We start from the raw sequence: 63,809 nt of genomic DNA on the forward strand, positions 1-63,809 counted from the left end.
TAAGTCTACACACTCTAAACTACACAATTATCTTGATACAAACAAAGACAACTATAAACACCATGGGACCACGCAGCCATCATACTGCTCAGGAGTGTAATAGTCTTCTACAGTGCTGGTGGACAGTGCAAAATGTTGCAAATCAATCTTAGAACAACAGCAATGGACCTTATGAAGATGCTGGAGGAAACGGGTACAAAAGTATCAATTATCTCCACAGTAAAAGAGTCCTATATCAGCTGAGCTAAGAAGAAATTGCTAAGATTAGACAAATCAAGCCACTGTTCCAAAATGAAATAAAAAAGTTACACTACGGTTTGCAACTGGACATGGGGACAAAGATTGTACTTTTTGGAGAAACCTGGTCTGATGAAACTATTTGGCCATAATGTCCATCGTTATGATTGGAGGAAAACGGGGGAGGCTTGCAAACCGAAGAACACCATTCCAACCGTGAAGCACGGGGGTGGCAGCATCATGTTGTGGGGGTGCTTTGCTGCAGGAGGGACTGATGCACTTCACAAAATAGATGGCATCATGAGGTAGGAAAATTATGTGGATATATTGAAGAAACATCAAGACATCAGTCAGGAAGTTAAATCTTTGTCGCAAATGGGTCTTCCAAATGAACAATGACCCCAAGCATACTTCCAAAGATGTGGCAAAATGGCTTAAGGACAACAAAGTCAAGGACAACAAAGTCAAGACAACAAAGCCCTGACCTCAATCCTATAGAAAATGTGTGGGCAGTATTGAAAAAGCATATGCGAGCGAGGAGGCCTACAAACCTGACTCAGTTACACCAGCTCTGTCAGGAGGAATGCGACAAAATTCACCCAACTTATTGTAGGAAGCTTGTGGAAAGCTACCTGAAACGTTTGACCCAAGTAAAGCAATTTAAAGGCAATGATACCAAATACTAATTGAGTGAATGTAAACTTCTAACCCAATGGGAATGTGATGAAAGAAATAAAAGCTGAAATAAATAATTATCTCTACTATTATTCTGACATTTAACATTCTTAAAATAAAAGTGGTGATCCTAACTGACCTAAGACAGGGGATTTTTACGAGGATTAAATGTCAGGAATTGTATAAAAATGAGTTTAAATGTATTTGGCTAAGGTGTATGTAAACTTCTGACTTCAACTGTAGCTCAGGCAGTAGGAAGCTCTCTCATCCATTTACAGTGCCTTGCGAAAGTATTCGGCCCCCTTGAACTTTGCGACCTTTTGCCACATTTCAGGCTTCAAACATAAAGATATAAAACTGTATTTTTTGTGAAGAATCAACAACAAGTGGGACACAATCATGAAGTGGAACGACATTTATTGGATATTTCAAACTTTTTTAACAAATCAAAAACTGAAAAATTGGGTGATTAAATGTATTTGGCTAAGGTGTATGTAAACTTCTGACTTCAACTGTAGCTCAGGCAGTAGGAAGCTCATCTCATCCATTTATATGCAGATGATAGTCTTATTCTCAGCTGGCTCCTCCCCGGATTTTATGTTAAATGCTCTATAACAAAGCTTTCTTCGTGTCCAACAAGCTTTCCCTACCCTTAACCTCGTTCTGAACACCTCCAAAACAAAGGTCATGTGGGTTGGTAAGAAGAATGCCTCTCTTCCCACAGGTGTGATTACTACCTCTGAGGGTTTAGAGCTTGAGGTAGTCACCTCATACAAGTACTTGGGAGTATGGCTAGACGATGCACTGTCCTTCTCTCAGCGTATATCAAAGCTGCAGGCTAAAGTTAAATCTAGACTTGGTTCCCTCTATCGTAATCGCTCCTCTTTTAACCCAGCTACCATTCGGCCATCAGATTTTCCACCATTCTCCTTATAGGACACATCACTGCACTCCTCATCTCTGTATACCCATCGCAAGACCCACTGGTTGATGCTTATTTATAAAACCCTCTTAGGCCTCACTCCCCCTACCTAAGATATCTACTGCAGCTCTCATCCTCCACATACAACACCCGTTCTGCCAGTCACATTCTGTTAAAGGTCCCCAAAGCACACACATCCCTGGGTCGCTCCTCTTTTCAGTTCACTGCAGCTAGCGACTGGAATGAGCTGCTACAAACACTCAAACTGGACAGTTTTATCTCAATCTCTTAATTCAAAGACTCAATCATGGACACTCTTACTGACAGTCGTGGCTTTGTGTGATGTATTGTTGTCTCTACCTTCTTTACCTTTGTGCTGTTGTCTGTGCCCAATAATGTTTGTACCATGATTTGTGCTGCTACCATGTTGTGCTGCTACCATGTTGTGTTGTCATGTGTTGCTGCCTTGCTATGTTGTTGTCTTAGGTCTCTCTTTGCGTAGTGTTGTGTTGTCTCTCTTGTTGTGATGTGTGTTTTGTCCTGTATTCATATTGTATTCATTTAATATTTTAAATGCCAGACCCCGTCCCCGCAGGAGGCCTTTTGCCTTTTGGTAGACCGTCATTGTAAATAAGAATTTGTTCATAACTGACTTGTCTAGTTAAATAAAGGTTCAATAAAAAAATTAAAAAATCACTACTAAACTTATAGTATGACCTCATATATAATAGTAGGCCCAGCTTTTGGAACTGTGGTTTTCCTAGATATGGCTCCTATATTGTGATCACTACTAAACTTATAGTATGACCTCTTATATATAATATTAGTCCCAGCCTTTGGAACGGTGGTTTTCCTAGATATGGCTACTATATTGTGATCACTACTAAACCTATAGTATGACCTCTTATATATAATAGTAGGCCCAGCTTTTGGAACTGTGGTTTTCCTAGATATGGCTCCTATATTGTGATCACTACTAAACCTATAGTATGACCTCTTATATATAATAGTAGGCCCAGCTTTTGGAACTGTGGTTTTCCTAGATATGGCTCCTATATTGTGATCACTACTAAACCTATAGTATGACCTCTTATATATAATAGTAGGCCCAGCTTTTGGAACGGTGGTTTTCCTAGATATGGCTCCTATATTGTGATCACTACATCCAATGGATTTGGACACTGCTTTCAAACAAACCTCTGCAGCATTTAGTAAAGATATGATCAATACATGTTGATGATTTCTTTCCTGTACTGTTTGTAAATACCCTGGTAGGTTGATTGGTAACCTCAACCAGGTTGCAGGCACAAATTACAGTTTGAAGAGTTCTCTTGAGTGGGTAGCCTGATGAAAGCCTGTTAATTTTTTTAATCACCCAGAAAGTAAACCTCTCTATTGACATAACATACATTATCAATCATTTCACAACACGTTATCCAGATACTGACTGTTAGCACTTGGTGGTCTATAGCGGCTTCCCACCAGAATGGGCTTTAGGTGAGGCGGATGAACCTGCAGCCACAATACTTCAACAGTATTTAACATGAAATCCTATCTAACCTTTACAGGAATGTGGTTCTGAATATATACAGCAACATCTCCACCATTTCTATCCTCTCTGTTAATGTTTATAACCTTGTATTGTTTCCACTGTATCATCAAAAGGTATTATCTAAGTGAGTTTCAGAATACGAATGTCATCTGTTACGAGCAAATGATTGATTTCGTGAACCGAGTTTCTGAAGCTTTTTATGTTAACGTGGGCTATTTTGCGCACTTTTTTGGGGGGAGGGGATGTTTACGTGTTTTTATTGCTTTACTGGGAAGCTTAGCAGTAGACATGCTCATGTTATTGATGTTATTACAGGGTGAGCTGCACACAGTGGACTTCCTCCTAGGGCACACCGGCTCAGTGCTGACAGTATAAATCGGGTTCGTAGGCACATGATTACTACTGACAATAGCTGTAGGATCAATAGAGGCATTCATAGCAGTTCGAGGGACATCAATTAGGTTACATATATTGTGTCTACCGACACCCCTGGTGCAATGTACATTTGCTGGAGCATTATGACTATGCTGCGTCCCAACGGTAAGGATGAGCTGAGCTGGGCTTGGGTCATTGATAAGTCGTTGTCTCAACGCATCCTTATAATGCTGTGGAAGGATCCAGAAAACCAACATTATTTTGGTGGATCGCATCCTCCTTATAAAACTGGTTTTGTTTCCAAAAGGTATTGAAATGGTTATATACCCATTGACAGACACAGACAGACAGACACACACAGACACACAGACACAGACAGACACAGACACAGACAGACACAGACACACACAGACACAGACAGACAGACACAGACCGACACAGACAGACAGACACAGACAGGCAGACACAGAGACAGACAGACACAGAGACAGACAGACAGAGACAGACAGACAGAGACAGACAGAGACAGACAGAGACAGACAGAGACAGACACAGACAGACACAGACAGACAGACAGACAGACAGACAGACAGAGACAGAGACAGAGACAGAGACAGACACAGACACAGACAGACACAGACAGACACAGAAGGTATTGAAATGGTTATATACCCATTGAGTTGCAATAATCACGTAGCCAGTTGTGAAGAGAAAGAACCCCACTGAAGCGTTCAATGCCACGAGTCAGAAGGCACAGGGTCAGATGTGATGGGTCTTTTTGTTTGTGTCGAGCAGAGAGTCAATCAGCTCTTTAAGCCATGTGTTGTCTTAGGGTCAAAAAAATGACCCACCACTATGTTTAACAGCAAAGAAAACCCCCCCAAATTATATTTATTCAATTTGAAATTTTATGACTTTTCCTAGAGTGACCCCAACATTAGGAAAAGTGAAACATCGCCTTTGTTCATATTTCCATGAAAGCTGTACAACACCGGGGTTCAACGATTTGTCTTAGGGTCATTTTTGACCTGGCAGTTATACAATCATTTACACACCACAAAAAACACAAAGACACATACACACACAAACACAATGAGAAATTGAGATTATGTGTGCTACTGATTGAACTCAGCCAGCATCTCCTGAAGAGGAAGATCACCATGGTTGGTACAGTTATAAAGAACAAGCCTGAGCTCCCCCCTGCACTCCTCTCAACAAGGGGAAGAGAGGCCTTCTCATCAAAGTTTGCCTTCACCCCTACCACCACTCTAGTCTCTTACCTCCCAAAGAGGAGCAATAATGTGGTCTTCCTGACCACACTGCACAAAACGGCTGAGATCAGTGATCGTGAGGACAGGAAGCCGGACATCATCCTGGACTACAACCACAATAAAGGAGGCGTTGACAACCTGTACAAGGAGATTGGAACTTACAGCTGCAGGAGAATGACCGCCCGCTGGCCCCTGGTCATCTTCCATAACATCATTGATGTGTCCTCATACAATGCCTTCATGATACAGAACCAGATCAACCCTACCTGGATGCCTGATAAGTAGAACAAGAGGGTGTTGTTCCTGGAGCAGCTGTGAAAGGCACTTGTAACCCCACACATTCAAAGAAGGGAGCGCCTGCCCTTCACAGCGGCCTCTGCAGCGCTTGTGAAAGCTCTTCAGGGGGCTGAATCTTGTCCTGATCCATCTGAGGCTGCAGCTGGGGCAGGCAAGAGGAGGAGATACCAATTCTGCCCCCCATAGAAGGACTGTAAAACAAATACTATTCAATGAAGAGGGATTCCGGGACAAGAAACAGGGGCCCTGCGTCACAGAATCCGTGCAAAAACATGTTCTGTATTCATATTTAATGAATAGCGGTAATGTTATAAATCAAAAATAACTGTTTTTCAGCATACAATGTTCAGCAGCGCACTCTGATGACCTATGACACAGACAAAATAACAAACGTCTTTAGTTGTGAGGTACTACTACAATGGGGCCCATTCACAAAAGCTTTTTTACACTTTCAGTCAGCTGAAAGCTTAGATGCAGCAGATCTCATACAAATTATAATTGATTGCCTTGAAAAGCAGGGTCTGGACTACAGAAATAATCTTGTGGGGCAACGCTGTGACGGTGCACCCGTCGTGAGCGGAAAGCATTCTGGTGTGTCTGCACGGATTAAGAACAGTGCAAGATTTGCATTTTATGTGCACTGTAATGCACATTGTTGTTTGAATTTGATTCTTGTCGATGCTGTAAAAATCAGTGCCCGAGGCAGTTCACTGTTTTACTCTCCTGCAGAAGCTTTATAACTTTGTATCTGGCTCATGCGTTCATCTCAAGTGGCTTGCAGTTCAGAAAGAGCTGTATCCACAGCAGCAGCCCGGGGAACTACGGAGACTTACGGATGTAAGGTGTGCCTGCAGATACATGGCATGCCGTAATCTGAGGGACAGGCTTCCAGCAGATCTGAGAGTGCTTACAGGATATCACACTTGAAAATAGTGGTGATTGATCGGTGGAGGCAAGGGGCCTTCTGTCTCAGATAGATTTACATTTCATAGGGCTTTTGGTTACCTTTTGTAAAGTGCTTGGTGATGCCAAATGTCTTTCTGACATGCTCCAATCAAGCGCTCTTGACCTAGCAAGGGCTGTGGATCTACTAGGTGCCCTTACAGACACATGACAGGAAGGGCTGTGGATCAAGTAGGTGCCTTACAGAAACATTACAGGAAGGGCTGTGGATCTAGTAGGTGCCCTTACAGACACATGACAGGAAGGGCTGTGGATCTAGTAGGTGCCCTTACAGACACATGACAGGAAGGGCTGTGGATCAAGTAGGTGTCCTTACAGACACATTACAGGACGACAGAAGTGAGGGTTACTTTGGAGAACTATGGAAAGGGGTTGAAGAGATTGCAGAGCAAAAAAAAATATTTGAACCTCATTATCTGCCACATTGAATTCTAGTGTAGTAACCCTTATCCTCACTATCTGGCACATTGAATTCTAGTGTAGTAACCCTTATCCTCACTATCTGGCACATTGAATTCTAGTGTAGTAACCCTTATCCTCACTATCTGGCACATTGAATTCTAGTGTAGTAACCCTTATCCTCACTATCTGGCACATTGAATTCTAGTGAAGTAACCCTTATGGACCTCACATTGAATTCTAGTGTAGTAACCCTAATGGACCTCACTATCTGGCACATTGAATTCTAGTGAAGTAACCCTTATCCTCACTATCTGGCACATTGAATTCTAGTGTAGTAACCCTTATCCTCACTATCTGGCACATTGAATTCTAGTGAAGTAACCCTTATCCTCACTATCTGGCACATTGAAGAACTTCGGGATCAGTGAATGATCACTTCTACCTCTAATCAGCAGTTATAGGATTCATTTACGCGCCTTAGATGCCAGGTTAGGGTTACACACACATTTTCTGTCATGGTCTATGGACCCCCTGAAGTAGCCTTGGCCACCCCATGTATAAAACTCTAGTTCCACCACTGGTCCTGAACAATACTTATTAAACCACACCAAGAGACCACTTTTGAAGTCTGAGAAAAATCTAAGAAATTTACATTTTTTTTGTTTGTAGATACCCTTTAATTCAAGTGTCACCAGCAAGAGCCTTGCTTGGTTAGTGGTGTCTCTGTAGCACACAAGAGCCTTGCTTGGTTAGTGGTGTCTCTGTAGCACACAAGAGCCTTGCTTGGTTAGTGGTGTCTCTGTAGCACACAAGAGCCTTGCTTGGTTAGTGGTGTCTCTGTAGCACACAAGAGCCTTGCTTGGTTAGTGGTGTCTCTGTAGCACACATGTGATTGCAGAGTCTACTGAACAAATCACAACTGGATTGGTGCTAATGATATCATTCTGCCAGGGAGGCATAGACTACTTTGTAGTTAACATTTAATTGACAAGATTTTTTGGGAAAGCTTTTACATCAAGCAGAAGATGGTTGTCATTAGCATCATCGCTAACAGCTACACATAGTGGTAGACAAATGCACTCAAGACAGGGGCATTTCCTGGCTGTTTAATCTGGCTTTTCTATCAACCAAAAGAAAAAAACAAGCATTGACAGAGAGATCTACAGACAGATGGCATTGACAAGAGATCTACAGACAAATGGCATTGACAGAGATCTACAGACAGATGGCATTGACAAGAGATCGACAGACAGATGGCATTGACAAGAGATCTACAGACAGATGGCATTGACAGGGAGATCTACAGACAGATGGCATTGACAGAGAGATCTACAGACAGATGGCATTGACAAGAGATCTACAGACAGATGGCATTGACAAGAGATCTACAGACAGATGGCATTGACAAGAGATCTACAGACAGATGGCATTGACAAGAGATCTACAGACAGATGGCATTGACAAGAGATCTACAGACAGATGGCATTGACAGAGAGGTCTACAGACAGATGGCATTGACAAGAGATCTACAGACAGATGGCATTGACAGGGAGATCTACAGACAGATGGCATTGACAGAGAGATCTACAGACAGATGGCATTGACAAGAGATCTACAGACAGATGGCATTGACAAGAGATCTACAGACAGATGGCATTGACAGAGAGATCTACAGACAGATGGCATTGACAGAGATCTACAGGCAGATGGCATTGACAAGAGATCTACAGACAGATGGCATTGACAAGAGATCTACAGACAGATGGCATTGACAAGAGATCTACAGACAGATGGCATTGACAGAGAGGTCTACAGACAGATGGCATTGACAGAGAGATCTACAGACAGGTGGCATTGACAAGAGATCTACAGACAGATGGCATTGAGAGAGAGGTCTACAGACAGATGGCATTGACAGAGAGATCTACAGACAGGTGGCATTGACAAGAGATCTACAGACAGATGGCATTGACAAGAGATCTACAGACAGATGGCATTGACAGATCTACAGACAGATGGCATTGACAGAGATCTACAGACAGATGGCATTGACAGAGAGATCTACAGACAGATGGCATTGACAGAGAGATGGAGCTCCAGAGGAAACATGGGACAGGGTTTTTAAACCAAGGGAAAAGGGATGTGATAGGGTAATGGAAATAGGAGGTGTGTCTTCTGATTGATTGGTGACTGATGATTGCCACCTGTGAGGAGAGAAGGAGAGAAAAGAACACACAGGATACACACACACCCTGGATAACTGTATCCGTAACATTAGGAATGAATCAATTCTAGATTTACGTGACATAGTTTTGCTTGTCCAGGTATAACCCTTTATATCCGGATTGAAATAACGCCTGGCATCATCAACACAGAGATCCTTGCATAATGTAGTGATGATGTAACAGCTTTCTTCTACCTCCTTCTCTGACGAAGAGGTGGAATAAGGATCGGACCAAAATGCAACGTGGTTCGTTCGATACATCTTTAATTATGACGAAACACGAACAATACAAAACAACAAACGTCGAAAACCAAAACAGCCCTGACTGGTGCAACAAACACAGATACAGGAACAATCACCCACAAACACACGGTGAAACCCAGGCTACCTAAATATGGTTCCCAATCAGAGACAACGATAATCACCTGACTCTGATTGAGAACCGCCTCAGGCAGCCATAGACTAATCTATACACCCCACACAACCCCAAGACGAAACACACTACAAATAAACCCATGTCACACCCTGGCCTGACTCAATAATTGAAGATAACATAATAAATATAGACCAGGGCGTGACAGAACCCCCCCCTAAGGTGCGGACTCCCGGACGCACATCAAAACAATAGGGAGGGTCCGGGTGGGCGCCTGTCCATGGCGGCATCTCCGGCTCGGGACGTGGAACCCACTCCATGAATGTCTTAGTCCCCCCTCCTCGCGTCCTAGGATTGTCCACCCTCGCCGCCGACCATGGCCTAGTAGTCCTCACCCAGAACCCCACTGGACTGAGGGGCAGCTCGGACAGAGGGGCAGCTCGGGACAGAAAGGCAGCTCGGGACAGAGGGGCAGCTCGGGACAGAGGGGCAGCTCGGGACAGAGGGGCAGCTCCGGACAGAGGAAGCCCAGCACTGAGAGGAAGCCCAGCACTGAGAGGAAGCCCAGCACTGAGAGGAAGCCCAGCCAGGCAGTTGAATCCGGCAGATCCTGGCTGGCTGGCAGTTCTGGCAGATCCTGGCTGACTGGCGGATCTGGAAGAGTCTGGTTGACTAGCGGATCTGGAAGAGTCTGGTTGACTAGCGGATCTGGAAGAGTCTGGCTGACTGGCAGATCTGGAAGAGTCTGGCGTATCTGGAAGAGTCTGGTTGACTAGCGTATCTGGAAGAGTCTGGTTGACTAGCAGATCTGGAAGAGTCTGGTTGACTAGCAGATCTGGAAGAGTCTGGTTGACTAGCAGATCTGGAAGATTCTGGTTGACTAGCAGATCTGGAAGATTCTGGTTGACTGGCAGATCTGGAAGAGTCTGGCAGATCTGGAAGAGTCTGGTTGACTAGCAGATCTGGAAGAGTCTGGTTGGCTGGCAGATCTGGAAGAGTTTGGTTGACTGAGTTTGGTTGACTGGCAGATCTGGAAGAGTCTGGCTGACTGGCAGATCTGGAAGAGTCTGGTTGACTGGCAGATCTGGAAGAGCATAGGCAAGATAGGCAAGAAGAGCATAGGCAAGATACAGTAGATGGTATCGAGTACAGTATATACATATGAGATAAGTATGTAAACAAAGTGGCATAGTTAAAGTGGCTAGTGATACATGTATTACATAAGGATGCAGTCGATGATATAGAGTACAGTACATACGTATGCATATGAGATGAATAATGTAGGGTAAGTAACATTATATAAGGTAGCATTGTTTAAAGTGGCTAGTGATATATTTACATAATTTCCCATCAATTCCCATTATTAAAGTGGCTGGAGTTGAGTCAGTGTCAGTGTGTTGGCAGCAGCCACTCAATGTTAGTGGTGGCTGTTTAACAGTCTGATGGCCTTGAGATAGAAGCTGCACCTGTACTGACCTCGCCTTCTGGATGATAGCGGGGTGAACAGGCAGTGGCTCGGGTGGTTGATGTCCTTGATGATCTTTATGGTCTTCCTGTAACATCGGGTGGTGTAGGTGTCCTGGAGGGCAGGTAGTTTGCCCCCGGTGATGCGTTGCGCAGACCTCACTACCCTCTGGAGAGCCTTACGGTTGAGGGCGGAGCAGTTGCCGTACCAGGCGGTGATACAGCCCGCCAGGATGCTCTCGATTGTGCATCTGTAGAAGTTTGTGAGTGCTTTTGGTGACAAGCCGAATTTCTTCAGCCTCCTGAGGTTGAAGAGGCGCTGCTGCGCCTTCTTCACGATGCTGTCTGTGTGAGTGGACCAATTCAGTTTGTCTGTGATGTGTATGCCGAGGAACTTAAAACTTGCTTTTCTCTCCACTACTGTTCCATCGATGTGGATAGGGGGGTGTTCCCTCTGCTGTTTCCTGAAGTCCACAATCATCTCCTTAGTTTTGTTGACGTTGAGTGTGAGGTTATTTTCCTGACACCACACTCCGAGGGCCCTCACCTCCTCCCTGTAGGCCGTCTCGTCGTTGTTGGTAATCAAGCCTACCACTGTTGTGTCGTCCGCAAACTTGATGATTGAGTTGGAGGCGTGCGTGGCCACGCAGTCGTGGGTGAACAGGGAGTACAGGAGAGGGCTCAGAACGCACCCTTGTGGGGCCCCAGTGTTGAGGATCAGCGGGGAGGAGATGTTGTTACCTACCCTCACCACTTGGGGGCGGCCCGTCAGGAAGTCCAGTACCCAGTTGCACAGGGCGGGGTCGAGACCCAGGGTCTCGAGCTTGATGACGAGCTTGGAGGGTACTATGGTGTTGAATGCCGAGCTGTAGTCGATGAACAGCATTCTCACATAGGTATTCCTCTTGTCCAGATGGGTTAGGGCAGTGTGCAGTGTGGTTGAGATTGCATCGTCTGTGGACCTATTTGGGCGGTAAGCAAATTGGAGTGGGTCTAGGGAGTCAGGTAGGGTGGAGGTGATGTGGTCCTTGACTAGTCTCTCAAAGCACTTCATGATGACGGAAGTGAGTGCTACGGGGCGGTAGTCGTTTAGCTCAGTTACCTTAGCTTTCTTGGGAACAGGAACAATGGTGGCCCTCTTGAAGCATGTGGGAACAACAGACTGGTATAGGGATTGATTGAATATGTCCGTAAACACACCAGCCAGCTGGTCTGCGCATGCTCTGAGGGCGCGGCTGGGGATGCCGTCTGGGCCTGCAGCCTTGCGACGGTTAACATGTTTAAATGTTTTACTCACCTCGGCTGCAGTGAAGGAGAGACCGCATGTTTCCGTTGCAGGCCGTGTCAGTGGCACTGTATTGTCCTCAAAGCGGGCAAAAAAGTTATTTAGTCTGCCTGGGAGCAAGACATCCTGGTCCGTGACTGGGCTGGATTTCTTCCTGTAGTCCGTGATTGACTGTAGACCCTGCCACATGCCTCTTGTGTCTGAGCCGTTGAATTGGGATTCTACTTTGTCTCTGTACTGACGCTTTGCTTGTTTGATAGCCTTACGGAGGGAATAGCTGCATTGATTGTATTCAGTCATGTTATCAGACACCTTGCCCTGATTGAAAGCAGTGGTTCGCGCTTTCAGTTTCACGCGAATGCTGCCATCAATCCACGGTTTCTGGTTAGGGAATGTTTTAATCGTTGCTATGGGAACGACATCTTCAACGCACGTTCTAATGAACTCGCACACCGAATCAGCGTATTCGTCAATGTTGTTATCTGACGCAATACGAAACATGTCCCAGTCCACGTGATGGAAGCAGTCTTGGAGTGTGGAGTCAGCTTGGTCGGACTAGCGTTGGACAGACCTCAGCGTGGGAGCTTCTTTTTTCAGTTTTTGTCTGTAGGCAGGTATAGCAAAATGGTAGCAAAATGGAGTCGTGGTCAGCTTTTCCGAAAGGGGGGCGGGGCAGGGCCTTATATCCGTTGCGGAAGTTAGAGTAACAGTGATCCAAGGTTTTTCCACCCCTGGTTGCGCAATTGATATGCTGATAAAATTTAGGGAGTCTTGTTCTCAGATTAGCCTTGTTAAAATCCCCAGCAACAATGAATGCAGCCTCCGGATAAATGGTTTCCAGTTTGCAAAGAGTTAAATAAATTCACCCTCTGAATGGCACACATGCACAATCCATGTCTCATTTGTCTCAAGGCTTAAAAATCCTTATTTAACCTGTCTCCCCCCCTTCATCTACACTGATTGAATTGGATTTAACTAGTGACATCAATAAGGGATCATAGCTTTAGCCTGGATTCACCTAGTCAGTCTAAGTCATGGAAGGAGCAGGTGTTCTTAATGTTTTGTATACTCAGTGTATAGCACTACATATAATCAAGTGCTATTTGGCTTTAAGGGAATAGTATGGTCACATCGAGATAAAAACGAATGTGAAAAATGAACAGAGAAAATGTGTCTTAACACACTACCTATTCATAGATGTATTTATTCATCATCCACATATTCATATTAAGAACTACGTCTGTGTACAGGAAATTATTAAATCAAATCTTATTAGTTCTAAGACGTGACTGAAAATATATCAGTTTATTGTTAAATTATTATGACGTTTTTTCCAATACAAAAAGTGTAGTAACTATTGTTTCCAAAATGCGTTACTCACTCCAGCCAGCAGATGGCGAGCTGCGTCTTTCAGGTGACGCTTCTTGCGTGACGTATAATGGACTGGACGGGACGCTTCTTCAGGAACAACAACACGGCTACTCTTTCAAACGCCTCGGTAGCTTGCTAGCCAACATAAAACTGAAAGATTGATTATTTAGACCATGTTAATGTACATTAGCTAATCTCAGTGTTTTAAACAGATTTCGGTTGACTTATCTAATGGTTAACTTTAACCTAAATGTGCTTGTTCAATTTGCAAACTTGTTAAAGATTGATACTGGCTAGGCTAGTCGCTAATGCTACCTAACTAGCTAACATCCCTGACCATGAGCTCACTAAACTTCTCCTCCCTTTAGACCATGTTTGTGTACATCAGCTAATCTGTGTTTTAAACACATTTCTGTTGACGAATCAACTGGTCAACTTAATTTGCAAACGTGTTAAACATTGATACTGAGGTTAGCATTAGGCTAGTCGCTAATGCTAACTAACTATCCCTGCCCATGAGCTCACTAAACTACTCCTCCCCTGCTAAAGAAGAGGTCTACTCTATGGAGAAAGAAGCTCTGGGACTGAACATTGTCGTGGAAGAAGAAGAAGAGGAGGGTGTTGCAGTGAAAAGAGAGGAAGAAGCTTTCAGAATGATAAAAGAAGAGGATATTACGGTAAAAGGAGGGGAAGAAGCTTTCAGAATGATAAAAGAAGAGGAGGATATTACAGTGAAAAGAGAGGAAGAAGCTTTCAGAACGATAAAAGAAGAGGAGGATATTACAGTGAAAAGAGAGGAAGAAGCTTTCAGAATGATAAAAGAAGAGGAGGATATTACAGTGAAAAGAGAGGAAGAAGCTTTCAGAATGATAAAAGAAGAGGAGGTTGTTATAATGAAAGAAGGGAAAGAAGCTTTTAGAGAGGAAGAGGATGCTGTCTCAATAAAGGTGAAGGAGGAAGACATTTTGGGAGTGAAAGAGGAGGAGACAGAAGATCCGATAAACACCAGTGAGTACTGTCTTTAACAGGGGCACAAACTATGCAGTTGTTGAAGGGGGGCATTCTATGGAAGTTCTACACTTGAATATGTTGTTCAGTACTGTATAAATTGTTAGTTCAATCTGCCATTGCGACATGTGTTTTTGGGAGATTTAAATTAGATTTATTGAATTAGATTTATTAAAGTGCCCTACATCTAATATAAAATGCAATACTGGTGCGTCATTTCTACTTAAAATATCAAAGCGACACAAAAGGCACCATTTTACATTTGCATCACACAATATTTTATAAAATCATAATGAAAGTGGCCATTTTAGGCCCTTTGTAGACATATTCATGCCTCTTGTAGTAAGACTGTGATTGCAATAGGATATCATAAGTTTACCATCTGTTTGATGTTCTCGTTAACACAGGAGAGAGACATGACTATTGTGGATCCTCTGGGGAGCCTCAACAACATCCTGATGCTGACGAGGAAGAGAAGAGTCTCTCCAGATCAGAACACCAGATGGTACAGCTTGGTCTGGTCTAGCATACAGCTTGCTCTCTCTGGGTCTGGGATGGGTTTCTGTAGAGCACTTCATGACAACAGTGACATCAGCATCCATAACGGTCTGTGTCTGTGTCCCCTCTTTATGTTTACCAGAACAACGCTAGCCCTTCCACCCTCCCGGAGTCCCTGTATCGTGTCTCTCCTGGTAGCACCTTACTGCTGGGTTTGAAGAGGTTGTCTGTGCTGCTGGTGGACTGCAGGAAAACAACGGGGCTGAGTGGAACTGTGAGAGGAGGAGAAGAGAAGAAAGGATCAGATTTGACTCATCGAAGTAAGTGCTGTAGTTTAGTTTGAACAAATACAATAGATCTGCCCACTGGTATCTGTTACCAGGACAACCAGCAGAGTTCTGTTAGTTGACAGGAAGATAGACTGGTGGATATGGATGTTATGAATATCATAACACTGAAAAAGGATTCTGACAATTAAAAGAGAGAAACCAATAGACCATATAAAACCTTGATGAAAGTTAGCTTTAAAGAGAAAGTTTCAAGATGATCTGATGTAAGGTGCTTGTTTTACAAAAACATTTTCTCAAAACATTATGGATGTTACATTGTCTGTCCCAGTCAACCCCCCTATCTTTACTAGACTCTAGAACATACAAACTAAACTCAAGACACTTCAATGTGGTCTGTATTGCTTCATTCTTGCTGCTGGTGATTCTCTGATCCACCTCTATGCAGACGACACCATTCTGTATACATCTGGCCCTTCTTTGAACACTGTGTTAACTACCCTCCAGACGAGCTTCAATGCCATTCAACTATCCTTCCGTGGCCTCCAACTGCTCTTAAATACAAGTTAAAGTAAATGCGTGCTCTTCAACCGATCGCTGCCTGCACATGTCCGCCCGTCCAGCATCACTACTCTGGACGGTTCTGACTTAGAATATGTGAACAACTATAAATACCTAGGTGTTTGGTTAGACTGTTAACTCTCCTTCCAGACTCACATCAAACATCTCCAATCCAAAATTAAATCTAGAATTGGCTTCCTATTTCACAACAAAGCATCTTTCACTCATGCTGCGAAACATACCTCGTAAAACTAACCATCCTACCGATCCTCGACTTGCGATGTCATTTACAAAAGAGCCTCCAACACTCTACTCAACAAATTGGATGCAGTCTATCACATTGCCGTCCGTTTTGTCACCAAAGCCCCATATACTACCCACCACTGCGACCTGTACACTCTCAGCTCGCTGGTCACCATAGCCGCACCCACCCGTAGCAGGCGCTCCAGCAGGTGTATCTCACTGGTCACCCCCAAAGCCAATTCCTCCTTTGGCCGCCTCTCCTTCCAGTTCTTTGCTGCCAATGACTGGAACGAACTACAAAAATCACTGAAACTGGAGACACTTATCTCCCTCACTAGCTTTAAGCACCAGCTGTCAGAGCAGCTCACAGATCACTGCATCTGTACATAGCCCATCTGTAAATAGCCCAAACAACTACCTCATCCCCTACTGTATTTATTTATTTATCTTGCGCCTTTGCACCCCAGTATTTCTACTTTGCACATTCATTTGCAGCACATCTACCATTCCAGTGTTTAATTGCTATACTGTTTGTCCTTCGCCAGCATTGCCTATTTATTGCCTTACCTCCCTTATCTCACCTCATTTGCACACATTGTATATAGACTTGTTTTTCTACTGTATTATAGACTGTATGTTTGTTTTACTCCATGTGTAACTCTGTGTTGTTGTATGTGTCGAACTGCTTTGCTTTATCTTGGCCAGGTCGCAGTTGTAAATGAGAACTTGTTCTCAACTTGCCTATCTGGTGAAATAAATAAAAAATCTGATCTACAGAACTTGTTAAAAATTGCAAATATATATATATTTAAAACAAGCTCCGTAAGATTTTTCTAAAAGCCATGAAATATGATTAAATGAAAAGCATTTCTATCTATATATAATAGTTACAGTACACTATATCTAGATTCTTCAAATATTAGAGTCTTAAAGGAGGACTGTAGCACCTAATGATGAAACATTATGGAGTCTTAAAGGAGGACTGTAGCATCTACAGATGAAACATTATGGAGTCTTAAGGGAGGACTGTAGCATCTAATGATGAAACATTATGGAGTCTTAAAGGAGGACTGTAGCATCTAATGATGAAACATTATGGAGTCTTAAAGGAGGACTGTAGCATCTAATGATGAAACATACTACTTGCCGTCGTGGGGATTCAAACCGGAGACCTTTCGGTTACTGGCCCAACATTCTTAACCGTTAGTCTACAAATGTTCCAACTTCAATTTGTTATTTCTCAATGATGCTTTAAAGGAGAAGTTTCCAGAATCTAGAATATCAATATTAACATAATCACTAGTTAACTACACATAGTTGTACTGCGTTGCATATAATAAATGTGGTGCCTGGTAATTTATTATCGAATCACAGCCTACTTCGCCAAACAGGTGATGATTTAACAAAGCGCATTCGCTTTTGGGCCGCCTGGCTCGTTGCGAACTGTGTGAAGACCATTTCTTTGTCTGACTGAGTGGTGGTAGGCAGCAGCAGGCTCATAAGCATTCATTCAAACAGCACTTTTCTGCGTTTGCCAGCAGCTCTTCGCAATGCTTGAAGCACAGCGCTGTTTATGACTTCAAGCCCATCAACTCCAGAGATTTGGCTGGCAATATTATAGTGCCTATAAGAACATCCAATAATCAAAAGTATATGAAATACAAACGGTTTAGAGAGAAATAATATCATAATTCATACAATAACTACAACCTACCACTTCTTAACTGGGAATATTGAAGACTCATGTTAAAAGGAACCACCAGCTTTCATATGTTCTCATGTTCTGAGCAAGGAACTTAAACTTGAGCTTTTTTACATGGCACATATTGCACTTTTACTTTATTCTCCAACACTGTGTTTTTGCATTATTTAAACCAAATTGAACATGTTTCATTATTTACTTGAGAATAAATTGATTTTATTTACGTATTATATTAAGTTAAAATAAGTGTTCATTTAGTATTGTTGTAATTGTTACATATATAAAATAAATAAATAAATCGGCCAATTAATCGGTATTGACTTTTTTTTTTGTCCTCCAATAATCGGTACCTGCGTTGAAAAATCATAATCGGTCGACCTCTACTTTACATGTTGTGTTTATATTTTAGTTCAGTAGAGTTACTATCAGATGTGTTATATAGAGTTACTATCAGATGTGTTATATAGAGTTACTATCAGATGTGCTATATATAGTTACTATCAGATGTGCTATATAGAGTTACTATCAGATGTGCTATATAGAGTTACTATCAGATGTGCTATATAGAGTTACTATCAGATGTGCTATATAGAGTTACTATCAGATGTGCTATATAGAGTTACTATCAGATGTGCTATATAGAGTTACTATCAGATGTGCTATATATAGTTATAATCAGATGTGCTATATATAGTTACTATCAGATGTGCTATATATAGTTACTATCAGATGTGCTATATAGAGTTACTATCAGATGTGCTATATAGAGTTACTATCAGATGTGCTATATAGAGTTACTATCAGATGTGCTATATATAGTTATAATCAGATGTGCTATATATAGTTACTATCAGATGTGCTATATATAGTTATAATCAGATGTGCTATATAGAGTTACTATCAGATGTGCTATATAGAGTTACTATCAGATGTGCTATATAGAGTTACTATCAGATGTGCTATATATAGTTACTATCAGATGTGCTATATATAGTTATAATCAGATGTGCTATATATAGTTACTATCAGATGTGCTATATATAGTTATAATCAGATGTGCTATATAGAGTTACTATCAGATATGCTATATATAGTTACTATCAGATGTGCTATATAGAGTTACTATCAGATGTGCTATATATAGTTATAATCAGATGTGCTATATATAGTTACTATCAGATGTGCTATATAGAGTGAATTGATGACATGTGACTGACCAAGCCCTTTCAGACCTTATTATATGGCTATATATATATATAGATGTACTATATATAGTTACTAACAGTTTTAGGACATTTCCCAAAAATATTTCCCCTTATTTTTTTACTTTACCCAAAATGTCTTGACTTCAGTGACAGTCAAAGTGTTGAAAATGTGTTAACGTCTAAATAAATTAAATAGCGTGTCGAAAACCTGTTTTGGATTTTCACATAAAATTACTTCTTTACTTATTTTAGATTCAAGGAAGTGTGTAGGTCTCATTCTGTACATACAACTATTCATACAACTATGAAGGTTATTTATTCAGAGCCACCTGCTCGATAGGAATCCAGCGACGTCTGTGTCTTCAGTGTCCGAGAACTGTTTCATTTTTTTTGTGTTCTGACTTGTAAAACAGAATTAATAAAATAAGTAATGTAAACATATTATTAGTAATTACCAGGAAGCTCTACAACATAATTTGTTTTAAAATCACAACAAGATTGTTAATACTGGCTATAGGTTATTGAGGGATCTGATTAGGATTTTCCCTCGTTGCAAGGCTATTTTATCATGTGGAGGTTTCATTCAGGTCTATTTAAATAAACAATCTGTTTTTGGCAGGAGAGAGACCAGACTCGGAGGAACCAGAGCCAGATATGTCCAAACCAGCAAGACGACACCAGTGCTCCCAGTGTGGAAAGAGTTTTAACCAGAAAGGACACCTGAACCAACATGAGAAAATACACACAGGGGAGAAGCCTTACCACTGCTCCCAGTGTGGAACAGGTTGTAACGGGTTAAGGGACCTGAAACAACATGAGAGAATACACACAGGGGAGAAGCCTTACCTCTGCTCCCAGTGTGGAAAGAGTTTTACCCTGTTATGTAACCTGAAAACACATGAGAGAATACACACAGGGGAGAAGCCTTACCACTGCTCTCAGTGTGGAAAGAGTTTTAACCAGAAAGGACACCTGAAGCAACATGGGAGAATACACACATGGGAGAAGCCTTACCACTGTTCCCAGTTTGGAACAGGTTGTAACCAGTTAAGGGACCTGAAACGACCTGAGAGATTACAGAAAGGTGAGAAGCCGTACCATTGCTCCCGGTGTGGAAAGAGTTTTACAACGATAGGGACACTGAAAATTGGAACAGGTTGTAACCAGAGAATACATACAGGAGAAAAGCCGTACCACTGCTCCCAGTGTGGAAAGAGTTTTACAACATTATGGAGCCTGAAAATACACGAGAGAATACATACAGGAGAAAAGCCATACCACTGCTCCAAGTGTGGAAAGAGTTTTACCCTGAAAATACACGAGAGAATAGAAAAGTAATCAGTAAAAAAACACGAGAGAATACACACAGGGGAGAAGCCTTACCACTGCTCCCAGTGTGGAAAGAGATTTAGCGAGTTAGGAAGCCTGATGGCTCATGAGCGAATACACACAGGGGAGAAGCCTTACAAATGCTCAGACTGTGGGAAGACATATTACTCATCACAGTCACTTAAAAGACACGTGAGAGTCCACACAGGGGAGAAAACATGAATTGAATATGGAGTCAGTTTGAATAAAGAGTAAATCAGATTCCTTGTGTTTAAATGGTCAGATAATCAAGTGATATTTGGATGTGATGCATTTGCTCCATTGTTGACATTTGCATTGTCCCACTGATGATTTAATGAAATGAAATGTATCACTGACTCTGTAATGTAAAATGTTAATTATATGTGTCCACATATCTGAGTATGTGACTAACCTTGTGAAACTGTCCTATTATAATCTCCTCTTCCTGGGAATATCATCCTGTGTTGCAAACCAGCTGCACCTGCATCCTTGTATGAAAAAATATCCTGCCCAGGAACAAGCAACTATAAAGATATGTGCTCATCACCCAATGCTTCAGCAATTCAGACTGTCTACACTGTGCTGTGTAACTCTGTTATTCTCTCTGAGCTCAGAAATAATGAATCTTGGTTTGACTTGGACTCCAGCCCATCCTTATTTTATAATATCCACCACAACTCACCCACGGATTGCTGTTTCATCATTGTCTCAATGAAGACTTCTTTGTTTTACATTCCTGGAGTTATTTCCAAGCCTCCCACTGATTGAATTAACTTTGTTTCCATGTAATTTCAACAAAACAAATCCCCGTGATAGTGTTTGATTTATGTGATTTAAACTTTGAAATGCGTTTGTCAGAACCAACCTTCTGGACGTGTAGTATTTAAGAAATCGGGGACTCGCTGATCTCTCTCTGCCTCTCTCTCTGTCCCCATCTCTCTCTCCCTCCCTCCCTCCTTGATTCACCAAAGGTTCTTGTTCTCTACAGTTTAACATAAACAGTATTCCCCTCCCCTCTAAAAACATACTTTTGGATTATAAACATGTCATTAAAAAATATGCCTAAAGTAGCCAGTGTATCTTGTCATGTCATATACATCATAACCCAGGGGTGGTCAAATTGTTGTTAGAATGTTATATACATCATAACCCAGGGGTGGTCAAATTGTTGTTAGAATGTTATATACATCATAACCCAGGGGTGGTCAAATTGTTATTAGAATGTTATATACATCATAACCCAGGGGTGGTTCAAATTGTTGTTAGAATGTCTATTAAACAACTATTATATACATTAACAATATTGTTTTGTCAAAGATTTTTACGAATTATCTTTGAAAGACAGGGTCCTGAAAAAGGGGAAGTTTAGTTTTTTTTGCTGAGTTTATTTAAAGTGTCATATTGAGATGCAAACTCAAATATAAATACATGGAAACTATATCTGACCCAGTACTGCTGTCTTCTTTTTTAAATCGCATAGCCATGTGTGTGATGTGGATACTTTTGTTTTACAGTAGATTTGTAGATTTACCAAGAAAACTCTCGGTGTGCCCCTGATTTAGCCCCCTGCAGTAAAAGGTTATTAATGGGGTAAAATTACCTTTTTCTCTTGTTTTGTGTTCTATATCCTGACTATCATTTATTCCTTCATAAACAGAAAACGTGTGTTTGTCACGTGTGCTCTCTCTCCGGCCTCTTGGTCGTCTGGCTGCTCATTATGGTGCACACCTGTCATCATCAGACTCACCTGGACTCCATTACCTCCCTGATTACCTTCTCTCTCTCTCTCTCTCTCTCTCTCTCTATATATATATATATATATATATATATATATATATACAACCAGAAGATGGTTGTCATTAGCATCATCGCTAACAGCTACACATAGTGGATCATTTGCATCATCGCTAACAGCTACACATAGTGGATCATTAGCATCATTGCTAACAGCTACACATAGTGGATCATTAGCATCATCTCTAACAGCTACACATAGTGGTAGACAAATGCACTCAGACAGGGGCATTTCTGGGCTGTTTCCTGTAAGGTCTACACTTGTTGTATTCAGCATTTCACAGTAAGGTCTACACTTGTTGTATTCAGCATTTCACAGTAAGGTCTACACTTGTTGTATTCAGCATTTCACAGTAAGGTCTACACTTGTTGTATTCAGCATTTCACAGTAAGGTCTACACTTGTTGTATTCAGCATTTCACAGTAAGGTCTACACTTGTTGTATTCAGCATTTCACAGTAAGGTCTACACTTGTTGTATTCAGCATTACACAGTAAGGTCTACACTTGTTGTATTCAGCATTTCACAGTAAGGTCTACACTTGTTGTATTCAGCATTTCACAGTAAGGTCTTCACTTTTTGTATTCAGCATTTCACAGTAAGGTCTTCACTTGTTGTATTGAGCATTTCACAGTAAGGTCTACACTTGTTGTATTCAGCATTTCACAGTAAGGTCTTCACTTGTTGTATTCAGCATTTCACAGTGAGGTCTACACTTGTTGTATTGATGTGACAAATAACATTTGATTTGAACTAAATATGGAGTATGTCAGTTTCAATGTTATGGTCTTTGATTAAATTATATTTTTCAAACTCAGGCTGTGTGTGTGTGTGTGTGTGTGTGTGTGTGTGTGTGTGTGTGTGTGTGTGTGTGTGTGTGTGTGTGTGTGTGTGTGTGTGTGTGCGTGTGTGTGTGTGTGTTTATCTCCATCATTCCGTGATCATTCCTTGTGGTCCTGTAGCTCAGTTGGTAGAGTGTGGTGCTTCTTAAACCAGGGTAATGGGTTTGATTCCTGGGACCACCCATATGTAAAGTGTTTGCACACATGACTGCAAATCCCTTTGGATAAAAGTGTCTGCTGAATGGCAGATATGTACACTGATTCCTCTCAAAAAATGTTTTCTTGCCTCACATCATTATTTGGAAACGGTATATTGATGATATGTTTGTTCTATGGAGAGGTGATGCAAAACAGCTCCAGACGTTCCATGCTTTTCTTAACTCCTGTTCTGAGCATCTGAGATTTACTATGCAATCTGATACACGTCAAATCAGTTTTCTTGATCTTCTGATCTTGTGTGAAGATAATGTTTTATACACTGATCTTTACAGGAAGCCAACTGATCCTAACAGTTTGTTGAGGGCCGATAGTTGTCACCCACTTCCCTTGGAAAACAGTTTACCCTACAGCCAATTCTATCGAACCAAAAGAATTTGCAAAAAACAATCCGATTTCGACAGAAATATGGCTGAGATGCAAAGAAAGTTCAAGGAGAGGGGCTACAAGAATAATCAGATTAATATTGCCATTGAGAAAATTCAAAACAAAACGAGACATTACCTTTTTCAAGGTCAGTCTCGCAAAAAGACGAATTCTTGCGTTCTAACTACCCGCTATTCAAAGTGCTCTGAACAAATTAAGGGAATTGTTCACAAACATTGGCACATCCTAAAATCCGATGATAGTCTCGGTAATGTGTTTTCGGACCTTCCCTTGGTCGTATTCTCGCGGGGCAGAAATCTCAGAGACCAATTGGTACACTCTGATTTACCACCCCAAGATATTCCTGAACAACGTCTATTTGCGCCCCTACTGGATGGAAAGTACAAATGTAATGGCTGTGCTCAATGCAATGGCACTTATAAATGTAGATCCTTCAAACACCCACAAACAGGAAAATCGATCCCAATAAAAGGTGTTATTACGTGCTCCACTAAGGCAGTTATTTCTCTTATAACTTGTCCTTGTGGTAAAAACGTATGTAGGTAAAACAAAGCGCAAATTAAAAGTACGTATCTCAGAGCATCGTAGCACCATTAGGTGTAAAAACTTTACTTTTCCAGTTGCGGCCAACTTGGAGGCAGGACACTCGATTTCGTCTCTGCGTTATATTGGCATCGAACACGTCACCCTCCCTAGGAGAGGGGGTGACCTTGATAATTTATTGTTAAAACGAGAGGCTGCCTGGATCTTTAATTTAAAGACCCTTGCGCCCTTCGGTCTCAACGTAGACTGATCTGAAGACATTCTTGTGACTATTGTGACTTTGCCATTGTAATTGTTTGTAAACTTGTGTAGTTAAATTAATCTATGATCGTATGCTATCCATTTGTTGTTTGTATGCTGTTCTTTGTATGACATTTTAATATTTCATTATTAACCAATAATATTAGGCCACTCTTGGCCATGATTACAGACACCTGTGTCTTTTGACACTATAAACGAGTCATCCCGCAGTGTTTGTGATTATACCCTGATGAAGACAGCTTGGCTGTCGAAACGTTGGTATTGCATTTTTTTTGCATCTGAGCTCTTAGAGTGTGCGGCTCTCTTTTATTTTCAATGTACACTGATTCCACCAAACATTTGGCACACCTTCCTAATATGGAGTTGGACCCTCCCCTTTCCCCCTCAGAACAGCCTCAGTTCGTCGGGGCATGGACTCTACAAGGTGTCGAAAGCTTTCCACAGGGATGCTGGCCCATGTTGACTTTAATTCTTCCCACAATTGTGTCAAGTTGGCTGGATGTCCTTTGGGTGCAGTGGAGGCTCCTCAGAGGAGGAAGGGGAGCACCAACCTCAGTGATTTTCAGTAAAATAAAAATTGTAATACATTTCAAAAGTTATCCTTTTTGGTTAAAACTATACTAAATATAATCACGTCACAAAATAATTGATTAAAACATACTATTTTGCGTCCTCTTCTGGGTACATTGACTTCAATACAAAACCTAGGAGGATTATGGTTCTCAAGGCTTCCATAGACTTACACAGTAATTATGACAACTTCCGGAGGATGTCCTCCAATCTATCAGAGCTCTTGCAGCATGAACTGACATGTTGTCCAATCAATGAAAGAATCAGAGAAGTCAAGGTAAACTTTTGGTTTTACTAATTTATTGCCACGGGACCCGCCAATGTAAGTGCTAAACTGCTTACTGACTGTACACTGTTACGTTACTGCATGATTGTAGCAGGTTTACTAACGTGTTAGTTATATTAGCTCTGTTGACTATGATGTTACTTTATCTAATATGATGACAACGATGTAGGCTGTGTGTAGCAGTTATGAAATGGTTTGGCTTGTAAAGTTTTTTTTTGCCTGGTCTCATACAGCTGATGTGTTGTGCATTGAAGTCCAGAAGCGAAGGGAAAAGGTGAGAGGAGGAGAGAAGGAATACAACGTGGCTGTTGTGAAAGTGAACTGTGTTTACACATGATCAGGGGTGTATTCATTCCGACGATTCTGTTGACAAATGTTACTTAAACGAAACAAAACAGCGATAAACATACCTGAATTTGTCCAATATAATCTCTTGTTGGAAACTGCTTGACTAATGGTTACACCCTATATTTCAGCTAGATTCAAGAAAGAGTGTGCAAGGCGGAATGGACATTTTTCTCTCGACCTGTGTGCATATACAGTATGTCACAAAAGGGAGTACACCCCTCACATTTTTGTAAATATTTGAGTATATCTTTTCATGTGACAACACTGAAGAAATGACACTTTGCTAAAATGTAAAGTAGTGAGTGTACAGCTTGTATAACAGTGTAAATTTGCTGTCCCCTCAAAATAACTCAACACACAGCCATTAATGTCTAAACCGCTGGCAACAAAAGTGAGTACACCCCTATTTTTTTACAAAAAATGTAAAAAACTTTTGTGATATACTGTATGTTTTAAACTTTCATTCATTGGTTAGGTTGTAGCTACCTCATGATGGGTATAGGGAAACATCTGAGAATCATGGAGTAGTCCAAACCTATCGCTGTTACATTGAACTGGGTGACTGGAATATGAATGACAGTCATCCAACATGCTGTAGTAAAAATAAGGCATTGCTCATGATAAACAAAATGGTCCTCCCTCATCTTAAACAGCACTGACCGCTACTGTTTGGGTGGTGGACCATTCTTGGTACACATGGGAAACTGTTGAGCTAAAAAAATCCAGCACTGTTGCAGTTCTTGACACAAACCGGAGCACCTGGCTCCTATTACCATACCCTGTTCAAAAACACATATGCCTCAATTGTCTCGAGGCGTAAAAATCCCTATTTAACCTGTCTCTCCCCCTTCATCTACACTGATTGAAGTGGATTTACCCTCTGAATGGCACACATGTCTCAATTGTCTCGAGGCGTAAAAATCCTTATTTAACCTGTCTCTCCCCCTTCATATACACTGATTGAAGTGGATTTAACTAGTGAAATCAATAAGGGATCATAGCTTTAGCCTGGATTCACCTGGTCAGTCGAAGTCATGGAAGGAGCAGGTGTTCTTAATGTTTTGTCTACCCAGTGTATAGCACTACATATAATCAAGTGCTATTTGCATGTGATACATTTGGTCTGTTGTTTACAGGACGATTTGTATCTTATAGAGCGTGGCTTTAAGGGAAGAGTATGGTCACATCTAATAAAAACGAATGTGAAAATGAACAGAGCAAATGTATATTAACACTACCTATTCATAGATGTATTTATTCATCATCCACATATTCATATTAAGATTCTACGTCTGTGTACAGGAACGTATTATTTGTAAGACGTAAGAGAAAATATATAATCTTATTGTTTAATTATTATAACGTTCTTTCCAATACAAAAGTGTCGTAACTATTGTTTCCAAACTGCGTTACCCACTCCAGTCAGCAGATGGCGATGGGCGTCTTTCAGGTGATGATTCTTGCGTGACGTATAATGGACTGGACGGGGCGTTTCGTCAGGAACAACAAGGCGCCAACTCTTTCAACCACCTCGGTAGCTTGCTAGCCAACATAAAGCTGAACGATTCGGGCTTTAGACCATGTTTGTGTACATTAGATAATCTCTGTATTTTAAACACTTTTCTGGTGACTTTTCAACTGGTTAACTTTAATCTAATTTGCTTATTCATTTTGCAAACGTGTTGAATATAACGTTACTGAGGTTAGCACATGGCTAGTTGCTAATGCTACCTAGCTAGATAACATCCCTGACCATGAGCTCACTGAACTTCTCCCCTGGTAAAGAAGAGGAGAAAGAATCTTTCAGAATGAAAAAGGAGGACGAGGAGGCTGTTATAGTGAAAAAAGAGAAAGCACCTTTTGGAGAGGAAGAGGATGCTGTCTCAATAAAGGTGAAGAAGGAAGACGTCTTGGGAGTGAAAGAGGAGGAGACAGAATATCCGATTAACACCAGTGAGTACTGTCTTCAACAGGGGCACAAACTATGCCGTTGTTGAACTAATGTGGGGTTTTAAAGTGGCATTCTACTGAAGTTCTACACTTGAATATGTTGTTCAGTACTGTAGGAATTGTTAAAGTGTCAATCTGCCATTGGTACATATATTTTTGGGTCTTTTAAATTAGATTTATTGAATTCTCCATGTGGTCAACATTCAAGTTCTCATCTTTTATTTTATTTTACCTTTATTTAACTAGTCAGTTAAGAACTCATTCTTATTTTCAATGACGTCCTAGAAACAGTGTGTTAACTGCCTTGTTCAGGGGCAAAACAACAGATTTTTTTACCTTGTCAGCTCGGGGATTCGATCTTGCAACCGTTGATCTTGCAACCTAACCACTAGGCTGTCAACAGGCTTTTAAAATTCAATATTGGTGTGTAATTTCTGCCATTTCGTGGGACGACCCTTTTACATTTTTGAGGCATGTCTAGATATAAATCATGACAAAAGTGGTCAATTTTGGTGCTTTTAGACAAATTCATGCCTCTTGTAGGTCTCTGTGATTGTAATAGATGGTCGTAGGTTTACCATCTGTTTGATGTTGTCGTTCACACAGGAGAGAGACATGATTATGGTGGATCCTCTGGGGAGCCTCAACAACATCCTGATGCTGACGAGGCAGAGAAGAGTCTCTCCAGATCAGAACACCAGATGGTACAGCTTGGTCTGGTCTAGCATACAGCTTGGTCTGGTCTAGCATACAGCTTGCTCTATCAGGGTCTGGGCTGGGTTTCTGTAAAGCACTTCATGACAACAGTGACATCAGCATCCATAATGATATGTGTTTGTGTCTCCTCTTTATGGTTACCAGGACAACACTAGCCCTTCCTCCCTCCCGGAGTCCCTGTATCGTGCCTCTCTTGGTAGCACGTTACTGCTGGGTATGAAGAGGTTGTCTGTGCTGCTGGTGGACTGCAGGAAAACAACAGGACTGAGTGGAACTGTTAGAGGACGACAAGAGAAGGAAGGATCAGATTTAGCTCATCAAAGTAAGTTTTGTTTAGTTTGAACAAATGAAATAGATCTGCCCACTGGTATCTGTTACCAGGACAACCAGCAGAGTTCTGTTAGTTGACAGGAAGACAGACTGGTGGATATGGATGTTATAAATATCATAACACTGAAAAAGGATTCTGCCAATGAAAAGAGAGAAACCAATAGACCATATAAAACCTTGATGAAAGGTAGCTTTAGAGAGAGAATTTCAAGATGATCCAATGTAAGGTGCATGTTTTACAAAAACCTTTCCTTAACATTACAGATGTTACATTGCCTGTCCCAGTCAACCTCCTATCTTTACAAGACTAGAGTAGGCAAACAATATACAAGACCCCTCAATGTGGTCTGTTGCTTCATTAACATCTGATCTACAGAACTTGTTAAAAATGTCAAATATATATATTTTTAAAACAAGCTCCGTAAGCCTTTCTAAAAGCCATGACATATGACTGAATGAAAATCTTTTCTTGTGAGACTTGGCCCCCGTCTCTGTAATGGACAAAATTCATTTAATTTCCTACTCTAACAGGTCAAATAAGGCCTGAACTCCAACATATAGATCTTAAAGAACATGGTTTCATTTGGAAATTACTAACTTTATTGATTTTATGTGTAACTGACGACAGTGTGCTGCTAACAGTGTAGCTTCCTCCTCTGTCCCCATACTGTACTCAAACTAGTGATCCTCTGCTCCTCAACACATGTGACCTCTCTCCTTGACAATGAACCGATGGAGCTATACAAAAAGTACCAGTTGGACAGCTCCATCTATGATGTTTCAAGCTGGCTGTGGAGTGAGCTTACGGCGCGTTCTTACCTCCGTTAACATGTGTAAGGTTGAATTTCCCACAGAAGCGGCCATATACACTACCAGTCAAAAGTTAGGACACACAACTACTCATTCAAGCGTTTTTCTTTATTTTTACTATTTTCTACATTGTAGAATAATGGTGAAGACATCAAAACTATGAAATAACACTTATGGAATCATATAGTAGCCAAAAAAGTGTTAAACAAATTATTCAAAGTAGCCACCCTTTGCCTTGCACACTCTTGGCCTTCTCTCAACCAGCTTCATGGGGAAGTCACCTGGAATGCATTTCAAATAACATATGTGCCCTGTTAAAAGGTGATATAGTTGATATGCCCTGTTAAAAGTTTATATAAGTTGGTATACTGAAGATAGCCCTATGTGGTAAAAGACCAAGTACATATTATGGCAAGAACAGCTCAAATAAGCAAAGAGAAATGACAGTTCATCATTACTTTAAGACACGAAGGTCAGTCAATCCGGGAAAATGTTAAGAACTTTTAGTTTTCTTCAAGTGCAGTCGCAGAAACCATCAAGCGCTATGATGAAACTGGCTCTCATGAGGACCGCCACAGGAAAGGAAGACCCAGAGTTACCTCTGCTGCAGAGGATAAGTTCATTAGAGTTACCTCTGCTGCAGAGGATAAGTTCATTAGAGTTACCTCTGCTGCAGAGGATAAGTTCATTAGAGTTACCTCTGCTGCTGAGGATAAGTTCATTAGAGTTACCTCTGCTGCTGAGGATAAGTTCATTAGAGTTACCTCTGCTGCAGAGGATAAGTTCATTAGAGTTACCTCTGCTGCTGAGGATAAGTTCATTAGAGTTACCTCTGCTGCAGAGGATAAGTTCATTAGAGTTACCTCTGCTGCAGAGGATAAGTTCATTAGAGTTACCTCTGCTGCAGAGGATAAGTTCATTAGAGTTACCTCTGCTGCAGAGGATAAGTTCATTAGAGTTACCTCTGCTGCAGAGGATAAGTTCATTAGAGTTACCTCTGCTGCAGAGGATAAGTTCATTAGAGTTACCTCTGCTGCTGAGGATAAGTTCATTAGAGTTACCTCTGCTGCAGATGATAAGTTCATTAGAGTTACCTCTGCTGCAGAGGATAAGTTCATTAGAGTTACCTCTGCTGCAGAGGATAAGTTCATTAGAGTTACCTCTGCTGCTGAGGATAAGTTCATTAGAGTTACCAGTCTCAGAAATTGCAGCCCAAATAAATGCTTCACAGACACATCTCAACATCAACTGTTCAGAGGAGACTGAGTGAATTGCTGCAAAGAAACCACTACTAAAGGACACCAATAATAATAATAAGAAGAGACTTGTTTGGGCCAAGAAACACAAGCAATGTACATTAGACTGGTGGAAATCTGTCCTTTTGGTCTGATGAATCCAAATTTGACATTTTTGGTTCCAATCCCTGTGTCTTTGTGAGACGCAGAATAGGTGAATTAGAGGATCTCCGCATGTGTGGTTCCCACAGTGAAGCATGGAGGAGGTGTGAGGGTGCTTTGCTGGTGACACTGTCAGTGATTTATTTAGAATTCAAGGCACACTTTACCAGGTTGGCTACCACAGCATTCTGCAGCGTGACGCCATCCCATCTGGTTTGGGCTTAGTGGGACTATCATTTGTTTTTCAACAGGACAATGACCCAAAACACACCAGGCTGTGTAAGGAGAGTGATTGAATGCTGCATCAGATGACCTGGCCTTCACAATCACTCGACCTCAACCCAATTGAGATGGTTTGGGATGAGTTGGACCACAAAGTGAAAGAAAGCAACCAATAAGTGCTCAGAATATGTTGGAACTCCTTCAGGACTGTTGAAAAAAGCATTTCAGGTGAAGCTGGTTGACAGAATGCCAAGAGCGTGCAAAGCTGTCATCAAGGCGAAGGAGGGCTACATTGAAGAAGCTCAAATATAAAATATTTTTGGATTTATTTCAAATTTTTTGGTTTCTACATGATTCTATACGTGTTATTTCATAGTTTTGATGTCTTCACTATTATTCTACAATGTGGAAAATAGCAAAAATAAAGAAAAACCCTTGAATGAGTAGGTGTGTCCAAACTTTTGACTGAACAGAAATATAAATGCAGCCTCCCTAGTGGCGCAGCGTTCTAAGGCACTGCATCGCAGTGCTAGCTGCGTTACTACCGATTCTGGTTCAATACCCAGCTGTGCCGCAGCCGGCCACGACCGGGAGAGTCATGAGTTGACGCACAATTGGTCCAGCGTCATCCGGGCGGGGGGAGGTTTTGTCCCATCGCGCTGTAGTGACTCCTGTGGTGGGCCGGACGCATGCAATCTACCACGGTTGCCAGGTGTACAATGTTTCCTCCGACACCTTGGTGCGGCTGGCTTCCAGGTTGGCTCTTGACGTTCGCCTCTCCCGAGTCCGTACAGGAGTTGCAGCGATGAGACAAGACTGTAACAATTGACAAAAATTGGGGTGAAAAAGGGGGTAAAAAAATATTGATATATATATTTTTTTTATATACATCAAATATTTCATTATTTTTACTTTACCCAAAATATCATGACATTAGTGATTATTCAAAATGTTAAACATTTGTGAACAGCATGTGTCAAACCCTTGAGAGGGAGATGTTACTGAGGTGCTTTGTGTCTGTCTCCAATGTAAAAAAACAAGTGTTTGACTTCCACACAAAATTACTTCTTTACTTATTTTAGGTTTAAGGAAGTGTGTAGGTCACATTCTGTATCATACAGCTATGAAAGTGATATATTTAGAACCACCTGCTTGATAGGAATCCGTCTATGTCTGTGTCTTGAGTCTGATAGAACTGTGTTTTGTGTTATGACTTCTAAAACATAATGAGTAATGTAACTATATTACCAGGAAGCTCTTCAACATGATTTGTTTTAAAATCACACAAAGATTGTTTTAAATTATGAAATGTTTAAAAACTGGCCTCAGGTTATTGAGGGATCTGATTTGGATTAAACCTCATAGCAAGGCAGTTTTATCACGTGGAGATTTCATTTTGGTCTCTCTTTAAATAAACACGGTCTTTGGCAGGAGGAAAACCAAACTCGGAGGAACCAGAGACGTCCAAACCAGCAAGACGACACCTCTGCTCTCAGTGTGGAAAGAGTTTTATCAAGTTAGGAAGCCTAAAAGCTCATGAGCGAATACACACAGGGGAGAAGCCTTACCATTGCTCCCATTGTGGACAGAGTTTTAGCCAGTTAGGAAGCCTGAAAGCTCATGGCCGAATACACACAGGGGAGAAGCCTTACCACTGCTCACATTGTGGAAAGAGTTTTAACCGCTTAGGAAGCCTAATTGCTCATGGGCGAATACACACAGGGGAGAAGCCATACCATTGCGAACAGTGTGGAAAGAGTTTTAACAAGTTGGATAACATGAAATCTCATGAACAAATACACACAGGGGATAAGCCTTACCACTGCTCCCAGTGTGGAACTAAGTTTACCAAGTTGGGAAGCCTGAAAAGACATGAGAGGACACACACCGAAGCAAAGCCTTTCCATTGCGCCTTGTGTGGAACGAGTTTTAACCATTTAGGAAACCTGAAAAGACATGAGAGAATACACACAGGGGAGAAGCCTTTCCATTGCGCAAAGTGTGGAAAGAGTTTTAGCTTGTTAGGAAACCTACAATCTCATGAGCGAATTCACACAGGGGAGAAGCCATACCATTGCACACATTGTGGAAAGAGTTTTAACCAGTTAGGAAACATGAAATATCATGAGCGAAATACACACGGGAGAAACCATACCATCGCGCTCAGTGTGGAAAGAGTCCTACGGAGTTAGGAAAGCTGAAAGCTCATGAGCACACCTTACAAATGTCACTTAAAAGGCATGTGAGAATCCACAGAAAAATAACTTCTCCTAGTGTGTAAACTGATTTCACATCACCTTAAAGTTCATCAGATAACATACACAGTGCTCCCATTGTCTTCTATTGTTGACTGAGAATGTGTTTACTTGTTTATACCATATAAAATGAAATTCAATTGTAAAAAAAAATATACTGTAAAATATATTTGTATGTCTTTGTTAGAAACTATTCATTGAATATGGAGTATGTCAGTTTGAATACAGAGTAAATCAGATTCCATGTGTCCAATGGTCCTTTTTTAAACTCCATGTGTGTGTTTTTCTGGGTGTGTCATTCCTCCAGCACTACAGATAATCAAGTGATATTTGGATGTGATGCATTTGCTCCATTGTTCACATTTGCATCGTTTGCCCACTGATGATTTAATGACATGAAAAAGTACACTGACTCGCCCACGGATTAAATAAAATAAATAAAGAATCTTGGTTTGACTTGGACTCCAGCAGATCCTTATTTTATAATATCCACCACAACTCTCCTACAGATTTCATTGTCTCAATGAAAATTTCTTCGTTTGACTTTCCCGAGGGCATTTACAAACCTCCCACTGGTTGAATAAACTTTGTTTCCACATTTCAACAAAATAATTCCATGTGATGTTTGATTAATGTGGAAAACTGATTGGATTTGTAAAAAGCTATGAACATCAGGTATTTATATTTATTTTTCACCCAACTGGCAACCTAAATCCAATGACAGGTGACATTTTATGTTTCACCCAACTGGCAACCTAAATCCAATGACAGGTGACATTTTGTGTAGATTTCATGTTGAATTCACTTTAGTTGACCACTCATAGAAATGTAAATAGAATCTAGATGTTGAACTGACGTCTGTGCCCAGTGGGCTGGTTTGAATAAGCAGCAGGTGTTGGATCAATATCCACCTTAGTAGCTAAGTTTCTGTACAATTTACCACAGATTTTCATGTGACTATTTTAAAATCTTTATTAAATTATATACGCTTTCTCCCACCAGAAATGTTTGAATCAAATAGACTTATTGCGGATAAAAGGCTTTGCGTTATGACGTAGTGCACAAATAAAAAAACTTGCTTTTAAATTCCCATCTACTGAAGTTAAATGGGTTTCCATCGCATTTTCAATTCTACAGATGGTTTTAAAAACTGTTGCGTTATATAGCAAACGTTGTCATGGCGTTGGTGTTGCCGACAGCTCACAGATACAGTGGGAGTAGGCTACCTACAGTTGAAGTCAGGAGTTAACATGAACTTAGGTTGGAGTCATTAACTCGTTTTTCAACCACTCCACAAATTTCTTGTTATCAAACTATAGTTTTTGGCAAGTCGGTTAGGACATCTACGTTGTGCATGAGACAAGTCATTTTTCCAACAATTGTTAACAGACAGATTATTTTACTTATAGTTCACTGTATAACAATTCCAGTGGGTCATTGGTTTACATACACTAAGTTGACTGTGCCTTAAAACAGTCTTGGAAAAGTCCAGAAAATTATGTCATGGCTTTAGAAGCTTCTGATAGGCCTTGAAATACATCCACAGCTTACACCTCCAATTGACTCAAATGATGTCAATTAGCCTATCTTCAAACCCAGTGCCTCTTTGCTTGACATCATGGGAAAAACAAAAGAAATCACCAACACCCCGGAAAAAAATATTTAGACCTCCACAAGTCTGGTTCATCCTTGGGAGCAATTTCCAAATGCCTGAAGGTACCACGTTCATCTGTACAAACAATAGTACGCAAGTATAAACACCATGGGACCATGCAGCCATCACACCGCTCAGGTAGGAGACTCGTTCTGTCTCCTAGAAATGAACGTACTTTGGTACGAAAAGTGCAAATCAATCCCAGAACAACAGCAAAGGACCTTGTGAAGATGCTGGAGGAAACAGGTACAAAAGTATCTATATCCCAGTAAAACAAATCCTATATAGACATAACCTGAAAGAGCGCTCAGCAAGGAAGAAGCCACTGCTCCAAACCGCCATAAAAAAAAGCCAGACTACGGTTTGCAACTGCACATGGAGACAAAGATTGGACTTTTTGGAGAAATGTCATCTGGTCTGATGAAACAAAAATATAACTGTTTGGCCATAATGACCATCGTTATGTTTGGAGGAAAAAGAGGCGAAGAACACCATTCCAATCATGAAGCACGGGGTGGCAATATCATGTTGTGGTGGTGCTTTGCTGCAGGAGGGACTGGTGCACTTCACAAAATAGATGGCATCATGAGGATGGAAAACGTTGTGGATATATCGAAGCAATATCTCAAGACATCCAGACAATGACCCCAAGCATACTTCCAAAGTTGTGGCAAAATGGCTTAAGGTCAACAACGTCAAGGTATTGGAGTGTCCTTCACAAAGCCCTGACCTCAATCCCACAGAAAATTTGTGGGCTGAACTGAAAAAGCGTGTGCGAGCAAGGAAGCCTACAAACCTGACTCAGTTACACCAGCTCTATCAGGAGGAATGGGTCAAAATTCACCCAACTTATTGTGGGAAGCTTGTGGATGGCTTCCGGAAATGTTTGACCCAAGTTCAACAATTTGAAGGCAATGCTACCAAATACTAATTGAGTGTATGTAAACTTCTGACCCACTGGGAAGGTTATGAAATAAATAAGTATGTTTATTGTTATATTATTATGACGTTCTTTCCAATATAAAAAGTGTAGTAACTGTTTCCAAACTGCGTTACCCACTCCAGCCAGCAGATGGCTCACTAAACTACTCCTCCCCTGCTAAAGAAGAGGAGGTCTGCTGGACGGAGAAAGAAGCTATGGGGCTGAACATTGTCGTGGAAGAAGAAGAGGAGGCTGTTACAGTGAAAGAAGAGGAGGCTGTTATAGTGAAAGAAGAGGAGGCTGTTATAGTGAAAGAAGAGGAGGCTGTTACAGTGAAAGAAGAGGAGGCTGTTACAGTGAAAGAAGAGGAGGCTGTTATAGTGAAAGAAGAGGAGGCTGTTATAGTGAAAGAAGAGGAGGCTGTTATAGTGAAAGAAGAGGAGGCTGTTATAGTGAAAGAAGAGGAGGCTGTTATAGTGAAAGAAGAGGAGGCTGTTATAGTGAAAGAAGAGGCGGCTGTTACAGTGAAAGAAGAGGAGGCTGTTACAGTGAAAGAAGAGGAGGCTGTTACAGTGAAAGAAGAGGAGGCTGTTATAGTGAAAGAAGAGGAGGCTGTTACAGTGAAAGAAGAGGAGGCTGTTACAGTGAAAGAAGAGGAGGCTGTTACAGTGAAAGAAGAGGAGGCTGTTATAGTGAAAGAAGAGGAGGCTGTTATAGTGAAAGAAGAGGAGGCTGTTATAGTGAAAGAAGAGGAGGCTGTTATAGTGAAAGAAGAGGAGGCTGTTACAGTGAAAGAAGAGGAGGCTGTTACAGTGAAAGAAGAGGAGGCTGTTACAGTGAAAGAAGAGGAGGCTGTTATAGTGAAAGAAGAGGAGGCTGTTATAGTGAAAGAAGAGGAGGCTGTTACAGTGAAAGAAGAGGAGGCTGTTACAGTGAAAGAAGAGATAGAACCTTTTAAAGAGGAAGAGGATGCTATCTCAGTAAAGGTGAAGGAGGAAGACGTTTTGGGAGTGAAAGACAAGGAGACAGAATATCAGATTAACACCAGTGAGTACTGTCTTAAACAGGGGCACAAACTATGCAGTTATTGAACTAATTTTGTGTTTTTAAAGGGCGTTCTACTGAAGTTCTACACTTGAATATATTTTTCATATGTTTTGGACTTTTAAATGTGATTTATTGAATTCTCCATGTGGTCTATATTTAAAGTGCACTTCTTCTAATACAACATGCTTTTAAAATTCAATGAATAATGTTCCTTAAAATATCAAAGGGACTCAAAAGGAACCCATTTTGTGGAACGGCCCTTTTACATTTACCACACAAACAATATTTTATAAAATCAAGATGAAAGTTGCCTTTTTAGGCCCTTTTTAGACATATTCATGCCTCTTGTAAGACTCTGTGATTGCAATAGAAGATCATAAGTTTACCATCTGTTTGATGTTCTCATTCACACAGGAGAGAGACATGACTATTGTGGATCCTCTGGGGAGCCTCAACAACATCCTGATGCTGACGAGGCAGAGAAGAGTCTCTCCAGATCAGAACACCAGATGGTACAGCTTGGTCTGGTCTAGCATACAGCTTGGTCTGGTCTAGCATACAGCTTGCTCTATCGAGCTCTGTGCTGGGTTTCTGTAAACCACTTCATGGCAACAGTGACATCAGCATCCATAATGATATGTGTCTGTGTCCCCTCTTTATGGTTACCAGGACAGCGCTAGCCCTTCCTCCCTCCTGGAGTCCATGTGTCGTGCCTCTCCCAGTAGCGCCTTACTGCTGGGTATGAGGAGGTTGTCTGTGCTGCTGGTGGACAGCGGGAGAACGTTTAGAGAGAAGGTTTCAATGATCCTCTGTAAGGTGCTTGTTTTACAAAAACCTTTCCTTAAAACAGTATGGATGTTACATTGCCTGTCCCAGTCAACCCCCTATATTTACAAGACTCTAGAACAGGCAAACATAACTCAAGACACTTCAAATTTGTATGTACTGCTTCATTAACATCTACAGATATATTTCTGCAACCGTATCTTACGGCAAAAAGAGCTTCTGGGTATCAGGACAGCGATCATTCACCTCAGATTAGAAAATGTTTTTTTCTACAACAAGGACAACGCTCAAGATTTTTTCTTTTCTTTTTTTACCTTTATTTAACCAGGCAAGTCAGTTAAGAACAAATTCTTATATTCAATGACGGCCTGGGAACAGTGGGTTAACTGCCTGTTCAGGGGTAGAACAACAGATTTGTACCTTGTCAGCTCGGGGGTTTGAACTCACAACCTTCCGGTTACTAGTCCAACGCTCTAACCACTAGGCTACCCTGCCATTCTCCAAACACCCCACAGGTCCGACATCTCCATTAGTTGCAAGATGAAGCGACGCAAACGACTGGGAAAGCTGCCGTTACCGTCAATACTACTCGCCGACGTCTAATTTATTGTCCAATGATTGCACGAGTTACGATCACGAATATCCTACCAACGGGACATCAAAAACTGTAATTTCCTATGTTTCACGGACTTGTGGCTGAATGATGACATGGATATTCAGCTAGCGGGATATATGCTGCACCGGCAAGATAGAACAGCGCACTCCGGTAAGACGAGGGGGGGCGGTCTGTGCATATTTGTAAACAACAGCTGGTGCACAAAATCTAAGGAAGTCTCTATATTTTGCTCACCTGACGTAGAGTATATTGTGATAAATTGCAGGCAACACTACTTGCCTAGAGAGTTTTCAGCTATACTTTTTGTGTCTGTTTTTATCACCACAGACAGATGCTGGCACTAAGACCGCACTCAGTCAGCTGTATAAGGAAATAAGCAAACAGGAAACCACTCACCCAGAGGCGGCGCTCCTAGCGGCCAGAGACTTTAATGCAGGGAAACTTAAATCAGTTCTACCACATTTCTATCAACATGTTGAATGTGCAACCAGAGGGGGAAAAATGTAGATCACCTGTACTCCACACACAGAGACGCAAAGCAAAAATTTAAAGCAGGAAGCACCAGTTACTCGGTCTATAAAAAGTGGTCAGATGAAGCAGATGCTAAACTACAGGACTGTTTTGCTATCACAGACTGGAATATGTTCCAGGATTCTTCCGATGGCATTGAGGAGTACACCACATCAGTCACTGGCTTTATCAATAAGTGCATCGAGGACGTCTTCCACATAGTGACTGTACGTACACACCCCAACCAGAAGCCATGAATTACAAGCAACATTTGCACTGAGCTAAAGGGTAGAGCTGCCGCTTTCAAGGAGCGGGACTCCAACCCAGAAGCTTACAAGAAATCCTGCTATGCCCTGCGAAAAATCATCAAACAGGCAAAGTGTCAATACAGGGCTGAGATGAAATCATACTACATCGGCTCCAACGTTCGTCTTATGTGGCAGGACTTGCAAACTAATACAGACTACAAAGGGAAGCACAGCCGCGTGCTGCCCAGTGACACAAGCCGACCAGACGAGTGAAATCCTTTCTATGCTCGCTTCGAGGCATGCAACACTGAGGCATACATGAGAGCATCAGCTGTTCCAGACGACTGTGGGATCACTCTCTCCGTAGCCGACGTGAGTAAAACCTTTAAACAGGTCAACATTCACAAGGCCACGGGGCCAGACGGATTACCAGGACGTCTGCTCCGGGCATGTGCTGACCAACTGGCAGGCGTCTTCACTGACATTTTCAACATGTCCCTGATTGAGTCTGTAATGCCAACATGTTTCAAGTAGACCACCATAGTCCCTGTGCCCAAAAACACAAAGGAAACCTGCCTAAATTACTACAGACCCGTATCACTCAAGTCTGTAGCCATGAAGTGCTTTGAAAGGCTGGTAATGTCTCACATCAACACCATTATCCCAGAAACCCTAGACCCACTCCAATTTGCATACCGCCCAAACAGATCCACAGATGATGCAGTCTCTATTGCACTCCACACTTTCACCTGGACAAAAGGAACACTTACGTGAGAATGCTATTCATTGACTACAGCTCAGCGTTCAACACCATAGTACCCTCAAATCTCATCACTAAGCTAAGGATTCTGGGACTAAACCCCCCCCCTGCAACTGGATCCTGGATTTCCTGACGGGCCGCCCCCAGGTGGTGAGGGTAGGTAGCAACACATCTGCCACGCGGATCCTCAACACTGGAGCTCCACAGGGGTGCGTGCTCAGTCCCCTCCTGTACTCCCTGTTCACCCACGACTGCATTGCCAGGCACGACTCCAACACCATCATTTTGCAGACGACACAACAGTGGTAGACCTGATCACCGACAATGACGAGACAGCCTATAGGGAGGAGGTCAAAGACCTGGTTGGGTGGTGCCAGAATAACAACTTATCCCTCAATGTAACCAAGACTAAGGAGATGATTGTAGACTACAGGAAAAGGAGGACCAAGCACGCCCACTTTTTCATCGACGGGGCTGTCGTGGAGCAGGTTGAGAGCTTCAAGTTCCTTGGTGTCCACATCAACAACAAACTAGAATCGTCCAAACAAACCAAGACAGTCGTGAAGAGGGCACGCCAAAACCTATTTCCCCGCAGGAAACTAAAAAGATTTGGCATGGGTCCTGAGATCCTCAATGGGGTCTACAGCTGCAACATAGAGAGTCTGCTGACTGGTTGCATCACTGCCTGTTACGGCAATTATTTGGCCTCTGACCACAAGGCAATACAGAGGGTAGTGCGTACAGCACTGGGGCTAAGATGCATGCCATCCAGGACCTCTACACCAGGCAGTATCAGAGAAAGGCCCTAAATATTGTCAAAGACCCCAGCCACCCCAGTCATAGACTGTTCTCTCTGCTACTGTATGGCAAGCGGTAGCGGAGTGCCAAGTCTAGGATAAAAAGGCTTCTCAAAATTTTTACCCCCAAGCCATAAGACTCCTGAACAGATAATCAAATGGCTACCCGGACTATTTGCATTGTGTGCCGCCCCCCAACCCCTATTTTTATACTGTTGATACTCTCTGTTTATCATATATGCATTGTTACTTTAACCATTTATACATGTACATACTACCTCAATCAGCCTGACTAACCGGTGTTTGTATGTAGCCTCGCTACTTTTATAGCCTCGCTACTGTATATAGTCTGTCTTTTTTACTGTTGTTTTATTTCTTTACCTACCTATTGTTCACCTAATACCTTTTTTGTGCTATTGGTTAGAGCCTGTAAGTATGCATTTCACTGTAAGGTCTACATCATGTTGTATTCAGCACATGTGACAAATAAACTTTGATTTGATATTATTCTACACTACCGGTCAAAAGGTTTAGAACACCTACTCATTCAAGGGTTTTTCTTTATTTTTACATTTTTTTAACACTTTTTTGGTTACTACATGATTCCATATTTTACATTACATTTAAGTCATTTAGCAGACGCTCTAATCCAGAGCGACTTACAAATTGATATGTGTTATTTCATAGTTTTGATGTCTTCAGTGTTATTCTACAATGTAGAACATAGTAAAACTAAAGAAAAACCCTTGAATGAGTAGGTGAGTCCAAACTTTTGACTGGTATTGTACATTCAATTCCCTGGCAACAGCTCCAGTGGACATTCCTGCAGTCAGCATGCCAAGTGCACGCTCCCTCTGAGATCTGTGGCCTTTAATTCTCCCCAGCACAAGGTGCACCTGTGTAATAATCAAGCTGTTCAATCAGCTTCTTAATATGCCACACCTGTCAGGTGGATGGTTTATCTTGGCAAAGAAAAAATGTTCACTAACAGGGATGTGAAAAATTCAGCACATTTTTTTTTCAGCTCATGAAACATCCAACTGTTTACATGTTGCGTTTTATATTTGTGTTTTCTTGTAACTCTCAGTTTGAGGAACATTTACCCAACATATTTGACCTGGTTTTTTACTTGACCCAAAATAAGAAATTGGGCCATTTAAACGGCATGTGTCGATCCCTTTTGACAACGGGGAGATGTTACTGATGTGCTTTGTGTCTCCGACGTAAAAACTAGTTAAGGACTTCCACTCAATTACTTTACTTATTTTAGGTGTAATGAAGTGTGTAGGTCACATTCTGTATCATACAGCTATGAAAGTGATATATTTAGAACCACCTGCTGATTGGAATCCAATTATGTCTTGAGTGATCTAGAACTGTCTAGTTTTTTTTACTCTGGGCATGCTTTTCATCCGGACGTGAAAATACTACCCCCTACACCAGTGAGATTAAGGAAGTGTGTAGGTCACATTCTGTATCATACAGCTATGAATGTTATATATTTAGAACCACCTGTTCAATTGGAATCCAGCGACGTCTGTGTCTTCAGTGTCCTAGAACTGTCTAGGTTTTTGTGTTCTGACTTGTAAAACAGGATGAATAAAATAAGTAATGTAAACATATTATTAGTAATTTACATTTTTTATTTCACCTTTATTTAAACAGGTAGGCTAGTTGAGAACACCTTTATTTAACCAGGTAGGCTAGTTGAGAACACCTTTATTTAACCAGGTAGGCTAGTTGAGAACACCTTTATTTAACCAGGTAGGCTAGTTGAGAACACCTTTATTTAACCAGGTAGGCTAGTTGAAAACACCTTTATTTAACCAGGTAGGCTAGTTGAGAACACCTTTATTTAACCAGGTAGGCTAGTTGAGAACACCTTTATTTAACCAGGTAGGCTAGTTGAGAACACCTTTAGTTAACCAGGGAGGCTAGTTGAGAACACCTTTATTTAACCAGGTAGGCTAGTTGAGAACACCTTTATTTAACCAGGTAGGCTAGTTGAGAACACCTTTATTTAACCAGGTAGGTGAGTTGAGAACACCTTTATTTAACCAGGGAGGCTAGTTGAGAACACCTTTATTTAACCAGGTAGGCGAGTTGAGAACACCTTTATTTAACCAGGTAGGCTAGTTGAGAACACCTTTATTTAACCAGGTAGGCTAGTTGAGAACACCTTTATTTAACCAGGTAGGCTAGTTGAGAACACCTTTATTTAACCAGGTAGGCGAGTTGAGAACACCTTTATTTAACCAGGTAGGCTAGTTGAGAACACCTTTATTTAACCAGGTAGGCGAGTTGAGAACACCTTTATTTAACCAGGTAGGCTAGTTGAGAACACCTTTATTTAACCAGGTAGGCGAGTTGAGAACACCTTTATTTAACCAGGTAGGCTAGTTGAGAACACCTTTATTTAACCAGGTAGGCTAGTTGAGAACACCTTTATTTAACCAGGTAGGCTAGTTGAGAACACCTTTATTTAACCAGGTAGGCGAGTTGAGAACACCTTTATTTAACCAGGTAGGCTAGTTGAGAACACCTTTATTTAACCAGGTAGGTGAGTTGAGAACACCTTTATTTAACCAGGTAGGTGAGTTGAGAACACCTTTATTTAACCAGGTAGGCGAGTTGAGAACACCTTTATTTAACCAGGTAGGCGAGTTGAGAACACCTTTATTTAACCAGGTAGGCGAGTTGAGAACAAGTTCTCATTTGCAACTGCGACCTGGCCAAGATAAAGCAAAGCAGTTCAACACATACAACAACAACATTACACATGGAATAAACAAACATACAATCAATAATACAGTAGAAACATCTATATACAGCATGTGCAAATGAGGTAGGATAAGAGAGGTAAGGCAATAAATAGGCCATGGTGGCGAAAGTAATTACAATAGTAATTAATTATAGTAATTAAACACTGGAATGGTAGAATGTGCAGAATATGAATGTGCAAGTAGAGATACTAGGGTGCAAAGAAGCCAGATAAATAATACAGTATAGGGATGAGGTAGATTGGATGGGCTATTTACAGATGAGCTATGTACAGCTGCAGCGATCGGTTAGCTGGTGTTCAATGTTAGTGAGGGAAATGCCAGTCTCCAGCTTCAGCGATTTTTTTAAATGTATTTTTATTTTATTTATTTATTTATATATATTTTTTGTGTTTTTTTGTGCAATTCATTCCAGTCACTGGCAGCAGAGAACTGGAAGGAAAGGCGGCCAAAGGAAGAATTGGCTTTGGGGGTGACCAGTGAGATATACCTGCTGGAGCGCGTGCTAAGGGTGGGTGCTGCTATGGTGACCAGTGAGATATACCTGCTGGAGCGCGTGGTAAGGGTGGGTGCTGCTATGGTGACCAGTGAGATATACCTGCTGGAGCGTGTGCTAAGGGTGGGTGCTGCTATGGTGACCAGTGAGATATACCTGCTGGGGCGCGTGCTAAGGGTGGGTGCTGCTATGGTGACCAGTGAACTGAGATAAGGTGGAAGCTCCACAACATTTTTTTTATAATCACACCAAGATTGTTAAAACTAGCCTCAGGTTATTGAGGAATCTGATTAGGATTTACCATCGTAGCAAGGTTGTTTTATCATGTGGAGGTTTCATTCAGGTCTCTATTTTAAAAAACACACTGTCTTTGGCAGGAGAAAGACCAGACTCAGAGGAACCAGAGCCAGGGACGTCCAAACCAGCAAGACAACACCAGTGCTCCCAGTGTGGTAAGAGTTTTAACCAGAAAGGACACCTGAACCAACACGAGAAAATACACACAGGGGAGAATCCTTACCACTGCTCCCAGTGTGGAAAGTGTTTTAACCAGTTTGGGGACCTGAAACGACATGAGAGAATACACACAGGGGAAAGCCTTACAAATGCTCAGACTGTGGGAAGACATATTACTCATCACAGTCACTTAAAAGTCATGCGAGAGTCCACACAGGGAGAAGCCTTTCCGTTGCTTCAAGTGTGGAAAGAGTTTCAAGCGGTTAGACACCCTCAAAGTTCATGAGCGAATACACACAAAGGAGAAGCCATACCATTGAGCCCAGTGTGGAAAGAGTTTAATTCAGTTAGGAAACCTGAAAGCTCATGAATGAATGCACACAGGGGAGATGCCTTACCACTGCTCCCAGTGTGGAAAGCGTTTTAACCAGTTCAGAAAGCTGAAAGAACACATGAGACTGCACACAGAATAATTACTTCTCCTAGTGTGTGAACTTATTTCACATCACAGAGAACATACACGGTGCTCTAATTGACTAATATTGTTGACTGAGAATGGGTTTACAGTTTATACCATATTGAATTGTACTAAGTATACTCAAACATATATTTTAATGTTTTTATTAGAAGACAGGAATTGAATATTGAGAATGACAGTTTTAATATAGAGTAGATCAGATTCCATGTGTTTTAAATGGTCCTTTTGTAAACTCTGACTGTGTTTATCTGGGTGTGTCATTCCTCCAGCACTACAGATAATCAAGTGATATTTGGATGTGATGCATTTGCTCCATTGTTGACATTTGCATTGTGGCCACTGATTCAATTAAATGAAAATGTTTACAGACTCTGTAATGGAAAATGTTAATTGTTTGTGTGTCCACATAACTGAGTATGTGACTAACCTTGTGAAACTGTCCTATTATAATCTCCTGTTCTTGGGACTATCATTATGTGTTGCAAACCCGATGCACCTGTGTCCTTGTATGAATAAAGTCCCTCCCAGGAACAGAAAACTATAAAGATATGTGCTCATCACCCAATGCTTCGGAATTCAGACTGTCTACACTGTGCTGTGACTCTGTTATTCTCTCTGAGCTCAGAAATAATGAATATTGTTTGACTTGGACTCCAGCAGATCCTTATTTTATAATATCCACCACAACTCTCCCACGGATTGCTGTTTATCATTGTCTCAATGAAGAGTTCTTTGTTTTACTTTCCTGGGGTCATTTACAAGCCTACCACTGATTGAATTAACTTTGTTTCCGCATCATTTCAACAAAACAAATCCATGTGATGTTTGATTAATGATAGATCAATGTAGATAACTGATTGGATTTGTGAAATGCCATCCACATCAACATTTGTCACCAAAGCCCTGTATACTACCCACGACCTGTACGCTCTCATTGGCTGGCCCTCGCTACAAGTCTCTGCTTGGTAAAGCCCCGCCTTATCTCTGCTCACTGGTCACCATGGCAGCACCTACCCGTAGCACACGCTCCAGCAGGTATGAAACATGAAATCACCCCCTAAGCCAATTCCTCCTTTGGCCGCCTTTCCTTCCAGTTCTCTGCTGCCTGTGACTGGAACGAACTGCAAAAAAACCACTGAAGCTGGAGACTTATATCTCCCTCACTAGCTTTAAGCACCAGCTGTCAGAGCAGCTCACAGATCACTGCACCTGTACATAGACCATCTGTAAACAGCCTATCCAACTACCTCATCCCATACTGTATTTATTTATTTATCTTGCTCCTTTGCACCCCAGTATCTCTACTTGGACATTCATCCAGTGTTTAATTGCTATATTGTAATTACTTCGCCACCATGGCCTATTTATTGCCTTACTGTATTTTTATTAATTTTCACCCAACTGGCAACCCAAATCCAATGACAGGTGACATTTTGTGTAGATTTCATGTTGAATTCACTTTAGTTGAGGACTCAAAGAAATGTAAATCGAAACTTGACGCTCAAGTGACTTCTTTGCCCAGTGTGCTGGTTTGAATACACGGCAGGTGTTGGATCAATATCCACCTTAGTTGCCAAGTTTCCACGCAATTTGCCACAGATTTTCTTGTGAATATTCTCCAATCTGCTTCAAACAATATATGCATGTTTCCATCAGACTTATTGTGGATAAAATGCTGAGCGTGATGACGTAGTGCACAACAAAATAACGTATGTTGTTAAATTCCCCTGTGAACAAAACAAATCCATGTGATGATGTTTAATCAATGTGGAAAACGGATTGGATTTGTAAAAATCCATCTACATAAGGTATTTTTATTAATTTTCACCCAACTGGCAGCCTAAATCCAATGACGGTGGACATTTTGTGTTGATTTCATGTTGAATTCACTTTAGTTGACGAATCAAAGAAATGTAAATAAAAACTAGATGTTGAACGGACGTCTGTGCCCAATGGGCTGGTTTGAATAAGCGGCAGGTGTTGGATCAATATCCACATTAGTAGCTAAATTTCCATGCAATTTGCGACAGATTTTCATATGAATATTCTCAAATCTGCATTAAACAATATACGCATTTTCCCACCGGAAATGTTTGCACCAAACAGATTTATTGTGGATAAAAGTCTTTGCGTGATGACGTAGTGCACGGAAAAAATGTTTTCCTGTTGAATTCCCATGTACTGAATGAAAAATACAAGTTAAATGGGTTTCCATCACATTTTCAACTGATGGTTTTAAAAAAATCGTTGCGTTATATAGAAAACGTGCTCTTGGCATGTAGCCAACAGCTCACAGATACAGTGTTGGTAGGCTACCTACATGATGAGATTATTATGGATGAGAGAGATATTATTTTATTTGTCAAATGGCAGCCAAGCATCGATCATCACGTCACCAGAATAAGACCATCAAAATGTATTGGAAAGGAGCATCAAGCTCATCACCTCCACTTTCACCACCCTGTGAAGTTCATCACTTATATAATTTGTAGTCTAAAAAAACTACATAGGTTCCCAAATCGTAGTTGTTAACTTCGATATGATGGTTATTATATAAATATTTGTGCATAAAAGAGTTTCCAATATGAATGTTCAAAATGAGGGAGAAATAAAGATGGGCTCCCCTGTCAACATGGGGCTCCTGCTGCAGGTATCCTAGCGGTTAAGGGTGTTGGGTCAGTAACTGAAAGGTCTTTGGTTTGAATCCCAGAGACGACTTGGTTACATTTCCCAGTTTCTGTGTGTTATGGGTTTGTATTTCAGGAAATGGCTTCCTGGATTCTTCTAAGCAGCTGATTGGTCGGCCCCATTGATGATTGGCGCTGACCCCACCCTCTCGTCAGAAACAGCTGTCTTCAATTACCGATTCCTTCTGAAGCTAGAAAAGCAAGTGTTCCTTTGTTAGGAGAGAGCTGATTGATATGTCTTGTGTTGGTTGTTGCTCAGAGGTGGTTAAGTATTTTGTAGCCGCTGATCTATATGTATATGTGCCAAAAGGGCGCAGTGTTTCTGATTCTTGAAATTGTTTACTTACGTTTGTATTATTCTGTTTCATTTGTTCCCAGGGGGGGAAGGGGAAGGCCCCTAGGGAGTGCGTAGGCAAGAGGCCTTTGGGCATACATAACCCGTAGTATTTACTGTCTATGCACACTAGGTAAGACCTGGGTGGACCACCCCCCTGTATTTTGGTTAGCGCACCAGGTGGTGCTAAGTTAGGTAAGTAGTGGGTAGGCAGGTAAGGTAGGAGAGGGGGCTTTGACATTTACTTTCTTTGATTCAGTTCAGCCCCTTTTCCCCAAAATGACCGTGTGAAGGAAGCAATAAATGATCTGCCTTTTGTCATCCTTACTCGCACCTACAATCCCCTTTTTCACTCCACAGGGAGTTGCGTTGTAGCAGGGTGTTGCGTTCCCTCTTCCAAGAGGTGGAACACTCGGTGAAAAATCTGTTCATGGTAGGAGCCGAATGTTGACAGGAGATTTGGAATGTCTGAGTAGTTCTATCTGATGTCATAATACACCCCTCTGATAATCAAGGGATATTTGGAATGTCTGAGTAGTTCTATCTGATGTCATAATACACCCCTCTGATAATCAAGGGATATTTGGAATGTCTGAGTAGTTCTATCTGATGTCATAATACACCCCTCTGATAATCAAGGGATATTTGGAATGTCTGAGTAGTTCTATCTGATGTCATAATACACCCTCTGATAATCAAGGGATATTTGGAATGTCTGAGTAGTTCTATCTGATGTCATAATACACCCCTCTGATAGTGATACATTTGTTACTTACAGGATGTGCCTGTCCAACACTCTTCCCCACATCAAGGATGGTGTCACATGGTCACGCAGCTTTCTTCATTGAGGAGACACACTGGAAGCATCAGAAAGTCATCACAAATGGCTATTTCTAAACAAAGATAATAGACAAGTGGAAAGGGACAGGTTTCTTATTGGTTTCACATTACTACGCATAGTAACATTAACTTTGTGCTGTCGATGTATTGCTGTCACACCCGATTCTGTTTCACCTGTCTTTGTGGTTGTCTCCACCCCTCTCCAGGTGTTGCCCATTTTCCCTGTGTATTCATACCTGTGTTCTCTGTCTTTTGCCAGTTTGTTTTGTTTCGTCAAGTCTACCAGCGTTTTCCCTCTGCTCCTGTCTCTCGATTTTTCCTGTTTCCTAATTTCCCCGGCATTGACCATTCTGCCTGACCCTTGAGCCTGCCTGCCATCCTGCACCTTTGCCCCATCTATATGGATTACTGACCTCTGCCTGACCCTGAGCCTGCCTGCCGTCCTGTACCTTTGCCCCATCTATCTGGATTAATTTCGACACTGTCTGCACCTGGGTCGCTGTCTGCACCTGGGTCGCTGTCTGCACCTGGGTCGCTGTCTGCACCTGGGTCGCTGTCTGCACCTGGGTCTTACCTTTGATAATTTCAGAGAGTCTGAAACTCTGCTCCTAACAAGGAGATGAAGTACAGCTTCTGGAACTCTTCAGAACTTGTCTGATGTGCAGCGAAGACCCTCCAGGGCCGGAGATGAAGGCTGTAGGAATGAAGATCAGACAGTGAAGACACTCCGGGGACCGAGATGAAGGCTGTAGGAATGAAGATCAGACAGTGAAGACACTCCGGGGACCGAGATGAAGGCTGTAGGAATGAAGATCAGACAGTGAAGACACTCCGGGGACCGAGATGAAGGCTGTAGGAATGAAGATCAGACAGTGAAGACACTCCGGGGACCGAGATGAAGGCTGTAGGAATGAAGATCAGACAGTGAAGACACTCCGGGGACCGAGATGAAGGCTGTAGGAATGAAGATCAGACAGTGAAGACACTCCGGGGACCGAGATGAAGGCTGTAGGAATGAAGATCAGACAGTGAAGACACTCCGGGGACCGAGATGAAGGCTGTAGGAATGAAGATCAGACAGTGAAGACACTCCGGGGACCGAGATGAAGGCTGTAGGAATGAAGATCAGACAGTGAAGACACTCCGGGGACCGAGATGAAGGCTGTGGGAATGAAGATCAGACAGTGAAGACACTCCGGGGACCGAGATGAAGGCTGTGGGAATGAAGATCAGACAGTGAAGACACTCCGGGGACCGAGATGAAGGCTGTGGGAATGAAGATCAGACAGTGAAGACACTCCGGGGACCGAGATGAAGGCTGTAGGAATGAAGATCAGACAGTGAAGACACTCCGGGGACCGAGATGAAGGCTGTAGGAATGAAGATCAGACAGTGAAGACACTCCGGGGACCGAGATGAAGGCTGTAGGAATGAAGATCAGAAGTGAAGACACTCCGGGGACCGAGATGAAGGCAGGAATGAAGATCAGACAGTGAAGACACTCCGGGGACCGAGATGAAGGCTGTAGGAATGAAGATCAGACAGTGAAGACACTCCGGGGACCGAGATGAAGGCTGTAGGAATGAAAATCAGACAGTGAAGACACTCCGGGGACCGAGATGAAGGCTGTAGGAATGAAGATCAGACAGTGAAGACACTCCGGGGACCGAGATGAAGGCTGTAGGAATGAAGATCAGACAGTGAAGACACTCCGGGGACCGAGATGAAGGCTGTAGGAATGAAGATCAGACAGTGAAGACACTCCGGGGACCGAGATGAAGGCTGTAGGAATGAAGATCAGACAGTGAAGACACTCCGGGGACCGAGATGAAGGCTGTGGGAATGAAGATCAGACAGTGAAGACACTCCGGGGACCGAGATGAAGGCTGTAGGAATGAAGATCAGACAGTTTACCTGCGTCATTCCTTGATCATTCCTTGTGGTCCCGTAGCTCAGTTGGTAGAGTATGGTGCTTGTAAAACCAGGGTAGTGGGTTTGATTCCTGGGACCACCCATATGTAAAGTGTTTGCACACATGACTGCAAATCGTTTTGGATAAAAGTGTCTGCTAAATGGCAGATATATCCACTGATTCTACCAAACATTTGGAACACCTTCCTAATATGGAGTTGGACCCTCCCCTTTCCCCCTCAGAACAGCCTCAGTTCGTCGGGGCGGGGACTCTACAAGGTGTCGATAGCTTTCCACAGGATGCTGGCCCATTGTCTTCAGTGCTTCCCAATGATAAATGATGATGATGATGATGATAAAACAATGATCAAACTATAGTAAAGACAATCACGTCACCAAATAATAATGTGAGTATCATGTAGTGGTCTAAACCTATCGCTGTTATATTGAACAGTCATCCAATATGGTGTAGTAAAAATAAGGCCATATTCATGAAAAACAAAATGGTCCTGCCTCATCTTAAACAGCAGTGGCCACTACTTTTAGGTTGGTGGACCATTCTTGGTACACATGGGAAACTTAAGCTGAAAAACTGTAGCGTTGCAGTTCTTGACACAAACTGGTGCACCTGGCACCAACTACCATACCCTGTTCAAAAACACCTACACATTTTGTCTACCCCATTCACCCTCTGAATGGTACACATACACAATCCATGCCTCAATTATCTTGGGCCTTAAAATTCCTTATTTAACCTGACTCTCTCCCTTCATCTACACTGATTTGAAGTGGATTTAACTAGTGAAATCAATAAGGGATCATAGCTTTAGCCTGGATTCACCTGGTCAGTCTATGGTCATGGAAGGAGCAGGTGTTCTTAATGTTTTGTCTACCCAGTGTAAAGCACCACAGATATTCAAGTGCTATTTGCATGTGATGCATTTGCTCTGTTGTTTACAGTATGAGTTGTATCTTATAGAGCGTGGCTTTAAGGGAATAGTATGGTCACATCTAGATGAAAACGAATGTGAAAATAAACAGAGCAAATGTGTATTAAAACACTACCTATTCATAGATGTGTTTATTCATCATCCACATATTCATATTAAGCTTCTACGTCTGTGTACAGGACATTATTATTTGAAAGACGTAAGAGAAAATTATTATGACGTTCTTTCCTATACAATAAGTGCCGTAACTATTGTTTCCAAACTGCGTTACCCACTCCAGCCAGCAGATGGCGATCTGCGTCTTTCAGGTGATGCTTCTTGCGTGACGTATAATGGACTGGACGGGACGCTTCTTCAGGAACAACAACACGGCTTCTTTTTCAGCCACCTCGGTAGCTTGATCGCCAACATGAAAAGAATAGATTGACGCTTTACACCGTGTTTGTGAACATTAGCTAACCTGTGTTTTAAACGCATTTCTGTTGACTTATCATCTGATGACCTTTAACCTAATTTGCTTGTTCAATTCGCAAACTTGTTTAAGATTTATACTGAGCCTAGAACTAGGCTAGTCGCTAATGCTAACTAACTAGCTAACATCCCCGACCATGAGCTCACTAAAGTACTCCTCCCCTGCTAAAGAAGAGGTCTGCTGGACGGAGAAAGAAGCTCTGGGACTGAACATTGTCGTGGAAGAGGAGGCTGTTATAGTGAAAGAAGAGGAGGCTGTTATAGTGAAAGAAGAGGAGGCTGTTATAGTGAAAGAAGAGGAGGCTGTTATAGTGAAAGAAGAGGAGGCTGTTATAGTGAAAGAAGAGAGAGAACCTTTTAGAGAGGATGAGGATGCTATCTCAATAAAGGTGAAGGAGGAAGACGTTTTGGGAGTGAAAGAGGAGGATACAGAATATCAGATTAACACCAGTGAGTACTGTCTTAAACAAGGGCACAAACTGTTGTTGAACTAATGTGGGGTTTTTAAGGGGCATTCTACTGAAGTTCTACACTTTAATAAGTTTCGTTACATTGTTAAATGTTCAATCTGCAGTTGGTACATATATTTTGGGGACTTTTAAATGAGATGTATTGAATTCTCCATGTGGTCTACATTAAAGTTCCCCATCTAATACAAAAGTCTTTTAAAAATGCAATATTGGTGCATAATTTCTACTTAAAATATCGAAGGGATGCAAAAGCCACCCATTTTGTGGAACGACCCTTTTACATTTAAATCACAAACAATATTTTACAAAATCATGATGAAAGTGGCCATTTTTAGGCCCTTTTAGACATATTCATGCTTCTGGTAAGACTCTGTGATTGTAATAGTAGATCATATGTTTACCATCTGTTTGATGTTCTCATTCACACAGGAGAGAGACATGACTATGGTGGATCCTCTGCGGAGCCTCAACAACATCCTGATGCTGACGAGGCAGAGAAGAGTCTCTCCAGATCAGAACACCAGATGGTACAGCTTGGTCTGGTCTAGCATACAGCTTAGTCTGGTCTAGCATACAGCTTGGTCTGGTCTAGCATACAGCTTGGTCTGGTCTAGCATACAGCTTAGTCTGGTCTAGCATATAGCTTGCTCTATCGGGGTCTGGGTTTCTGTAAAGCACTTCATGACAACCGTTACATCAGCATCCATAATGATATGTGCCTGTGTCCCCTCTTTATGGTTACCAGGACAACGCTTGCCCTTCCTCCCTCCTGGAGTCCCCGTGTCGTACCTCTCCCGGTGGCACCTTACTGCTGGGTATGAAGAGGTTGTCTGTGCTGCTGGTGGACTGCAGGAAAACAACGGGGCTGAGTGGAACTGTGAGAGGAGGAGAAGAGAAGAAAGGATCAGATTTAGCTCATCAAAGTAAGTTTTGTTTAGTTTGAACAAATGAAATAGATCTGCCCACTGGTATCTGTTACCAGGACAACCAGCAGAGTACTGTTAGTTGACAGGAAGATAGACTGGTGGATATGGATGTTATGAATATCGTAACACTGAAAAAGGATTCTGCCAATGAAAAGAGAGATACCAATAGACCATATAAAACCTTGATGAAAGGTAGCTTTAGAGAGAAACCAATAGATCATATAAAACCTTGATGAAAGGTAGCTTTAGAGAGAAACCAATAGACCATATAAAACCTCTATGAAAGTTTCAAGATGATCCAATGTAAGGTTCATGTTTACCTAAAAACATAGCCGTTACATTGCCTGTCCCAGTCAACCCCCTATCTTTACAATACTCTAGAACTAAACTCCAGACACTTCAATGTGGTCTGTATTGCTTCATTAACATCTGATCTACAGAGCTTGTTAAAAATGGCAAATATATATTTTCATATAGAATAAAAAGAAACGCGAACCTATTTAGGCGAGGTGCTGAGTAGAAAACTTGAAAATAATGGAGAGCCGCACATCTTAGGAGCTCAGATGCAAAAATGTAATATCCAACATTTTGACAGCTGTCTTCATCAAGGTATATGCATTTTAAAACAAGTTCTGTAAGCCTTTTCTAAAAGCTATGAAATTTGATTGAATGAAAAGCATTATTGGGGGGGGGGGGGGGCGACTCCAACATATAGACCTTAACAGAACATGTCTTAATTTTGAAATTACTAACTTTATTGATGTCATGTGTGACTGACGCCAGTGTGCTGCTAACAGTTTAGTTTCCTCCATTGTTCCTGTTCCCATACTGGACTCAAACTAGTGATCCTCTACTTCTCATCACACTAAATAAATACAAATAAAAAATACCTTCATGAGGTTCTATAGTAGCAAGGATCTGACAACTCCGGAGGGCTTGATGGCTCAATCCACCAGAGGTATGGCTACAACATATACATTGTTTAAAGGCATCTCTGTTCAAGAGATCTGTAATGATGCATGTTGTGGTGATGAACCTTCATGAGGTTCTACTGACTGGACGTCACTACACATACGGTGAGTAGAGTGGGGACCTCTGAGCGATGATCCTGTCTTGACTTGACATCGGAGAGTATATGAGCTCTATGGTAGTTGACTCTATCCCGAAAGTGAAAGACTAACGAGTCATTGAAATATAATTTAAAATAGATTCTATGATATTCACCAGGTTACCTTTCACACATGGAAGACGGGAGTGGCTATGTCCCTTATATGGAAGTGGCGTGGTCTGCTATTGGCCGTTGCTCGATTGACGCTGTTTGACTGGATGCCCCTAGACTCCGCACCTAACGAGGCTTATAATATCATAGAACCGGGGTTATGTTAGGTAACCGTAAATTACATGTCCTACTTTGCTCATTTCTCTGTATAAAATGGCCCATAACTTTAACACTAGCAGAGATCCTGGAACTAATATACCCTTAAAGTATATTATGTTCAACTATTTAAAAATAAACAAACATTTGTTTTCAATATTCATGTAGTAAAAAAAAAAAACGTTTTGGACTTCCACACAATAATGAACACTGTCTTTGGCAGGAGGAAAACCAAACTTGGAGGAACCAGAGATGTCCAGACCAGCAAGACGACACCTCCGCTCCCAGATTGGAAAGAGTTTTACCAAGTTAGAAAGCCTGAAAAGACATAGCGGACACACACAGGAGCGAAGCCACACCATTGCTCCCAGTGTGGAAAGAGTTTCAAATTGTTACGAACCCTTAAAGGTCACGAGCGAATACACACGGGGAGAAGCCATACCATTGCACCCAGTGTGCAAAGCGTTTTACCCATTTAGGAAGCCTGAAAGCTCATGAGCGAATACACACAGGGGAGAAGCCTTACCGCTGCTCCCAGTGTGGAAAGAGTTTTACTCAGTTAGGAAACCTGAAAGCTCATGAGCGAGTACACACAGGTGAGAAACCTTACAAATGCTTAGACTGTGGGAAGATATATTACTCATTACAGTCACTTAAAAGTCATGAGAGAATCCACACAGGGGAGAAGCCTTACCACTGCTCCCAGTGCGCAAAGCATTTTACCCATTTACGATGCCTGAAAGTTCATGAGCGAATACACACAGGAGAGAAGCCTTACTGCTGCTCCCAGTGTGGAAAGCGTTTTACCCAGTTAGGAAACCTGAAAGCTCATGAGCGAATACACACCGGGAGAAGCCCTACCACTGCTCCCACTGTGGAAAGAGATTTAACCATTCAGGAAAGCTGAAAGAACACATGAAACTGCACACAGGTGAGAAGCCTTACAAATGCAAGTCCAATATGAATGTTCAATACACACAATAGGTTGATTGCTAGCCAGTTAGCTAGCTGCTACGTCTTTGTCCGCTCAGCTAGCTATCACCAAAGTCCAAATGGAGTCCAGGCCTGGTGGTGGCAGCAGTGCACTACAACCACTGTTTACCGGATTAACCACGTTTCCATCCAAAGTTTTTATTTGAGTCAAGTCATACCGTATACAAAAACTCAAGACAGATGTGATGGAAACAGGTTTTCAGAAGACTTGAGGTGGATTTCCCTCTAACTTTTTACCTGGGCTTTGCTCCTTTCATATTTATTTTGATCCTGACAAACTCCCCAGTCCCTGCCAGTGACAAGCATACCCATAACATGATGCTGCCACCACAATACTTATTGTGTGGTTAATATGTGGTCTATCTCCAGGTCATCAGACTTAAATAGTCCCCTCTAGCCGGCCTCTGCCCAGTACCCTGCCCTGAACTTTAGTCACTGTTACTAGCTGTCTACCACCCATTATTCCACCCTGTATTCTAGTCAAGGCTCATCCTATATAACTACTGCTGTTCACACCTTTCCTATTAAAATACAGTCCATAATGTCTATACACACCATCATATACATTGTAAACAAACTGTAGATTTATATTCCGGACTCTGACATTGCTCGGTCTACTATTTCTCAATATTTCTTCATCCATTTCTTAAAAGAAATTGTGGGGATTTTTATGTGTTGTTTTGTTAGATATTACTGCACTGTTTCGCTACACCTGCATAACATCAGAGAAATGTGTGTATGAGACCAATAACATTGAATTTCATTTGATTTGATCTGTGGTCAGAGGTGTGCAGACAACAGATGGTGTTTATGGTGGAGAGGACTGTGGACTCAGTGGAGGACATCTCAGCCACTTGGCAGTGTTGACACTGCTACTTCCTATCTGACTGGTAGTAGGACTTCACTGCTACTTCCTATCTGACTGGTAATAGGACTTCACTGCTACTTCCTATCTGACTGGTAGTAGGACTTCACTGCTACTTCCTATCTGACTGCTAATAGGACTTCACTGCTACTTCCTATCTGACTGGTAATAGGACTTCACTGCTACTTCCTATCTGACTGGTAATAGGACTTCACTGCTACTTCCTATCTGACTGGTAATAGGACTTCCCTGCTACTTCCTATCTGACTGGTAATAGGACTTCACTGCTACTTCCTATCTGACTGGTAATAGGACTTCACTGCTACTTCCTATCTGACTGGTAATAGGACTTCACTGCTACTTCCTATCTGACTGGTAATAGGACTTCACTGCTACTTCCTATCTGACTGGTAGTAGGACTTCACTGCTACTTCCTATCTGACTGCTAATAGGACTTCACTGCTACTTCCTATCTGACTGGTAGTAGGACTTCACTGCTACTTTCTATCTGACTGGTAGTAGGACTTCACTGCTACTTCCTATCTGACTGGTAATAGGACTTCACTGCTACTTCCTATCTGACTGGTAATAGGACTTCACTGCTACTTCCTATCTGACTGCTAATAGGACTTCACTGCTACTTCCTATCTGACTGGTAATAGCGCTTCACTGCTACTTCCTATCTGACTGCTAATAGGACTTCACTGCTACTTCCTATCTGACTGGTAATAGGACTTCACTGCTACTTCCTATCTGACTGGTAGTAGGACTTCACTGCTACTTCCTATCTGACTGGTAATATGACTTCACTGCTACTTCCTGTCTGACTGGTAATAGGACTTCACTGCTACTTCCTATCTGACTGGTAGTAGGACTTCACTGCTACTTCCTATCTGACTGGTAGTAGGACTTCACTGCTACTTCCTGTCTGACTGGTAATAGGACTTCACTGCTACTTCCTGTCTGACTGGTAATAGGACTTCACTGCTACTTCCTATCTGACTGGTAATAGGACTTCACTGCTACTTCCTGTCTGACTGGTAATAGGACTTCACTGCTACTTCCTATCTGACTGGTAGTAGGACTTCACTGCTACTTCCTATCTGACTGGTAGTAGGACTTCACTGCTACTTCCTATCTGACTGGTAGTAGGACTTCACTGCTACTTCCTATCTGACTGGTAATAGGACTTCACTGCTATTTCATAGTTTTGATGTCTTCATCTATTATGCTATAATGTAGAAAATAGTAAAAAAATAAAAACCCTTGAATGAGCAGGTGTGTCCAACGTTTGACAGGTAATGCAAACTTATGCTACTGTCACATAACACAATACAATGTCAGAGTCAGAGTCACATAACATAACACAATGTCAGAGTCAGAGTCACATAACATAATACAATGTCAGAGTCACATAACACAATACAATGTCAGAGTCACATAACATAACACAATGTCAGAGTCACGTAACATAATACAATGTCAGAGTCACATAACATAACACAATGTCAGAGTCAGAGTCACATAACATAACACAATGTCAGAGTCACATAACACAATGTCAGAGTCACATAACACAACACAATGTCAGAGTCACATAACACAACACAATGTCAGAGTCACATAACATAACACAATGTCAGAGTCACATAACATAACACAATGTCAGAGTCACATAACATAATACAATGTCAGAGTCACATAACATAACACAATGTCAGAGTCACATAACATAACACAATGTCAGAGTCACATAACATAATACAATGTCAGAGTCACATAACATAACACAATGTCAGAGTCACATAACACAATACAATGTCAGAGTCAGAGTCACATAACATAACACAATGTCAGAGTCAGAGTCACATAACATAATACAATGTCAGAGTCACATAACACAATACAATGTCAGAGTCACATAACATAACACAATGTCAGAGTCACGTAACATAATACAATGTCAGAGTCACATAACATAACACAATGTCAGAGTCAGAGTCACATAACATAACACAATGTCAGAGTCACATAACACAATGTCAGAGTCACATAACACAACACAATGTCAGAGTCACATAACACAACACAATGTCAGAGTCACATAACATAACACAATGTCAGAGTCACATAACATAACACAATGTCAGAGTCACATAACATAATACAATGTCAGAGTCACATAACATAACACAATGTCAGAGTCACATAACATAACACAATGTCAGAGTCACATAACATAATACAATGTCAGAGTCACATAACATAACACAATGTCAGAGTCACATAACATAATACAATATCAGAGTCACATAACATAATACAATGTCAGAGTCACATAACATAACACAATGTCAGAGTCACGTAACATAATACAATGTCAGAGTCAGAGTCACATAACATAACACAATGTCAGAGTCACATAACACAATGTCAGAGTCACATAACACAACACAATGTCAGAGTCACATAACACAACACAATGTCAGAGTCACATAACATAACACAATGTCAGAGTCACATAACATAATACAATGTCAGAGTCACATAACATAACACAATGTCAGAGTCACATAACATAACACAATGTCAGAGTCACATAACATAACACAATGTCAGAGTCACATAACATAACACAATGTCAGAGTCAGAGTCACATACCATAATACAATGTCAGAGTCACATAACACAATGTCAGAGTCAGAGTCACATAATACAATGTCAGAGTCACATAACATAATACAATGTCAGAGTCAGAGTCACATAACACAATGTCAGAGTCACATAACATACCACAATGTCAGAGTGGTCACATTGTTGTTAGAATGTTATATACATCATAACCCAGGGGTGGTTGAATTGTTGTTAGAATGTTATATACATCATAACCCAGGGGTGGTTGAATTGTTATATGTTAGAATGTCTAATAAACAACTATATTGTTTACATTAACAATACTGTTTTGTCAAAATAAACTGTTACCTGCATCTGTATCTTGCCCGCCCTGCTGATCAGGCTCTATCTGAACTACAGTCTGCTGATCAGGCTCTATCTGAACTACAGTCTGCTGATCAGGCTCTATCTGAACTACAGTCTGCTGATCAGGCTCTATCTGAACTACAGTCTGCTGATCAGGCTCTATCTGAACTACAGTCTGCTGATCAGGCTCTATCTGACCTACAGTCTGCTGATCAGGCTCTATCTGAACTACAGTCTGCTGATCAGGCTCTATCTGACCTACAGTCTGCTGATCAGGCTCTATCTGAACTACAGTCTGCTGATCAGGCTCTATCTGAACTACAGTATGCTGATCGGGCTCTATTTGAACTACAGTCTGCTGATCAGGCTCTATCTGAACTACAGTCTGCTGATCAGGCTCTATCTGAACTACAGTCTGCTGATCAGGCTCTATCTGAACTACAGTCTGCTGATCAGGCTCTATCTGAACTACAGTCTGCTGATCGGGCTCTATCTGAACTACAGTATGCTGATCGGGCTCTATCTGAACTACAGTAAACATATTTACCACGTATTGCTTGTTAGAGAAGACTACTGTTGTATATTGAATAGCCATTCATCACTGTTACACCTCCTTGATGTGATGGTTTTCTATGTCTGTACACAGTGTAATTAGTGGTTTCCATAAAGTTATTACCCCCTAAACCAGAATGTTTAATGTCCTTTAGGATATTTTGTACCACTATTACTTTGGGGTTCTAATCCCCCTCTGTCAACATCCACACTGTGAACACATCTTTAACATTCATGAACCTGCACTATCTTCATCCCTGAACTAGCAACAATAACTATTGTCTATTGTTATTCTCAATGACATTCCTGGCCTTATGAAATCCTAGCTAAATACAATGTTCCCACCCGTTTTCATGTCTTTGGTTATGCAAACAATTGTTTATTAGATTATATTTCTCATTAAGATTAATATTGTTTTAATTCTGCATGGGTCACGCATTGCTTTGGTCATGTGTTCCCTTATGGGTCAATGATTTTAATTAGAATATAGCAATGATGCTCTGTCCTCAATCACTTACAGTTTCTTTGGAAAGTATTCAGACCCCTTGACTTTTTCCACATTTTGTTACTTTACATCTTGTTCTAAAATAATTAAAATTAAATTAAACAAGTTCCTCATCAATCTACACACAATAACCCCATAATGACGAAGCGATAAAAGGCTTTTAGACATTTTTGCAAATGTACAAAACAAAAATAGAAACTTTATTTACGTAAGTATACAGACCCTTTGATTTGAGACTCGAAATTGAGCTCAGGGTGCGTCCTGTTTCCATTGATCATCCTTGAGATGTTTCTACAACTTGATCGGAGTCCACTTGTGGTAAATTAAATTATTATTTGGTATTGTGTGTAGATTGATGAGGAACAAATGTAATTTAATACATTTTAGAAGAAGGCGATATCATAATAAAATGTGGCAAAAGTAAAGGTGTCTGAATACTTTACGAAGGAACTGAACAAACATTGAATATTGAACTCACTTTCAAAAAGCTTCATGTGGAAGAAAGGATTCCCAGATGATCTTTTAGATGTTCTGGGTTGATGGCTGTTGGAGAGGAGAGGCAGTTGAGTGAGCTGGGGCCTTTTATTGCCCTTCCTCTGGGAGCCTGTCAGCTTGTGACATGATGAGAGAGTCAGAGAGGGTCGACCTGTAAGATATTTTGTGTTATAAACGTACTTCTATTTGAAGAGCTTTTTGACCATTCGGGGACCTAATCTCAAACACTCATGAAAATAACATGAGAAAATAATTGTCTACACTAAAGACTGTGAATTTAGTCTTTGTCACGCCCTGGCCTTAGTATTTTGTGTTTTCTTTACTATTTTGGTCAGGCCTGGGTGTGACATGGGTGATTATGTGTTTGTCTTGTCTAGGGGTTTTGTAGATTGATGGGATTGTGTGTAGTATAGTATTCTAGGTAAGTCTATGGTTGCCTGGAGTGGTTCTCAATCAGAGGCAGGTGTTTATCGTTGTCTCTGATTGGGGACCATATTTAGGCAGCCATATTCTTTGGGTATTTCTTGGGTGATTGTTCCTGTCTTTGTGTTTGTTGCACCAGATAGGGCTGTTTCAGTTTTTCACGTTTCTTGTTTTTGTATATTTTTCATCTTTCATTAAAGATGTATAAAGATAACCACGCTGCGTTTTGGTCCTCCTCTCTTTCACCAGAAGAAAACCGTAACAGTCATAACAATGCTTTTTGACAAGTTATTTGCAGGAAAATAAAGATGTTTAAAAAATGGACACGATAGAAAACACCTAAGCCTTGTTATGGATACATGTCTTTAAAGAAGGACTGGTATAAGATATCTGCTCCATTTGTGGGGCGCATCTTGACCTGATGTTGGGGAATCACTGGAGGGGAATGTTGACCAACTGAGTATCTCAGTGTACAGTTCATTAAATACAATAGTCGTTTTGTTACATTTCAGTCTTCTGTGATGTAGTTAAAGTGTCATATTGGGATGCAAACTCAAATATGAACACATTTAAACTATATCTGACATGCTACTGGTGTCTTCTTTTAAGCCCATAACCATGTGTGGTTATAAAAAGATCCTACAACAGAAAGCTGCTCTATGTGTTGTCACTATTATGTATCCTACCATGACTATATCCAACCCTACTCCATGTGTTGTCACTATCATGTATCCTACCATGACTATATCCAACCCTACTCCATGTGTTTACACTATCATGTATCCTACCATGACTATATCCAACACTACTCCATGTGTTGTCACTGTCATGTATCCTACCATGACTATATCCAACACTACTCCATGTGTTGTCACTGTCATGTATCCTATCATGACTATATCCAACCCAACTCCATGTTAGTATATCCAACTTATTGTGGGAATCTTGTGGAAGGCTACCCTGAAACGTTTGAACCAAGATAAACTATTTAAAGGCAATGCTACCAAATACTAATTGAGTGTATGTAAACTCCTGACCCACTGGGAATGTGATGAAAGAAATAAATAAGAAATAAAGCTGAAATAAATTATTCTCTCTACTATTATTCTGGCATTTCACATTCTTAATATAAAGTGGTGATCCTAACTGACCTAAGACAGGGAATTTTTACTTGGATCAAATGTCAGGAATTGTGAAATTGTGAAAGTTTAAATGTATTTTTCTAAGGTCTATGTAAACTTCCAACATCAACTGTATATCCTACCATGACTATATCCAACCCTACTCCATGTGTTGCCGCTATCATGTATCCTACCATGACTATATCCAACCCACCTCCATGTGTTGCCACTATCATGTATCCGACCATGACTATATCCAACCCACCTCCATGTGTTGCCACTATCATGTATCCTACCATGACTATATCCAACCCACCTCCATGTGTTGCCACTATCATGTATCCGACCATGACTATATCCAACCCACCTCCATGTGTTGCCACTATCATGTATCCTACTTGGCTGAAGCTTTGATCCAGTGGAAGAAGTATTGAGGAGCAGGGAGGTTAAAGGTCACTTCAGGATACAGCTGTTACTCTAAACTATCCCTAGATAATATAGTAATGAGACCGCACCAGCATATAGTCTCACAAGGGGTCTGAGGATCTCATCTCGGTACCTAATGGTCAGTCAGGCTACCTCTGGCGAGCACATGGAGGGCTGTGCGGCCCCCAAAGAAATGCCACCCCACACCATGACTGACCCCCCGCAAAACCGTTCATGCTGGAGGATGTTGCAGGCAGCAGATAGTTCTCCACGGTGTCTCCAGACTGTCACGTCTGTCACGTGCTCAGTGTGAACCTGCTTTCATCTGTGAAGAGCACAGGGCGCCAGTGGCGAATTTGCAAATCTTGGTGTTCTCTGGCAAATGCCAAACGTCCTGCACGGTGTTGGGCTGTAAGCACAACCCCCACCTGTGGACGTCGGGCCCTCATACCACCCTCATGGAGTCTGTTTCTGACCATTTGAGCAGACACATGCAAATTTGTGGCCTGCTGGAGGTCATTTTGCAGGGCTCTGGCAGCGCTCCTCCTGCTCCTCCTTGCACAAAGGCGGAGGTAGCGGTCCTGCTGCTGGGTTGTTGCCCTCCTAAGGTCTCCTCCACGTCTCCTGATGTACCTGCCTGTCTTCTGGTAGCGCCTCCATGCTCTGGACACTACGCTGACAGACACAGCAAACCTTCTTGCCACAGCTCGCATTGATGTGTCATCCTGGATGAGCTGCGCCAC

At 41.6% G+C, this 63,809-nt stretch overlaps 1 protein-coding gene and 2 pseudogenes across 1 annotated transcript; all 3 read left to right on the forward strand.

The window, feature by feature from the left end:
• The first annotated feature begins 13,496 nt into the window (after nt 1-13,496).
• On the forward strand, nt 13,497-21,957 carry LOC135532447 (zinc finger protein 436-like; annotated as a pseudogene).
• A 5,059-nt stretch (nt 21,958-27,016) lies between these two features.
• LOC135532601 (zinc finger protein 879-like) lies at nt 27,017-33,606 on the forward strand. The gene is made up of 4 exons (XM_064960079.1): nt 27,017-27,465; nt 28,069-28,166; nt 28,324-28,501; nt 32,370-33,606. Exons 1-4 carry the CDS (start codon nt 27,267-27,269, stop codon nt 33,128-33,130), a joined length of 1,236 nt encoding a protein of 411 aa, XP_064816151.1. The 5' UTR covers nt 27,017-27,266; the 3' UTR covers nt 33,131-33,606.
• A 19,617-nt stretch (nt 33,607-53,223) lies between these two features.
• On the forward strand, nt 53,224-55,614 carry LOC135525850 (zinc finger protein 879-like; annotated as a pseudogene).
• The last annotated feature ends 8,195 nt before the right edge of the window (nt 55,615-63,809 follow it).

Source organism: Oncorhynchus masou, chromosome 5 (assembly GCF_036934945.1).
Source record: "Oncorhynchus masou masou isolate Uvic2021 chromosome 5, UVic_Omas_1.1, whole genome shotgun sequence".
Taxonomy (NCBI): domain Eukaryota; kingdom Metazoa; phylum Chordata; class Actinopteri; order Salmoniformes; family Salmonidae; genus Oncorhynchus; species Oncorhynchus masou.

Excerpts from the sequence above, each read along its gene's own strand:
- LOC135532601 (XM_064960079.1), top strand. The coding sequence starts at position 27,267 with ATGAGCTCACTGAACTTCTCCCCTGGTAAAGAAGAGGAGAAAGAATCT. Across the intron at positions 28,167-28,323 it reads CCAGATCAGAACACCAGATG|GACAACACTAGCCCTTCCTC; the intron begins GTACAGCTTGGT and ends TATGGTTACCAG. Across the intron at positions 28,502-32,369 it reads ATCAGATTTAGCTCATCAAA|GAGGAAAACCAAACTCGGAG; the intron begins GTAAGTTTTGTT and ends GGTCTTTGGCAG.